The 64,920-nt window shown below is 40.0% G+C and overlaps 2 protein-coding genes across 2 annotated transcripts; both read right to left on the bottom strand.

Moving 5' to 3' along the window:
• Positions 1–5,926: 5,926 nt before the first annotated feature.
• LOC127648883 (transmembrane protein 178B-like) lies at positions 5,927–21,999 on the bottom strand. Its single transcript, XM_052133700.1, has 4 exons — positions 21,006–21,999; positions 10,444–10,557; positions 9,979–10,116; positions 5,927–8,107 (listed from the first exon to the last, which is right to left on the bottom strand). Exons 1-4 carry the CDS (start codon positions 21,772–21,774, stop codon positions 7,857–7,859), a joined length of 1,272 nt encoding a protein of 423 aa, XP_051989660.1. The 5' UTR covers positions 21,775–21,999; the 3' UTR covers positions 5,927–7,856.
• Positions 22,000–31,418: 9,419 nt separating this feature from the next.
• On the bottom strand, positions 31,419–49,155 carry LOC127649157 (zinc transporter ZIP13-like). The gene is made up of 9 exons (XM_052134130.1): positions 46,795–49,155; positions 41,573–41,680; positions 40,575–40,708; positions 38,301–38,429; positions 37,956–38,045; positions 34,546–34,596; positions 34,179–34,311; positions 33,808–33,907; positions 31,419–32,622 (listed from the first exon to the last, which is right to left on the bottom strand). The coding sequence occupies exons 1-9, from the start codon at positions 47,198–47,200 to the stop codon at positions 32,547–32,549; spliced, it is 1,227 nt and encodes a 408-aa protein (XP_051990090.1). The 5' UTR covers positions 47,201–49,155; the 3' UTR covers positions 31,419–32,546.
• Positions 49,156–64,920: the final 15,765 nt, after the last annotated feature.

Genomic DNA, 64,920 nt, shown 5'->3' with positions numbered 1-64,920 from the left:
TAACCGAGTCGTTCCCTCTCGAGAGGTCTCTCCTATTGCGTAAGTAGCTTACGCTATGGGAACACCATGCAAAACGCCATGCGTGCTGACTTCGCTCTATAAAGCCAGAGGCGGATTCCTGAGCCTTAAAGCAAAGTGATTATCCAACAAGCCGGCCAACGGTGAGCTATATAATGGGAAAATACAGAGCGCCTTTGCCCCAAGGAGGTCCATGGTGGGACGCTCATTGTAAAAACACAAGCACATAACTTATGTACTGATTTTTCTATGTATTGATATGCATAAAAATCCTCTAAGTCAGTCAGAGACGGACCTATAAGGGAGGAGATAATGCTCAGCATATACATACTCCAGTCCATTCTACAGTCAGGCTGATAGAATGTTGGAATGCAATGAGGGGACCTGTAGGTTATAAAATCTGATAAATGTCGAAGGCGAGGCCCAGCCTGCCGCCGCACAAATATCTTCAATGGGTATCCCACTCGACCACGCCCACGAGGAGGCCATGCTCCTCGTAGAGTGAGCTCTGACGCCTAAGGGGCATTGAAGGCCCTTGGCTTCATAAGCCAGCGCTATAGCATCCACTATCCAGCGCGATATTTTTTGCTTTGAAACTGCGAGACCTTTAGTGCGGCCGCCAAAGCATACGAATAATTGTTTCGTCTGTCTGAACGGGGCAGAACGTTCCAAATATACTCTGAGCACCCTGACCGGGCAGAGTAAATTAGCGTCGCTTTCGTCCGCTGGGGACGATAGCGCTGCCAGAGATATCACCTGTACTCTGAAGGGTGTGGAGAGCACTTTAGGAATATACCCGTGCTTTGGCCTAAGGACAACTCTGCAGTCGTTAGGTCCAAATTCCAGGCAAGCAGCGCTTGATGACAGCGCGTGCAGGTCGCCCACTCTCTTGACTGAGGCGAGCGCCAGCAAGAGCGCAGTTTTGAGCGAGAGCTGTTTAAGGTGCACGGTTCGGAGAGGTTCGAACGGGGCACTCTTGAGTGCGTCCAGGACTGTGGCCAGGTCCCAGATCGGCACCGAGGGGGGGGCGAGGGGGGTTCATCCTCCTAGCGCCTCTTAGGAAACGAATGATTAGGTCGTTTTTCCCTAATGAACGTCCTTTATCAGGATTGAGTGACGCCGCTATGGCAGCCACATAGACTTTGAGCGTGGAGGGTGTGCGGCCCGCCTCCAGCAGCTCTTGCAAAAAGGCGAGTACACTTGGTATCTCGCACGATTTGGGGTTCAAGCTCTTGGTATCACACCAGTCACTGAACACTTTCCACTTTTGGGCATATAAGCGTCTCGTAGAGGGCACTCGCGCCTCCGTGATGGTGCTCAAAACTCCACTGGGGAGGTTCTCGGGAACCCTTTGAGGGACCATGCATGGAGGGCCCACAGATAGGGGCGGGGATGAAGAATCATCCCGTTGGCCTGCCTGAGGAGGTCTAGCCTCAGCGGAATCGGCCATGGGGCAGATTGCATCATCTGCATCAGTTCTGGAAACCACGTCTGGTTTTTCCAGAGAGGGGCTACCAGGAGCACTGCACATTTCACTTCCCTGATCCGACTGATGACCTGAGGTAGCATCGCGATCGGGGGAAAAGCATACAAGGGGCGGCTCGGCCAGACTTGGGCGAGCGCGTCCATGCTCTTTGAGAAGAAAAGGGGGCAGTGCGCATTTTCCCTGGAGGCGAAGAGGTCGACCTCCGCCTTGCCAAAGGTTTGCCATAACCACTGAACCGTCAGGGGGTGGAGAGACCATTCTCCTGGGAGAACCTTGTCTCTGGACAGCATGTCCGCTCCCTGGTTCAGGACGCCTGGCACATGCACTGCTCTCAGCGAGCGCAAGTGGTGCTGTGACCATGAGATGAGCTCCCTGGCCATAGAGTGCAGGGAGCTCGACCTGAGTCCACCCTGGCGATTTATATACGATACTACCGTCATGTTGTCCGTTCGGACCAGGACGTGTTCGTTTTTCAGGTACGGAAGCCAGGCTCTGAGAGCCAAGGCGACCGCTTTCATTTCCAGACAGTTTATATGTAGGCGCTTTTCCGGGTTTGACCAAAAGCCGGAGACAGGCCTGCCCTCGTAAAGGGCCCCCATCCTATTTTGGAGGCATCTGTCGTGATTATTTTTCTCCGTGTGTTCACGCCCAGACTCACGCCGGTTCGATACCAGTCGACGGCTTTCCAGGGCGTCAGGGCTTTTATACAGCCGTGATTTGCTCTGATTAAAAAGTGGCCCGAGCGACACGCCTGAGTGGGGACACGGCTCTTGAGCCAGCGTTGGAGAGGACGCATGTGCAACAATCCTAGCTGGAGTACAGCTGATGCCGAGGCCATGAGACCGAGCATCCTTTGAAAGCGTTTGACGAGGCGCGCGCGCCCAGTCTGAATGATGTTGCAAGGCGTCGAATAGAGAGCGCGCGCTCTGATGAGAGTCGCGCCGTCATCTGCACTGAGTCTAGCACTATTCCCAGAAAAGAGATATTCTGGCTGGGGGATAGCACGCTCTTTGCAAAATTGATTCTCAGACCCAGGCATTCTAGATGGCTGATAATCCAAGATCTGTGCGTCGTTAACTGACTCTCTGATTGTGCTATGATTAGCCAATCGTCGAGGTAATTCAGTATTCGCACTCCCCGCTGTCTCAGGGGGGAAAGTGCTGCGTCCATACATTTCGTGAATGTACGGGGGGCCAATGATAGGCCGAATGGTAGTACTGTGTACTGGTATGACTGTCCCTCGAAAGCGAATCTCAGAAAAGGCCTGTGATGAGGCGCTATCGGAATGTGAAAGTAAGCGTCTTTCAAATCCACTGATAGAAACCAATCCCCGGGGCGAACTTGCGCGAGGATATGTTCGAATCATTAAAGCTTTGTTCAGATGTCTGAGATCTAGGATGGGGCGGAGGCCACCGTCCTTTTCGGGACGAGAAAATAGCGGCTGTAAAAACCTGCCTCGCTCATAGAGGGAGGAACAGTTTCTATAGCGCCCTTCTCTATTAGTTTGAGCACCTCGGTGCGTAGAACATGTGACACATCTCTCCTCACTTTCGTCTTGACCACCGCTGAAAAGCGGGGTGGTCTCGTGGCGAATTGAAGCGAGTAACCGTGTTTTATTATGTTCAAAACCCATTTCGGCATGTCGGGGATTTTTTCCCAGGCTTTTGCTCGCACAGATATGGGCTGAATGCTGGCTGGGGGCGTGTCGCAGTGACGTATGGGCCCCACCGGCAAATTGCCTTGTGCTAACACTGAGCTTACAGCTGTCAGCAACCCACTGTCATAAAGCTTCCCGCTCTTAGCGGGGAGTTTCTTGGCTCGCGCGTCGCATCCGTGATGCTTGCGGCATGAGACAGAGAAATGTTTGAAACTGTATCGACAGTGTTTACGGGTGGGGGTGCATACATTGCAATAGGCACACGCGCCACTTTCATAAAGCTTCCCGCTCTTAGCGGGGAGTTTCTTGGCTCGCGCGTCGCATCTGTGATGCTTGCGGCATGAGACAGAGAACTGTTTGAAACTGTATGGGCAGTGCTTATGGGTGGGGGTGCATATACCGTAGTAGGCACGCGCGCCACTTTCATAAAGCCTCCCGCTCGCGGCAGGGGGTTTTTTGGCTATGCATACAGTGTTTGTGTGTAGGGGTGCATGCAGGACAGCAGGCACGCGCGCTACCTTTATAGTATTTCCCGCTTTTACTGGGGAAGTGTTTACAACTGTGGGAACAGTGCTTGCGTGTAGTGGTGCATTCATGACAATAGGCACACGATCTACATATATGGTGCGTCCAGCTGGAGCTGGGGAAGTATTCGGCACTGTTTGGACAGTACTGATACGTGGGAATGCGCACTTTAGTGTGGACACGTGACCCCCTTAGTGACACAGGCAGAAAATGACTCTTTTTGTGATTTCTGTGTGTTGCCGTTAAAACAGCGTTTGATTGCAGGTGAGCGAGTTCTGTGACTGGCCCATTGACTGCTGTACAGACATTTCCAGCCGCCTGTAAGGGGACTGGTTAATGTTTCACACGTTTTAGAGAGAGTGGTCCGGCTTTTGCGAGACACGCACTCTCTCTTTTTCTTCCTATTGCTAGGAAGACTTATGAGGCTCCGGGTTCAGCACGATCTTGGGCCGAGGACCCCGTTGCTCAGGCGGCTTCCTTCGGTTAGTGGAATGCGAGCAGTGTCGAGCATCCGTTTCAGGTCTGCTCTTTGGCTGGGAGACGGGAGGTGCCGCCCTGGCTCGCTGCTGCTGCTGAGGCGGTCTCTGGTGGCTCTGAGACGAGCTGGAGCGCTTGGGCAGGAAGTGACGCATAGCCTGCGAATCCTTCCGAGCTTCAGTGAAGCGTTCAGCAAACTCTTTTACCGCCGGTCCGAACAGGCCGCTTGGAGCGATAGGCGCGTCAAGAAATGGCGCCTTATCCGTGTCCTTCATCTCTGTTAGCGTCAGCCACAGATGGCGCTCAAGGACAGTCAGGTTAGCCATGGCCCGGCCGATGGATTGGGCGGTGGCCTTTGTGGCTCGCAGGGCTATGTCAGTGGCGCTGCGCAGGTCCTTGAAAGCCTCAGGTTCAGGTCCCGACTCGTCCATGGTGCGGAGAAGTTTGGCCTGATAAACTTGTAGAACAGCCATGGAATGAAGCGCTGACGCAGCTTGGCCGGTGGCGGCGTATGCACGGCCGGCGAGAGCTGAGGTAGATCGGCAGGGCTTCGAGGGATGAGAAGCTTTGGCTTTCCATCCAGCGGTGGAGGGTGGGCACAGATGGTTGGCCACAGCCTCCTCGAGGGGCAGCGTTCCCTCGTAGCCTCTTTCTCTCACGCCGTCCACCGAGGAGAGCGAGGAAGAGAAAGAAGGCTTCAGGCGAGCAGAGTGCGGGGCTTTCCACGACTTTGGACAGGATGCGGACGATCTCAGAGTCCATGCTGGTGCCCGTGCTCGTGTCCGCTAATGTCGACGGCGCGGGGTCGAAGGCCGAGCCCGGCCAGTCGTCGGATGCAGCGTCAATAGAAAGGCTGTCATCCTTTTCACCGTCGTCCCCTGACGCGCCGAACGAGACGAGACCCACCACTCTGTTGGAGGGGTGCTGGTCCGCCTGCGTGAAATGGACTGGCGGCGGGGAGATCTTGGGTAGTGGTGAAGCACGTGGGGACTGGCCCGGCGTGACGTCACTGAATTCCGCGTGCTCTGGCAGCCTCTGTGAGCGGCGTTTTTTCTTGCGCGGCTCGAACGGAGGAGACGGCAGCACGGTGGAAGCAGGCTCATTTGCGGCGAAGGCGGCAAAGCGAGCGCGCAGCTCAGCGAGGCCCAGGGAGTCACATTCGGGGCATTCGCCCTGAATGAGAGCAGCTTCTGCATGGTCAGGTCCCAGGCAGCGAGTGCAGATAACGTGACGGTCCCCATCAGGAAGAGGGCCTCTGCACGAGGCGCAGGTTAAAGGCATTTGGAACAACGCCTCGAAAATTGCTCTTTTACTTAAATCAAAAGCGTTGCAGAGGCGAACACTTGTAAGTAAAAAAGGATATCAGTGATGCGCGCCGGATGGCGTAGCAGAAGGCTTCGAAGGCGGCTGAAGGCGCCAGCGTCCTCTTAGCAGTCCTGCTGTAGGCTTGTCAACGGCGGGCGAAAAAACTCCAACAATCCGGAGTATCCAGCGAAGAGAAGGTCTTCGCTGAAGGAGATTAAATCTAAAGAACTCTCATGACGGGGCGCCTAATATATAGCCTTAGCCACGCTAATCTTGGTCGCGCATTCAGAGTCGCCCCGTCATTGGTTCGAGCAAGTTGCCGCAGCACAGCCAATGACCGAGCTGCCTCGCTCATTGCTGTCTGCTGTGCAGCTGCAATGCGTTTTACATAAAGACTTCAATATTTCTCGAGAAACTGAGTTTTCCCATAGCATAAGCTACTTACGCAATAGGAGAGACCTCTCGAGAGGGAACCACAGTTTTCCTGAGCAACTACTGGGTGCTGCCATGATGATTCTGATTGCCGCTGGACTGTTTTCTGGTTCCGGTCTCCACAAGAAGAAATAACTACTGAAACAAACAATCAAAAAGATAATTTTTTCTCAGTTTGAGTAAAAATATGTTCAGGCACAACTTGTGAAGTTGTTTGCAGTCATTTCAATTCGAAGTAGTTAAAGGGGTAGTTCACCCAAAAATGAAAATACCATCCCAGATGTGTATGAATTTCTTTCTTCAGCAGAACACAAGCAAAGATTTCTTTTTTTATATATTTCAGCTCTGTAGGTCCATACAATGCAAATGGAAAAATGCGATCTGAACTTTGGAGCTTCAGAAAGCACATAAAGGCAACATAAAGGTAATCCATAAGTCTCCAGTGGTTAAATGTACATTTTCAAAAGCAATATGATAAGTGTGAGTGAGAAACAGATCCATATTTAAGTCTTTTTATCCTTTTTTTTACTATAAATCTCCACTTTCACATTCCTGATGGACCTACAGAACTGATATATTATTCTAAACATCTTTTTTTGTGTTCTGCTGAAGAAATAACACGTCAAACACATCTGGGATGGCATAGGGGGGAGTAAATAGTGAGAGAATAAACATTTTTGGGTGAACTACCAAAACCTTTCAATGATGTGGTGAGTGAGGTACTGTCAAAAGACAGTCACCGCAACTCTGTGAAGTATTGGCACTATAGATCCACGTTTTTATTTAGCAGTTTTTACAAATTGAATACGGTAAGTATAACATTGTCCTCTAAAAACATTTGCCAATACGAGTGAAAACACTGAAGACCGGAAAACAAAAACAGGCTTCTGTTATGAATTGTGGAACGCTTCTGTGTTCAGGAAAAAGGTGAATTCAACAACATTCAGCTGTGGTATCAAGGTGCTAAGCTCCTGAACTGTTGATTTCATCATGTGGTGCTACAACTGCAATAAGGCTTCATGAGAGATGATGTTCAGAAATAACTTCCACAAACATTTTGAAACGAATTATGTAAATAATTCACATGCCATTGAGTAATACATTTGGTCAAATTCCTTTGAACAGCTACTGTACCTTAGACCAAGCCAGGTCATTAATCGTTACAATCATAACAAAGAGTGAAAAGGCTTACTTTGTAACCATGCGTAATTTCATTTCGAATGTAAACCTGAAATCTAAACAAAACAACATATTTGCTTACTCCTACAGACTCTTTGAGACCTTGGGAAATTTGCTTCTCAAAGCTTTAGTGACAGAAATACTTGTATCACTCTTTTTCATTGCTTCCCACTTCCTTCATTCATTGCAGTCCACCAATGAAGATTTTATACCATCAGTCAGCAGAAAGAAAAACTGATTTTGTCATGGATTTGTTTGTCCTCCTGATGTCTTTTGAAATTATTCTGTGCCGTTGTGAGATTGTGAAAAGAGAGCACCATTTTAGTAGGAATCTTCTTGAAGAGAAGACAGTCGCTTTTAGCTTGCCTCTCTGTCTTGAAGCAGATAGAGAGAGAGAGAGAGAGAGAGAGAGCGAGAGAGACCAGTGAAAATTATCATTAGGTTTAATGCCATCAGGGGCCAGAGTGGGACATGTGAGAGGGTGAAAGATATTTAGTACACATGGACTGTGCATGTGACTCCTTTGTCTCTATTTGCTCTGTTCATGCTGGGCAGCACAGGACAGCAGTGTCTGTAAACGTTCATACCATTTAACTAAATGGTGTACACGAGTTGTGTTGAAAATGGTGGACTGATCACATAATAAGGGCCTGAAAACCACTTAAGAGCAAGAGATACAATCCAGTCATAATACTGTATGATGATGAATTGGCAAGATGTCTTTCATAGATATATGTTGAATAGATGATTTTGCAAGGTTGCTCCTGAAGTCTTTGATCACACAGTTCCATTTTCGTGCCTGGACTTGTGGACAGTGGTGCAGGCTAAGGGGCTGCTTAAGGAAGGGGCCAGCGTGCATAAGAAACCAGCCAGCAGGGTAAGACCCAGTCCGCCCCAGGCACAGAACATGGACCAGCCATACCCATGACTGATGTCCTCTGGAAGGCCGTACAGGTAACGGGGGTAACGGGAAAGTTCGAAGTTGATGCCCGCCACACACGTACAAAGGGAGATAATACAGCAGGTTCCTGTCAGAGAGGAAATTATTCAAGATGCATAATCAAACATTCATGAAACAAGCCTCTTCTTTTAAATGACAAATAGAGAATGCAAAGAGCTCATGCTTTTGATATCGCCTTTAATTTTGATAAAATATGATATAATAAAAAGCCACAACATGGCAACTTGTATTCAACACACTCAGCTGCAACCTGAACAGCGTTCTCTTTGTGAATGAACCCCTTAACCAAGGAAAGCCTACAAGGTTAGAAAACAAAGCATAACACAGTGGTTACAATGACAAGCAGAACAGAGGCTATTTTTTTTATTTTTTATGGATGTCTATGAAGGAGAGGATTCATTTCATTGAATAAACTGCCTTTGTGAGGAAGCAGCTCAACACTTTTAAATTGACTGCCTGTCGGCTAATGTTCAACATTTTTACACTAAAACATCCTTTTCGAGTGAACTGTGTGTGGTGATTGCTATGACAAAATAACTGTTTTATAAGAGAAGTCACAGGCAGGTAGTTGTCAGTTTACAGGTCAGCCAATTCATTTATAGAGTATCTGAAAATGACTTGTAGCATTGGCTGAGAAGGCTCACATTGTTGATCATTGTTAACTGTTATTCTCTCTTCTATGATAAGGCCATAGAGTTTGATATGTCAGTATAAAATAATCTCTGAAAAACCTGGGCCAAAACACTTTCATGGTACCAAAAACCCAGGGTTTATGCAAACTAAACTAAAACTTACCTGGCTAGCCACCTAGCCTGCTTCATGGTACTGGTCGCATAGAATCACGTTACTATACCTACAGTTTTGCTAAATGTTTTTTATGTGGTTCGTTGTATGTATTGTGGCAATTTCATGGTGAAATATATGGCTAAAACAACAAACCACAATTCACACAAATCATGGGTAAATCGGCAGATTAGCCATTCATAAACACTTTCTTCACACAATGCTATCTTATGACAACAAAACACTTTTTTTCTTGTAAGGCAATAGGGTCTACATTTTATCATTTGCCCTCAAAATGATGTGGTTGCTTCAGCAATTCTGTTTTTTATCTATTATCTGCTTTTACATAATTATTGGTTAGGTTAAGATTTAATATTTAGGGTAGGGTGATTGTCTTTGTTTATATAAAACATAATACAGCATTAACCTTCAAAATGTCATCTGTTTTGGAGAACATTTAACTCGCTTTTAGCTCCACACAGTGAACATTCACCTTGAAACTGCCACGATACATGCCATGAATCACGTAATTTCATTTTCCAAATCTGTAGCCACAGTCACTTTAAAATAAGGTTAATTTGTTAACATTAGTAAATGCATTAGGAATCATGAATAATCATTGAACAATATATTTTGTACATCATTCATCTTAGTTAATGTTAGTTGATAAAAATTCAATTGAGCATTGTTAGTTCATGTTAGTTCATAATGTATTAACTTATGTTAACTAATACTACTTTTGATTTTAAAAATATGTTAGTACATGTTCAAATTAATATTAACCTATAATAATAATAAATTATGCAAAAGTATTGTTCATTGTTAGTTTACATTAACTTGTGTTGTTAACAAATATAACCTTATTATAAATTGTTACCGTTATATTCTACAGCTTCCACTCATTAACACAGTATCTCCATTTTCAATTTCCATTCAAGTACTTTATTGGCATGAATGTTATAAATGTTCAGTAAAATCAACAATGGACACAACAAAAGCAGACAATAGAAAATAAAAGAAAAACAGTAATAGTAATATACTGGCTCAATTAGAGCAATGGCTAAAAGAAAATAAGGTAGCAGTATTATTTTACTGGTGATTAATGGTAATTCCCAGTAAATTAAATAGTAACTAATGGAAATTGGTGCCTCTTACCACCCATGAGGAAGAGTAGTCCAGCTACATATTGCATGAGATCATGTTCTTGGCAGCATCCAAGAAATCCAACGATCCAGCCAAAAAGGATGATAGAGACAGCCATGCCCACAAACCCTGCTGTCATCCTGCGCAGATCTGCAGTACAAAACACCAACAGTAAGCCCCTCTAACTATCATTCGGGCTTGTAAGACTTGACCGATGACTTCATGTTAAACACTTTAACCATCCTTTTCTATGTACATTTTTTGTCCATACTCTTCCAGATACATTGCATTTGTTTAAACATGCACAAATTCTGATTTTTATATTATAAATAACTGTTTAAATGTCATAAAATTTGTAAATCTCTCTTGGGTGTGTGAAAATGTGCAATATCAGAATGTACTTGTGGAAATCGAAAGACGTTCCTGCATTAAAAACAAAGCTGACACATGTTGTTAAAGAGAGACTGTTAGACTCACGGAGGGCATGCCATTCATCTTGCCGGATGGTCTTGGTGATGTTGACAGGAAGATTTTGCGGCAGGATTGAAGAGGTGTAATGGTACTTTACTGGACTACATCTGTGAATCAGCCCTATTCGAATAAAATAGAGAATTGTTAATTGTACCAAAGAATGTTCATTAATGACATTGTAATTGCTCTGAGGCTTCAATATCCTGAGGAACAGCAGGTCTGCTGTGATCATAAAATGCCACAAGGGGCACATACATGTATTCACTTTAATTAAGTTATTACCTGGAGAGCAATTAGATGCATGAAAAAAATGTAACAGGTCATAAATGTCATGATTTCAAGATTTGCATTCCATATGTCCTTTTGGTGAGCCTGGGGCGTTATATTTATATATTTGGCAGATGCCAAAGCGACTTACAGTGCATTTATTACAGGGACAATCCCCCTGGAGCAACCTGGAGTTAAGTGCCTTGCTCAAGGACACAATGGTGGTGGCTGTGGGGATCAAACCAGCGACCCTCTGATTAACAGTTATGTGCTTTAGCCCACTACACCACCACCACTCCATACATAAAGGCTTCTTAAAGGAATATTCTGTAATCAACTTATACTCAGTTGATTGCATTTGTGGCATAATGTTGATTACCACAAAAAGTTATTTTGACTTGTTCCTACTTTTCTTTAAAAAAAAAAAAAAAAAAGAAGAAAAATCAACCTGGTCTCATAGTGAAAATCTGACTCTATATACATTTTTGCAAATTTGTTATATGTGTCTCCAGGTACAATTCCCTGCAGTTTCCAGGTGAAATGAACACTAGAGCGTAGGCCCCGTCTGGTGGATTGAAGTTGTACTAGGAACCATCATATCCTGCCAGAGATAGGAGGCAGGGGCGAGGAGCCTACCCCCATGCAGGGCGCAACTGGTAGTGGTGGGGTGGTGGAGGTTGCCGTGTTAGCACACTGAAACAGCAATGTGATATTGTGAACAGCTCAAATAAACAAGTTAACAGAAAACTATATGTAAGTACTTTTACCCTCCAAAAAACTGCCACATTTACTTCCATTGTAAGTGCCTTACTGTACCTTGTTTTTTTCTTTTCTTTTTTTAAGAAAAGGAGAGATAAGTCAAAAATTTTTTTTATTTTTTTTTGTAATCAACATTATGACACAAAGCTGTCTATTGAGCTCAAAGGAATAGTTTACCCCAAAATGAAAATTCTCTCATCATTTAATCACCTTCATGTGTATGACTTTCTTTCTTCTGCAGAATAAATATGATTTTTAGAAGAATATCTCAGCTCTGTAGGTCCATAGAATGCACATGAATGGTGACTAGGGACCGATACCACTTTTTCTCTTCCGATCCGTTCCGATACCTGAAATCTCAGAATCAGCCGACACTGATCCCAATACCAGTGTTGTTGTTTTTTCACAATCAGTTTATAATATCTATACCTCACTGGGTGATATTAATGGGGGTTCTCTTGTGGACTAACTACACATTATTTCAATATAAATGTATAGCCTATAAAGAAAAACTTTATTAACTAGTCTACTGGATTATGTATCAGCAAAATTAACAATAATTCCAGTGAAAGTCTTCAGTAGAAAAGAAGACAGTTTTCTTTGCACAATTTAGTTGTAAGATATCAGTCTACTTGTCAATTACACAAATCATTTTTTGGAACCCAGTCAACTTAAATATTGTTGTAATTTGTAAACAATTATTATTAATATTGACTTTTAGAATTTAAAATAGAACAGTATTATATTTCAATTGTGCACTATTAACTTGAAAACCTCAGGCAGGGACGGATTTAGGCATGGGCGACATGGGCAGCCGCCCAGGACATCTTGCCGGGGGCAGCATGAGGCCCCCACACAAACAAGTAGGTGCCCTGAAGTCCACCAGCCATCTCATCTCCAACCACCCACAACCCCCAGCCACCCCTGGTAAATTCTGGTAAAATACTCCTCTGGTGCTGTTCTAAATGCATAAGTGAACCAAACTACTTCACATGATGAGTTTTTCATCTGAGATGTTGTTTTTGAGTAGCACTCACATATGAAAATAGCCATGAGCTCTGAGGGCTGAAAATAGCAAAGACCACCTCATCAGCCAGCACGTTGTTTGTTATCAGAGCAGTGCCATTCACTGACACATACTATACATTTACTATTTAAACGTGGCCTTTTCTGATTCACAAAGCTATTGCATGTCTTCAAGTGGCTTTGAATAAAATGTAAGAGTCATATGGACTACTTTAATGGTGCTTTTGTGGTTATTTTATGACATTATTGGAGCTTGACAGTAACGATCATGACTAACTCACAGTATCGAATTTGGATCGAGCTTGTCGGATGGATATCTGGTCAGTATCAGAGCTGAAACCGATCCAGGTATCGGATCGGTGCATCCCTAATGATGAACAAAACTTTAAAGCTCCAAATGTACATCAAGTCAGCATAAAAGTTATTCATAATACTCAAGCAGTTTATTCCATGTCTTTTGAAGCAATCCATGCATCAAGCATTAGGAAGTATAATCGAGCTTGAAAGTATCAGCATCATTGTGCCTAGAGAACGTAATTGCAAGATCTACAGTTAAAAGGGAGTTATATTTTGGTCTGCTCTCCCAAAATTGCTTGTTTTCAAAGTTCTGGCCATCATTAACTTGCATTGTAAGAACCTACAGAACTGAATAAGAGATATTCTTCTAAAAACCTACATTTATGTTCTGCAGAAGAAAGGAAGTCATACACATCTGGAATAGCATGAGGGTGAGTAAATTATTAAATTATTTTATTTTTTTGGGGAGAACTATCCCTTTAATGTGCACTGAACCCAGCATATTCCTTTAATGACAAACATACTTCATTTCAAAAAGATTTCTGAAACTCCTCAGTATTTATGAATACTGGAACTGGACATGTTAAGTTTGTTTCCCCTTGAAAGACACTCAAGAGAAATGCACATGTACATTTACTGAATATTGTACAAGAACCTGAACTGTCACATTTTATATGAAAATAATTCAGTGAGCGGCAAAGAAGCATCAGCTTGAATGACATAAGTTATAGTGTGTTGTGTGTCAGGCAACCGGCTGAGTGTTCAGTGATGATTGCCCCCTCCTCACTGATGAGAATCTAATTAATCAGGTAAGTGTGAACATTAGAATAATTAATTCATGAAGCCAGACACAGTGTTCATCAATTTGCCCTGTTTTTATAATTGTTTTCAATGTAAACATGTGCTACATGAATGTCGTTGTCTGTCTTCCTTTTTTCAGTCTCTCACACAGTAGTGCCGTGTTTTTAAAATGCTGTGTAATGGAAGATCATGTTCAGTTTGAACAGCCCCTTAAAAAAAACTTTTACAAACATGTCTTGGGACACCTGCATTCTGTTATTCTTTAAGTTGCACTGTGTCTATCTTTTTAAATGCAAGAAGTTTTGTATGTAAAGCCCCTAAGACTGGTCAAAGTTGAGTCATCATAGACCTGTACAATGATCTTTGCAATAAGGATGTTCTGGTTCAAGGATTGTTTGTAGCCTTATGGGGGCCCTAAGAATACTGAGGGAGGAGGGCCTAGATAGTAAAGGTATAAATTGCCAACCAGTGCCCTCTGGTGGCTTAAGAGCCGTAAGCGGTAGCTTATACCTCTTAAAGATAGAAATGACACTTTCAAGGACAATAAAATGGAATACAGCCTATTCATCTGTGTTCAATGTAAGAATGTTCAGCAAGCTTCCTGTGGGCAAGTGGGGACCCTGACTTCATCAACTAGGCTGAGAATGTTCACTTATGGTTTTACCTCAGGATATGAGTTAATCCACACATTAGTCTGTTTGATGGGCAGAGTAAACACAGTTTGTGGTGTTCTTTCTAGCTGTACAATAATGATGCCCGCCTTGAGGTGCACATAAATCTTCTTTTGAGTGCCACGAAGGAACTAACGTTGTGTGAGAGTAGCATCTGTAGTGTGCAGATGTGAAAATGACCCATATGTTTCTCTTAATCATCATAGAAGATGCACATAGTCTGCTGACTTATCTGCAGCAGTCAAGTGAGGTGTGATTGTATATAGGTGAAAGGTACCTTGCTTTTCCATGCATGGAGGGGTTTGTCTGACATAAAATGTATTATTTCATATATTAGGCTACTCTGTTCTTTTGATTTCCTCATGTCCACCAATTCAGGGTTCTTAGAGAAGATCTGAGAGAAAAAAGGTTGTGCCACTTTACCCAGAGATTTGAGGGTTAAATCCAGTGATGAGCACATTGAAACAGTTAATTTCTCAATTGAATCAGCAGCTGTGACACCATCTGAAATTCGGTGCTGTACCTTGCGGTTGTTTATTAGAGATACCTCAAATAACACAGAAGCTTGTTGGATTGTATACATATATTCCCAGACTGTAGGCCACTCACTGTTACTATTTCTTTGTGTGTGCATCCTAGATTCTAGATGATTAAGGTCCTTTCCAATCTGTCATCTGAAATTGCATATGTATCAAGTGGCTGACATGCATGTCCCTTGTAAATCAAATTACATGTTGGCGAGAACACTTTGACGTTCACTATTTACTGCAATATACAGTATAATGCATTATTCAGTACAGCATATAATATCAACCAATGAATTTCAAGGTACAGTTAGTGTTCTCACCCACATGGATATTATTTTTAGCATTCATCCAGCTGATGATTTGGTCTGGAATAAAATTGCAGTAATCACAGCAGGCATTCATATGCTGTTAAAAAATGTTGGAACATGCGTGGTATGGTTTGAAACACTGCCAGTTTTTAAACATGGTGGTGGTGATGGAGGACCTGGAGTGGCTTTCTATGTCTGGACGCCTCTACAGTATATCTCCTCCTACACATTCATTCTTGATCAGTGCAACAGCAGACGATCTGAAAAGACCAGCATTGCTGACCACCAGCATTTCTTGATTTTTGGCACCAACAGACTTCATTACTGTCCAGCAAGAATTCCTTGGTCAACCTACTTCACCAGAAAGATCATGCTGGTTGACCAGCATTTCTTGCTTGTGAACAGCATGGCTATGCTGACCTCCCAGCTAAACCAGCCCACAAGTACACTAGTTCTAAAAATAATATTGAACTTGCATGGAATTCCTGCTGGTCTTTTTAGCAGGGTTGTTTGTTATCCTCTCTATGACTTAGGTGACAGTGGACTATACTTGATTGTTCTTGTGTATACTGTACTTTCTCTGCCTGATGGAGCACCCTGGTTCTTTTCTAACCTAAATTACAAATAAACAGCTAAACGTTTCAGCATTTTTAGCTTGTCCTGCTAAAGCATTAACCCTACTCATTAGGTAGGTACTAAGAGACAGAGTTTTGATCACAGCTAGGCCACAAAGGTGAAGTGCTTAATGTCAGATTGCAAAAACAATGATTGTTCCCATACAGGTTTCCCCAACATTCCTACCACCCCCTTGTGCCCCACCAACTGTATTCCACTGTTTAAATTGGCTGAGGCTGAGTTTGGAATACCATTCTACTCATATACTATTTCTGCCATAGACACATATGACAGAAGTAGTAAGAGTAGTATGGGTAGTATGCCATTCCAAACACATGGCATTGGTTGAGCCATTTTACATATTAAAGAGTATCTAGTGCCTTCATAGCCACAGTGTGTGGCATAGGATACTATATGTTTATGCTACCTGAAGAGTACTGAGGAACGTTATCTGTCATAATAATCTCTGGATGTTCACATATTATCCATGAACGTGAACAGAGCTTGGTGCACACTAAAAAAAATCTGTCAGCTGTGGTAATCCACCATAAACAAACAATAAAATAAATACAGTGACCATGTCAATACGGGATGTCATTTTGGTGACTATCTATTTTACTGTTCACCGCCATTTATGTTATTATTATTTTTTTTATTCTTTTCTCATAACTTCAGTCAGTTCTCTCAAAACTGTTCACACAGCCAGTGAAACACTTAATTTAGCAGAACAATTCAATTTCAATGCATAATTAAGCACTGTATTATTTTCAAATAATGCAAAAACTAAATACTAACATAAAAACCTATAGATGTGTTCTCTATTGAATTAAAAACCTATTCAGCTACAGACACAACTCTATTATTAAAATAACACTTTTAAAAAAGCAATTAGGCTGAACTCTGTGTGTGTCTCAGAGAGACTGTGCTTCATCACTTGATCAATTAAAGAGACTCTCAGATTATTTGTGCTTCTTCTGTTTTATTTTCTCTACTCTTCCACCCTGCTGTCCACTTTCTCTCTGCTTACCATCTCCATTTGGTCTTTCCTCAACTCTTTCAATGCTCACCCCTGAAATAGTTGAGAAAATTACCTTCCCCTTTTCTCATCACTTCTTTCTAATTTCTTTACCCACTGTACCTCTTCTAAGTTTGCACCTCTTCTTTTTCTTGTTCTTCCTCTGTTTCTTCCTCATTGTTTGTTTGCTCTGAATTTTCATATTTGACCCCTTTTATAGATAGCAGAGTCATTCACGTTTCTCAGTCAATTTTATACATTTCTCCAAACTATAATCAGTGCTCTCAAAACAATTCACACAGCTGTAGAAACAGACACTCAAATTTGCAGAACAATTATATTTCACTGCATAATGAACAATGTATTCTTTTCTAATAATACATTTATTAAAATGAAATATTACAGTCAAAGCAATAGATGTGTTCTCTATTTAGTCTGTCCTTGCACAAAACTTTTTCTCATCACTTCTTCCTCAGATTTTCGCTTTCTTTACCCACTATACCTCTAGTATACCACTATACTTTTCGTTGTTTGTTTGCTGTGAATTTTCATATTTTACCCCTTTTATAGATAGCAGAGTCATTGGAAATTGCATTACTAACACAGTCGATAGTAATATGAAGGGATTTGGCAACCTGACATGTGCATTTGAGTATATGACATTAATATAGTTGTCTGTGTTAACTGTGTTTTGAAAGAATGAGTTTTGGATCCGAGAAATTTGTATGTAGTGTTTTAAGAAAATTAGGGGAATCAAGAAAAATGCACAATTTGTTTAGGACAATTACAAAGATTTCAGATGGCTGTGTTAATTGTTTTGAGAGTAGTGACCAGAGTTTGAAGATATACATAAAATTGATTGAAAAACTGTAAATGTTGAGTGAAAAATGTTGCATTTTCTTTGCTGTATGCATTACTAACACAGCAGATATTAATATGAATGGAATTGACAACCTGACGTGCATTTGAGAATACAAATTGAATTTAGTTGTCTATGTTAACTGTTTTGAAACTTGAAGCATGTGTCTTGGATCAGAGAAATTTGAGTGTAGTCAAGAAGTGTGTTTAGGACAATTGCAAAGTGTTCAGATGGATGTTTTGAGAGCAGTGACCTGAGTTTGGAAGCATGTGTAAATTTTATCAAGAAAAACTGTAAATAATATAATGTAATATACCAACCTTCTGGAACTACAAAAAAATAAAAAATCACTTTAAAATATATGGCCCTTTTTACATATCCGAGTTTGGAAGTAAACAATACAGTGTAAACTTATATGGAAGTGAATGGGAGAGCACAGCAAATATAATATTTGAAAACAAGTTTGCTTCAACAGCAAAATAAAAAAATCCCCAAAAATAAAAAGAGTGTGATGGATTACAGCAGTCACGAGTTGAAGAGACCACATTTTCTGTCACTCCCTCAGTAGTTGGATATGAAACCTTATTGCATGTGCTAACACATTTTTTACAAAACGGTAATAAAATACAAAGTACAATGTTATAAATTTATACTATATAATAAAAAAATTGCAAATATAAAGATTTTGCTTGATTTTCACTGCTAAATAAGACTGAAATGCATCATCACAGTCTGTGAAAAAGGTCCATTGCAAAACACCATAGAAACAACAGAAGGCCACATGATGACCTAAAGTTCAAAAAGAGTTCCCCCTTCAAGGAGCAATGAACAATAAACATGTGTTACTCACACAAACACAAAACAGCGTAACATTATGTGACACTAAAATTATGCAATTAACAGAGAAATATCACTATTTAAAAATAATATAATGAAATGTGATGGTCACGAAGGAATATCTGAGAACACACGATTATTATTATATTACGATATATATATATATATATATATATATATATATATATATATATATATATATATATATATATAAACACACACACATACTTTATATGTTAAGCCAGGTAGTGTGGTCAACTTAGAAAGATTATTACATAACAAAATAACTAAAAGAGATGCTTTTCCACTTACCTTGCTTTTAGAGTAGGGTATTTTTATCATTCAATGTTTGAATCGATCACATTCAGTGACAGAGGCTGAAATAGACATTGCTGTCATTGTACAACATCTTGTGTTGGTTTGTTGCTGTACAGCTCTGAAGTGAAATTAAAGGTACAGAACTTGCTTGATTTAAAGAAAGAGATGCTACTCTCACGCATGTGATGATTAATCTCATTCAAATTTTTGAAGCATTTCAAACAAGTTTCAAGCATTTGAACTTTTGATAAGCTGGCTCATGACATATATTGCATTTATCAGATGTAGTCTCCAAGCATCACTCCAAGTATGTTTGGTTAGATTTACAGTGTTTTTTTTTTTATTGTTTTTATTGTTGTAATCATTAGGATAAGTAAACATGTGTTTTGTGTTTCCTGTCATTTTAGGAGCACACAGTTAATGATTTGCTGATTTGGTTCAGGCCCTTTGAGAGCATCACTGACAATCAGGAACAATGTTCTACCTGCTTTTTCTAAACACATAAATTACTGTTTTGAAGGGTAGGCGAAAACACAGGGCCATAAATCTGGGAGAAATGCCATCCAGGGTGTTGGCTCACAGTCTTACTGGAGTGGTTGCACACCATCACTACTTCATAATTCATGACATCTACACAGCCACTTAGGGTGACCTGGGAAAATCAATGAACAAATTATTGATGAAGATACAGTCAAGTGAGCAACGTGCTTCTTCTTTGCAACCCTTCAGGAAAAATGGCTGCTGTGAAAGTGTACACTTAATAATTAAGGCCTGAATACATTGTGAAATGAGATCTTTATCAGAAAATGCCAAAATGGTGGAGAGGGGTACTATAAGCCTCTTATTTAGGGGGAAATTAAGCATTTGTTTTATGCATTTGTAAATAACCCTCCTTTGGAACTAATTATCTTCTAGGTCTTCCTTTGATACTCCTGAACTCCTCTTGTAAATTTGGCATTTAATTCTTTATTTCTTGCATATATTTGATTATTGTAGAATATAGAAATTATTAATTTATTCATTCCCTAACCTGTGCTTACCACATGTTAAAAAAAGAATCAGTGATTAAAGGGATAGTTCAGACAAAAATGAAAATTCTCTCATTATTTACTCACCCTCATGCCATCCCAGATGTGTATGACTTTCTGTCTTCTGTAGAACACACAAAAAAGATTTTTAGAAGAATATTTCAGCTCTGTAGGTCCTCACAATGCAAGTGAATGATGACCAGAACTTTGAAGCTCCAAAAAGCACGTAAAGACAGAATAACAGTAAGACTCCATGATTTAACCACTGGAGAGAAATAAAGTCATACACATCTGGGACTGCATTTGAAAGATGAAAGGATTTTCATTTTTGGGTGAACTATCCCTTTAACACTGTGTTTAGCAATAATTAACTTTTTGTTCCTCCTTTATCCTCCCTTGATACATGTATCTATATACCCATCATGGCAACTCGTAATATGTAACATGCACTCAACAAAAGCTTTTATGCCCCTGCTGGCATCGACCCTTCACTCAGTTATACAGATGACGCAGGTATGCTGAATTCAGCACCTTGGATAGCAACAGTGATCTGACTCGTGCTGTTTTCCACTTTACTCTGTATACATCTTCAACGGAACTTAATGAAGAAAGTGTTGACTTAATAAAGACTTTGTACCCACACTGTGGTCAATGACACTTGACTGTAAAGGGACTTCAGGAAGAACCTTTTAAACGTTGTGGAATGACCAAGTCAGATGCACAGATGCAGTGATATGCCTAACACCGAGATATTCCCAGCTAATTTTGGTTCCAGGAACGTTCTGGGAACGTTTTTTTTTGTTCTCTTAACGTTCCCACAACAGACATTCTAACGTTTACGGAACGTTACTTTCAGTTTTGGAATATGTTTCCCCAATTTTGGTTCCAGGAACGTTCTGGGAACGTTTTTTTTTTTGTTCTCTTAACGTTCCCACAACAGACATTCTAACGTTTACGGAACGTTCCTTTCAGTTTTGGAATATGATTCCCCAACGTTATCCTAACCTCTATTTTCAGGTACCTTTCTGCAACCCTGCTGTAAGTCAAGAACCAATCTACAACCCATGTCTTGCTCTGATCCATTGTTTAATTAATCATCAAAATAAGCTAAACATATTGTCACACATACCGCTGGATGAACATGTAGTTCCATTCGCTTCTAAACAAAACGACCCGCCAGACACAGAGAAATGTTGATTTCGCAGTGAGGTTGAGCCCCCTAAACAGGGAATCACCTCACCTTTGTAAATGAGATCCTCGGTCTCCAGGTCAAAGCCCTCGCGGAGACACTTTCTCCACAGACCGGAGATCGTGGAGTTAAACTGTCGGCTGCAGTGAGACTCCATTGCCGTCGCGGAAGCCACAGCGTGCCGCTTGAAGCGAGGCGACGGTTCCCCAACCGGCCCCAAGTCTTTCCTCTCGTAGCCCTTTGGAGGAGGCATCTGGAGAGGCAAGTTGTGATTTGAGATGTAAATGTATCCTGGATCGTTACGCTTGTTTGCGTAGTTCTTACAGCGCTCGCGGTGCCGCCGGGAATCCGTCTCGTACCAGTAATCGGTGCAGATGGCTATGGCCAACAAGAGCAGTGCACAAAACGCCAAGAAAAGCCCCGCGCTGGTTAAAATCTTAATGGCGGCCATCTTCTCCTCTCGTTGGAGAGCCCAGATCCTCCCTCGGCAGCCTTTGTGAAAGGCGAAACAAGAAAACACGCCAGATCTCTCTAGCTGCTCTCGGACGTTGAATTGACCATGCTCGACTCCGTCTCGATGCTTTCTATTGATGTTCTGCGCTCTGATAGATGTCCTGCTGGTTCTCCACCATCTGTTTTGGTTTCGAGTTAAGGTGAGGGGGAGAGATGAGGAGGAGGAAGGACGATGCGAGGACCAGCACTGAACGAGTGGAGGTTGGTGAGAGTGTAATGCTCTCTCGTTCCTCTTGGGCCTCAGAGAACTGAGAAGAGACCAATCAGCTGCCCCAGGAGCAGCAGAAATAGCGATGATAAACATCATTATAGGATCATTTATTGATTACAAACTGCAGAACAACATCTCGGATGTGCAACCAGCAGATAACATGTGTAAATATTTGTTATCGATTAATTCAATCTATCTTTCAATGTTCCTTTTCTTTTCAGTGATATTTATAAAACAAGAACAATGTTTAAGTGTTATACTGTTACAATTTACAGTAAGGGTCTATGCATAATTAGATCTCATTAACTAAAAATGAACACAATTTTTACAGCATTTATGAATCTTGGTTCATGTTAATTTGTTCATTGTTAGTTTAAAATGCATTAACTAATGATATCAAAAGGGGCTAAAATGCACATTTTATTTTCACCTAAAACATTAAATAGCAAAAGAAAAAAAAAAAAAAAAAAAAAAATACCAGAGCACTTCCCTAAACAAATGTTTGTCACAGTACACAGTAAAATATGATCCACGAGATCATTGCCTGTAATGTCCAAAATGTTGATTTTTAGGTAATTTTTCTATAATTTAAAAAACATTTAAAATGTTGCAAATGTATTTGCTAACGAGAATCCCTGAAAATATCACATTTATTTTGAGACAGAATACTTATTTGTCATTTTCATCTTTATTCAAGGTGATTCAAAAGTTTTTTAATAACTGTCCAGCAAGTGAAAGTATTACTTAGCTATTGTCCATATACTGTATGTACAAAATATCACTATAATCCCCCACTATAAATAAAGAATTTTAATCAAAACAAACCTTGAATCACTATTTCCTTTATGCAACATTTTTCACAAGCGCCTAAAACTTTTGCACATTACTGTATATGTGTATATGTGTATATATACAGGGTTGGGAGGTTGGGATGGTTACTTTTTAAATGTATTCCACTACAGATTACAGAACACATGCTGTTAAATGTAATTTGTAACGTATTCTGTTAGATTACTCAAGGTCAGTAATGTATTTTAAATACTTTGGATTATTTCTTCAGCACTGGTAGATTTTTTTCACTTGTTTTGACAATAAAAACTGCCAGTACAAAATATACATGTTAAAAATACATTCTCTGAAAAACCTAAATATCTGATGCGTGTTGTTTCTAAAACAAGATCAATCTAACTGATCTTGTTGTATGTAAGGATTTATTAAAGGAAAACAATACAACAATTATTATCAAGAATACGATTTTTGCCCTAAAATCAAAGGTCTTACTAAACAAAAAGAAATTATGATTCAACGTGAATTTTCTTGATAAAAAATATGATCAAGCCTGGTAACGTGTGCATGTAAAATGGCTAGAAATGTAAGCATGGGGTAGGCTCCTCGCCCCAGGATATGACGGTTCCAAGTCCAACTTCTTCGGACTGTCAGACGAGGCTTACGCTAAAGAGAGACATTACTTTTCTGTATTATATTCATCAAATAAGTTTCATCTTAAATTCCACTCAAGTCTGCAAGTCGTCCTGATAGAATTATAATTTTAGCTTAGCGTAAAGCAGACAATTTACACAAGGGTTATTTCTATTTCTTCTGCTCCAAAACTTACTTTAATCTTACTTCTCTGTCTGTTCATATGAAGGTAACACATTGGAAAGTTCACTGCTGTTCAAATGCACTTTGGATCTCATCATTAATATGTATAAATGTTTTCCATCTGAAAGGACTAAATATTAAATGAAACGAATAACAATAAAATACAAAAATAATCTCTTCAGTAATCAAAATACTTTTTGAATGTAACTGTATTCTAATTACCAATGATCTCAATTGTAACTGTCGTGGAATACCGTAATCCGTTACATGTATTCCGCTACTCCCCAACCCTGTATGTATGTATATATATAAATAAAAAATAAATTACCAACTGACTCCTTGCTCCTCTCTCCTATTAGATGGTTGTGTCCTCTAGGATACAAAAACATATCTAGGGTTCAAAATGTATGTTGAAACATTAACCAATGCTGTAAAAGTATTGTCCATAGTTCATAGTAATGTAGTAAACTAATGTCAACAAATATAACCTTATTGAAAGTGTTACCATTGCATGTTCATTATAGCCTATCTATCGAGTTGAACAATACCAAACAGACAACAGAAAACCAGTCTTACATTTTCTTTGGGTTTGCATATTTGCAATATTAATATATATTTCAATATAAGTGGCATATTTGTACTTTCAGTTTAATAAACAATATTGAACATAAAAATGTTCAAGGAAAAATCTCAGGTAACAGCGCTGTGTGTTAGCCCATCTAAAGTAGATTTTGCTTTTGAATAATTCCCAGAAGCAATAAATACAGCAGTACAAATAGACCATATTATGTGGAAAATGTACTTGTTTTACTGGGCTAAAATACAACATTAATTTAGACAGAAATATAATATTTGGTTGAGATTTGCCCTATATTAAATCTGATACTTTTACTATTTCAAACTTTGTATCTCTCTTTTTCAGACCTCTCTTCAATACTACTACATTCTCTACCAATCTCGTACTTTCACTGTTGTTTTATATCACACTTTTTCCACTATATATTTTTCTCTGTTTTAATTACTGGACAATTATTGCTTACAGAATTGCACAAGTGCACTCAGCTCTTTTATTAATATACTTGTGTGTACTGTAGCAGCACTAACTTGCCACCTGCCATCCATGGAGGTGGCCCACAGAGCGGGAGAGAAACACTGAGAGGGGTTTCAGAAGCGTAGGAGGTTTAGTTCAGCATATATACGAATAAATCATGTTAGTATAAGAAGGAATACTTTAAGATGCCCATCAGAAGTTGTTGTGGGGATACTGCACAAAGGAATTCTAGTAAAAGTGTGGCATATCATTGTCTTAAGTTCCAGGCAGTTTCCCACACACAGTGGGCTGTGTTAGGGCAGATGACAAAGGAAGACAACCCGCAGGGTAGACGTTATTGCAACGGTCCCTTGCCAAACAGACTGTTGAAATAGGACAAGTGTAAACACAAAATCAATACCACCCCCTGATTCCCATATGACATTTCAGACTCAGATTTATTTCAGGCTTTAAAAAAATGCCTGTGGTACGCATCTTGGCCAACACTGTTGCAGAACTACAGAGAGGGTCCCTTGAACATGCATAGTAGGAGCTGGAGCGGCAAGTTATACACTATGTTTGTTAGTATGATATATATATTGAAAAACACACTCATATTTCAAAGAGGCCAAATTGTTTTCATTCGAACATAAACAGCATCTGCAAAGAGGAACAGTAGTGGGAAGTTAAGGACCCTCATGATGTTCCAAACCCATATCCAAACTTTTCTTTCTTTCTAAAGAACACAAAGGAGATGTTGCAGTGTTAGTCTCAGTCAACATTCACTTAGATTGCATCTTTCTCCATACAATGAAAGTGAATGGTGAGTGAGGCATTCTGCCTAACATCTTTTTTAATGTTCAAAGAAAATTAAACAAATATCTTTAGGATGTGAATAAATGATGACAGAATTTACATTTTTAAGATGAACTATACCTTTAAAGCTCATGAAAAGGTAAAGGTTGCCACACAAGTCTTAGTTGCAAACAGTTAAAGTGATGTATGCTATCCTGAAACTGTAAAGCTGTCAGTGGTTAAATAGGAGTAGATCAGAAGTATGCAAACAGGTCACAATGTTCACTACTACATTATTGTAAATGTACTGAAGCAAAAGTTTTGCTTGAAGTGGGCAGGTAGGCCTACTCACCAGTATGCAGTACCAGCACTTCTCTAATTTAGTCAACAGAGTACCAGCATTTTTTCTTGCATACTACCACTTCTCAAGCCGCCTTTTCACTGCATCCGACAAACAACAGACAATAGACGGAGGTCATTAATTTCCATTGGACAGTCACACGAGTGCTGCTTGAGGTTTTGACCATCTCTGGATGTGACATTTTTGGATCAGATTTGAAATTTGTGTCCATTAAAATATTTCAACATGTGTGACTGGACATTATGCCATTGCCCGAATGGAAGTGATGTGATTCATGCAAAACAATCAGTGCAAAGTGAGAAATATAAACAGATTTTGTCCTAAACATTTTTTCTAAATGCCTGTTACTTCTGTCTTTTGGCCAATTAATAATGTAGTTACAGGAAGCCAATAAAGCTTCTGGAGGACAGGGGTGATGTGGTCACGGGAACGGTAATGAGTAAGCAGGCGTGGTTGCGAATGTGTGAAGAGGGAACCAGAGTGGAGTAATCGTTGGTGAGGCAGAAGTTCTGAATGGTTTTGTATGATGATCATGTCTGTTTTATTTATCAGTTTAATTTTAGGAAGTTTGCTTGCATCCATGATTTAATATCAGTGATGCAGTTGGTCAGAATGGAATGAGTTGCTGGACATCGTCAGCATAACAATGGAAGTGGAGCATGTAAAGAATGAATAGAAGGGGGCCAAGCACCAAACCCTGTGGCACACATTGGGACAAAGGTGCAGTAGAGGAAGTGCAATTGTTGAGATTGAAAAACTGTTGTTTGTTTGCAAGGTATGGCCTTAGCCATAAGAGGACAGTACCAGTGATGTTAAGAGAAGATTCAAGACAAGAGAGAGTGATGCTGTGTTTAATGGTGTAAAAAGATGCAGTGAGGTTAATGTGGATGAGGATGCTGATGTGACCAGAATCTGAAGAGAAGAGACAGTCCTTGACAAGATTAGATGGGATCCATAACACAAGTGGAGTTTCTCATTCCTACCATAATATTGGGCAGCTCCATTGGGGACACAGTTGAAAACTGAGACAGGGACTGGGTAGTAAAGTAGAGCAAGATAGGTGGGCAATGGAGGTGGTCAAGTTGCTGTAGATGGTCTAAATTTTAGTTTGAAAAAATTAAAGGAAAGAGTTGCACTTGTTAACTGTGAAAGATTTTGAGGTGTTGTCACTGGGTCTGAGATGTTTGTTTATTGTAGAGAAGAGAGCCTTGGGTTTAGTAGAACCGTATGAGAATGAATTTGGTATGAATGTATGAGATCAGAGTAATAGGTGGTCTGGGATTGTTGAGAGCATCTTTATTATTGTTGAATGTAATCGGAGAAGGCTAGAAGTTACACTGTTAGACCAGTTTTCTTGCAAAGTCTTTCAAGCTGATGCTTACAGGATTTAATTTGGTGAAGTTCTCGTGTATACCAGGGAGCAGAGTGTGTAAATTAGACTATTTTGTTTTTGATGGGAGCCAGCTGATCAAAACAGGAGGAGAGTGTGTCATTGTAATAGCTGACTAGGTCAGAGGGATTTACAGACAGCAGGGGTGGGCAGGCAGACATTTAACTGACAAGAGAGGCCAAGAGAGCTGAGGGAGAGATAGATTTAAGATTTCTGAAGGATATTTTACATTTATCTTTTGCAATGGGGATTAGGATGTCAATGTCCATAGTGAGTATTAAGTGATCAGAAATATTGAGGTTGAGGCTGGAGAGCTGATGTATTGTAAGACTAGTAGAGCAAACCAAATCCAAGATGTGACCACAACTATGAGTGGGGAAATTAATATGTTGTCCAAAGCTGAAACATTGTAGCAGTTCCAAGAATTCTATGGCAAGTGTACAGTCTGTGTCATCAATGTGAATATTAAAGTCACCCAGGAGAACAGAAATTGAAATAGCACATAACTGGTTCAGACAATCAGAAAAATCATCAAGAAAGGAGGGGTTAGGCTTTGCTTTGTAGTTGGTTGAGAGGACCGATGAATGGGATGGAGATTAGAAATATTCACGAGTTGTTTGTTGTGGTCCAGTAGGACCATAGAGATGGAATGGAGTTTGGGTATGTGATGTTATCTGTAAACATGTGTTCAGAGCCTCTGTGTAGAGGAGGGCCTCTGCTGAGTATTTCAAAATATTTGAGAATATCCATGTAGTCCGGACGCGGGTGATTATTGAAGTTGTAGAATATCCACAAGATATATCCACAGCAAAACAGTGGCAAGACTGCAGCAATCCAGTAGGGAAGAAAGTTAGCCTGGATGGACTACCAGTCTGTTAACCTTAACTCCATCCTCCACTTTTTTTATTGAGGGTATATTGTCGTTCAGTCTTCCACTTGTTTTGAGATCCTTCAATTATTTGGATTTCATCAATATTTTGGCCACATTTCAGAGTCTCTCTTCCAATCAAAGTAATCACCACAACACTTACAAGAGGAAAAAAATAACTGAAATCACTTCAGCTCACCAGCAAAAGGTTATTTTGTCTAAGGTTTTAAAGTACCTGCACTTTTTCCACTTCAAGCACCGAGCAAAACTACACTGAGCAAGGTAAATCTGTTTTAGTTTCTAAATTGACAAGGTAATATGCACATTTAGAATTTCTAATTTTTTTTTTAGACTGTATTGGTGTAAATATAATTTTTTATCTTACATAATGAAGTCACTTTTCAGCAGTATACAGAAGAGAGACGATTTTGTTAGCGTAGAAAGTCATTAAATAAACCATTGAATGCACAAAAAAAATAATACTTTCACTAATGTCATCATTGAATTCTCCCTTGTTCATATTACGCAACAAATTCATGTAACTGTAACGTTTCTGGCAGGCAATGACACATAAGCAGACAATGATATGACAAACCCAGGTGCAGTTTATTTACATAAGTGAAATCTAACAACTATAATCCAAACATGAAATCAAAAACCAAAGTAACATAAACAACTTGACTTTGATATGACTGAACCACAACACAACATTACATCAACAACACTCGACAAAGAAAAATGGCAAACAAGAGGGCTTAAATACATGATATGGGGGAACATAAACCAATGAACAAACAGAACTCTAAACAAGATAATTAAACAATAAACCAATGAAAACAAGACACATGAATATGGAGGGAAAACAGGACACCACATGACTAGGGAAACTAGATTTTCAAAATAAGATGAAAAACAGGAACCAACAGAATAAACATGACAGTAATCAAGTAAACTTAAATTAACAGAGTTGTTTAAATGCTTTCAAGCTTTACCTAAATTATTTGTATTTGGACAACTTGAATATTTTTTGTTTAGTAAACTGAAACTAGGCAGGTGATTTATAATTCCCAGCATGCTTAGCATGGCACTTGATATTGAGAGAAAATGAAAACGTCTTAGACTTTGTGTAAGATGAATGTAAATGGGGAGACTTGTAGTGTTCAATGTTTGATTGTTATTGAGATTTAGAAGAGCTTTTGTTTCATTTGAGTTTTGGGATTTACCATCATAGGGAAAGTGGAGCTTGAGCTTAGGTTGAGAATGCTCTGTATTGCTCTACTCATTGAACATTGCTATGATAAATCACAATATATTGTTTCCCATTTAGCCTGCTAGTGTTCACTGCACTAGCCAGATATCCATGGAAATAGATTTGAATTAATTAATCATAAGTACAATCTTTTTGGGTTCAGTCAATTCAGTTCTCTAGGTTTTCTCTAGGTTTCTTGAAGTATTTAAGTTAAGGTAACATGATAATATCTTGGAGTAAGACAAATATCCAATCCTTTAATGTGGAAAAGACTAAAAATATGTTTATAAACCTCAGAAGATCGCAGCCCACCCACACCTCTTTGCACATTGAAGGTTCAGTGGTGGAATTGGTGCAGTTTCAAGTTTCTGGGCATACATATCACCTCAAACTTTTCTTGGACTCGAACACTTCTATACTGAAAAAAGCACAAAAACAACTCTATTTCTTGAGGAGACTGAAAAGAGCTGGATTTTCACCCCCAGTCCTTCTCAGGTTCTAGAAGTATGCCACTGAGATCCTGGCATGCTGCTTTAGCATCTGGAATGTGTACTGCCTCAGAGCAAACTGGCCTACAGCATGACGTGAAGACTGTCCAGTCCTTCACTGGTACAACACTGACTTCCATCCAGGACATCTACAGCAGGCGGTGTGTCAGGAGGGCACACTCCATCATTAGGGACTCCTCACCTTTTTCACATCATCTTCACACTTTTGCCTTCTGGAAGGTGGTATTGAAGTCTGTCAACCAAGACAACTGGACTAAGGATTAGCTTTTCCCCTCAGGCTGTCAGGTTACTGAATAGCCTGAGGTAGCTATGGTTAACCTACTGATTTCTACCACAACATAACTGCTGGAATTGCTTGAAGTCATGTGAATTACACATAATGTCTATTGTCTTTATGCTTTCTTTTTTATTATCTCTTGCAATATATTACTAGTATTGGTGTATTTATTAGTACAGTCATATTTATTTGTCCTGTTCCCCCACCCAGTATGCCATTTGCACATTTGTTCTCCATATGCCATTGCACTTCTTAATAGTTGCTGTCCATTAAGTTACTACTTTCACCACTACTTCAATAGTTATACTGAATGTGCCTCCTGAGTGTTGTATGTATGTGTGTGTCATACACCGTGACCCTTAGTGTAATTATGCTATAAATGTGGTTAATGAAGGCATTTATAGTGTTCCCATAATTCAAATCGCTTAATAAGAAAACATACTAAATGTTTTTTTGAAAATGTAAAAACATTTTTTTTTGTGAGGGTTGGTTTTAGGGGTAGGGATCATGGCCCACATAATGGGAAAATAAATCAGCCAAGACCTCAGAAAAAAAACTGTGGACCTCCACAAGTCTGGTTTATTCTTGGGTGCTTTTCCAAATGCCTGAAGGTACCACATTCATCTGTACAAACAAACGTACACAAGTATAAACAACATGGGACCATGCAGCCATCATGGGGATGCATTCGGTCTCCTAGAGATGAACGTAGTTTGGTGCAAAAAGGGCAAATCCATCCCAGAACTACAACAAAGGACCTTGTGAAGATGCTGGAGGAAACAGGTAGACAAGTATCTATATCCACAGTAAAACAAGTCCTATATTGACATAACCTGAAAGGCTACTCAGCATGGAAGAAGCCACTGCTCAAAAACTGTCTAAAAAACCAGACTACAGTTAGCAACTGAATATGGGGACATATATCTTTGGAGAAATGTCCTCTGGTCTAATGAAACAAATATTTAACTGTTTGGTCAGAATGCCATTGTTATGTTTGGAGGAAAAAGGGTGAGGATTGCAAGCCTAAGAACACCATCCCTACCATGAAGCATGGGGGTGGCAGAATCATGTTGTGGGGGTACTTTGCTGCAAGAGGGACTGGTGCACTTCACAAAATAGATGGCATCATGAGGAAGGAAAATTATGTGGATATACTGAAAGCAAAATCTCAAATCATCAGCCATGAAGTTAATGCTTGGTTGCAAATTGTTCTTCCAAGCATACCTCCAATGTTGTAGTAAAATGGCTTAAGGACAAAAAGTCAAGGTATTGGAGTGGCCATCACAAAGCCCTGACCTCAATCTGATAAAAGATTTGTGGGCAGAACTGAAAAAGCATGTCCGAGCAAGGAGTCCAAAAAACCTGACACAGTTACACCAGTTCTGTCTGGAGGAATGGGCCAAAATTCCAGCAACTTATTGTGAGAAGCTTGTGGAAGGTTACCAAAAATGTTTGACCCAAGTTAAACAATTTAAAGGCAATGATACCAAATACTAACAAAGTGTATGTAAACTAAATTGTGAGATTAAATAAATTTGGCTAAGGTGTATGTAAACCTCTGACTTCAACTGTATATTCAGACAAACAACAGACTTTAATAAATTTAGACATTTAAATCAAACATTTACATTTCTTTATTTCAACTATAACAATGGGAGGACTTTAAAGTTAGAAATTTTTCTTTCAACATTTATGTTTAACAGAATAAATATAAATATGATCTCTATTAAAATATTTACATTCCAGCAAGACTGCTCTGACCTGCCAAGTGACGAATTCAGAACATTCTTTTCATTTCATATACAAAACCATTTTGAAATGGCACCAACGTCAGTTTAGAAAAATAACTGTCTGCTTATGAATCCACTTATCTTTTTTGGTCAGGTCTAATCTGATTCACTCAAAACTAAATTGCAATGATAGAACCACAATGAACTCTACAGAAAATCACTAAAACAAGCAATGTAGTGGTTATCAACATAACCAATAACAAAAAGACTAAATACTGTAGGAAAAGAAAGAAATGGTTGAATAATACAAGAAAAAATGCCTGTTAAGAGTGTGTTCACTGATGGAAGTGCAAAACAAATATGCAGTCATCTAAAAACCTTAGTGTCCCAGCTTGAGGAAATCAAGTATTCTATGTGCATTTTACACATGCAAGGCAATAATCTTCTTTATTAATGGTGACCATTAAAATCTTACTATGTACGTATATGTAGCCTGTGTATTGTGACATGACCTCTGTGAACATCTTATTACAGGATTAAGTGTGCTCAATTAATGGTTTAAAATAGCATGTGTAAGCGGCACATTCATTTGATATGTAATTCAAGCAAATTATACATATTTAGACGTGACCTACTGACAGTGTAGAGGCTTTTGTCTGATTATCAAAACATATTTTGCCAACTGTAACAAGTTCTTTATATTGAGCATAAGTCAACCATACAAAGCATGTTAACATACACACATATAATGGCAGCAACAAGCAAATCTGTTTGAGCAACCACTGTTATTGCCATTGCAACACCGTTGATATTTCTGAGCACCTTTTGTACAAACCGGTTTTCCCATATATTGGAGCTTGTGCCAGTAAGGCCTCATGGGTTCACTTCTGATTGTCTTTCATTGATCTTCCCTCACATGGTCTTTGGGGTGACAAAAATATCTGTAATTATTTAAAGCTTAAACAATGGAGTGAATTGTCCATAAATATTTCAGAAATATAGATGGCACTGTAATTCTGAATGAATGTCTCTCAATAAAAGCAGTGTTCGCCTGTGGCTAGTCAATAATGATAGAGAGGAGAGCCATGACTGCTATCCCACAAAATAACAGCAGAACCTGCAGAAAGGAGTTCCTGTGGGAACATTGGACACAATTATGTACATCATGTTGATTTAATACTTACATTTATGAGGTTATTTTACATGAAACATTATGAAAGAAAACGTACAAGGGTAATCCAAAGTAGAAAAAAAAAGAAAAACCGTTGTACTTTATGTATTCACCCATTTTCAGGCCAAGGACCCCTTTGTGAGTAGAGAGACTTTTTTAGCTGGTCAGGCTGGTCTTAGCTTGTCAAAAAGACCTGCTAAAAAGTGTTCAAACCCCCTCTGAAACTAGCTAACTGACCGTCTGTCTAGGCTGGGCGACCAGCTAAACCAGCCAACCAGCATAGGCTGGTTTTACCTGGTCTTTTCAGCAGGGACAGCAGGGATCTGCAACAACTGTGCACGAATTGACATTTTTAATTTCCACTGTTAATCCCTGTGCCAAATCTCCTCCAAACAGAAAGAAAAAGACATACAAACAGACAGACCCCGTCCATGCAGAATAAAACAACTTTTTATAAAGGTTACTAAAATGGAGCCTTCATCTCATGTGAGTGATCGATTTCATACATACATTTCAAGTTCATTTAATTGAGTAAAAATTTGTAATGAGGAAAACAAAATCACCATCTTGTATGTGTGGAACGTTAAGGACCGTGTATGCCAGCTGATAATCTCAGCGGTAACTTTTTATTTACACCAGGCAAGTATGCCATTGTTCTGAAAGCAAAAAGCAACTAATAAAAAAAAATAAATAATAATAAAAAAAAAAAAAAAAAAAACTGTAGGCTGTCATCTGCTCAACCACACAGTTCGAACAATGCAAAGCAGACATGTTTTACTCACACGACCCTCCACTGCTGAACCTGATGTGTGTGTTGCGCATTGAGTGGCGGTCATGTGAAGGGTTTGTCCAGGCTCCGCAATTCTACTGACTAGCACTGTTTAGTCACACAAGGACTTCAACATGTGGATAGACTAAAATTTATACTTCTTTCTCTTTCTCTCTCGCTCTCTCAGTCACTCGCGTGGTAGTGAGTGACTATTACACATGCCAATGGTGGATCAAGCAATAATTTGCAGACCCCCTGCGGTACCACCGCGGGTCCCCTGTTGAAGACCCCTGTACTAGAGTATCAATTGCCATGTTTAATGGTTAAATGTACTGTGCAATGTTAGTCTTCAGGAGTGACACATTGGGGACACATTACCTTAGATTGGTCTCTTCTAACAGATCAGGTACTACATTGACCAAGGCAATGTAGAGAAAGCCACCTGAGGTGAAGGGCAGGATCCAGGTAGTGGCATTCTCTATTGAGAGGGATAAGCAGAATGAATAGAGAAGAATACATTTGATAAGGTGCTCACAACAGGGCTCAATATGTTTAAAAGTAAAATATTCAGCTATTTTTGCAAATTAATGTCAAACACTTTTGCTAGAAAAATTGGCACTGGCGCAAAACATTAGTAATTGTATTTTTTGATTTCCCAACCCACTCTACCTGATGCTTCCAAAGCTTATTCATGAAAAAGGAAAAGCTCAAAAATATAGTCCGAGTCAAAGATGACTGGGGTGTCTTACCTGCCCCATGTTGTGTTTGGAAGCAAAGAGCAAAGCAAGCGCCCAGCACTCCTCCCAGTGCTGTAGAGAGTTGCAAACGTGCGGCTTTCCAACGATCAAATCCTGCACGCAGCAGAATGGCAAAATCTCCCAACTTTCATAAAGACAGAAGTGAAGTACATGTGCATAGCAACAGGAAGTGGTACAGTGCTTTTTAAAGTACACAAGATGCACAATTTCTGTCGGGAGAATATTCGACAGCAAGTATAGTAAACCTGCAAATCTTTAAATGAGTAAGTAATCATTCAATCAGTCTAGTTTTGCATCACTTGAATAAATTATCTACTCGTAACTCAGGAGCACTTGAGGAAGAGAATGAGAAACATACCTCATGAGGGATTTCATGAAGCAGAATAGCAAGTGTTGTTAAGAAACCAACCTGTCGAGGGAGGGTAAAGTGCTTTATTGCAAATCACTGTAAACTTCTCAGTCTGAATATACTAACATTTTAGTACACCTCTGTTTACTATAATCTATGGTAGGGCAGTGAGACCACATTAGGTTTCAAAATCCAGACCAAGTTTGACTTGGTCTATATGTTTAACTGAAATGTCAACAAAAGCTACAGGAGAGGTAGAGAAAACAGTAAAATGGCACAAATCTCTACTAATACACTCTGTTGCATTTCTGCAGCCAAATATGCATGTCCAGACCAGTGAGATTATGTGTATAAGTGTGATTGTATGTGTAAGCATGGTGGTTTCTATTGCATCCAGACCATTTCCTCTCAAAGTCCCACCCCACACATGCTGAGAGAGCCTTATGCTTCTCCACCTGGGCTTCAACTTCAGAAACCCATATAAATACTGCTGCACTATAAATATAATGACACATTATAGGAACATCACTAGATCTCTTTTAGCAATGGAATTCTTACTATCTGGAATAACATTTAAGTGTTTTAATTTTAACACCTAAAAGTCGGCAAATACTTTTTTTGCACTTACACAAACTCCTATATGTGACCAAAAAAAAAAAGAAACATGTCACTGTAGTGTTGTGGGGCACTTGACAATTTTAATAAAGGAGAAAAGACAGCCTAATCTGAGTTTCTGTCATCTCGAACCAGTCTGGCCATTCTCTGTTGACCTCTCTCTTCAACGTTACCTCAGATAACCACTCAATTGTGGTGAGAAGAATAGCATCTCAGAAAGCTACTCTGAGATGCGGTTTGGCGATGTTTTGGTGGCACGAGGGGGACCTACACAATATTAGGCTGGTGGTTTTAATGTTTTGGCTGATCGGTGTGTAATATATATATATATATATATATATATTTCTGCTGTCGATTTAACATGTTAATTAAGTGCGATTAATTTGCTTAAAAATCATGCGTTCAAAATTGTTTACGTAATTAATCGCAATGCCTCTGGACCATAATAAGGAAGATTCCTGAGAAATGCAAGCTTATAGTACCACCCGTTTACTCCAGAGGGCAGTATGTGAAACGCACAGTTTATACAGTGAATAAAACAACCATCCAGCAGACAAAACACCACAAACATGCATTACGTTCTTGCGTTCAAAACACTTGGTGCGCAAATTCGAACTCAAGATCCATCTCAAGATGTGTTCCAAGTATTAAACTATATTTAACTTGACACAGTGACCTAAAATGTTATGTTTATGACAACGCACCAGAGACGCTACACAAGCATGTCTGACCAGGTGTACGTTGACGGGTCCTTAAACAAGCTCTCATAATAAATCTCGAACTGATTGACAAATTCACTTGTGTAATGGATTGCTGTGAACTGTGTGCCAATGATTGGCTTATGTTTCATAATATGGTAGTAAACAATACATTGTATTCTAAAGCCGCTTTTTGTATCGTCTTATCAATGATTTACTCATCTGCCACAAGAATGTAATGCATTTTAATTATCAGAATATATATATGGGCTGTCAATCGATTAAAATTTGTATTCAAATTAATTACATGATGTTCCAATTAATTAATCGTGATTAATCACATTTAATCGCATATACAAATATTTGCTGAGAAAACCCCTCATATAACAATAATTCAACATGGAATGATGAAATAATTATACATAGTTATCTTTCAATATGAAAAAAAAGAATAATATATATATATATATATAAATAAAACGCACACACAGGCAGCCAAAAGTTTGGAATAATGTACAGATTTTGCTCTTATGGAAAGTGGCATTCAACTGATCACTGATGTATAGTCAGGAACAAAATAAAGTTAAACATTTGAAAAACTGCAATTTGAAAATAATTGTTCAGAACTTAATCTACTTGAAAGAGTTCCCATCAAAAAATCCTCCACGTGCAGCAATGGCAGCTTCTTGGCATTCCAGCTGTCAGTTTGTCCAGATACTCAGGTGACATTTCACCCCACACTTCCTGTAACACTTGCCAGAGATGTGGATGTCTTGTCAGGCACTTCTCACAGTCTAGCAGATCCCACAAAAGCTCAATGGGGTTAAGATCCATAACACTCTTTTCCAATTATCATGTCCAATGTCGGTGTTTCTTTGCCCACTCTCACCTTTTCTTTTCATTTTTCTGTTTCAAAAGAGGCTTTTTCTTTGCAATTCTTCCCATAAGGCCTGCACCCCTGAGTCTTCTCTTTACTGTTGTACATGAAACTGGTGTTGAACAGGTAGAATTCAATGAAGCTGTCAGCTGAGGACATGTGAGGCGTCTATTTCTCAAACTAGAGACTCTGATGTATTTATCCTCTTGTTTAGTACATCTGGTCTTTCACATCTCTTTCTGTCCTTGTTAGAGTCAGTTGTCCTTTGTGTTTGAAGTTTGTAGTGTACACCTTTGAATTAAATCTTCATTTTGTTTGGCAATTTCAAGCATTGTATAGCCTTCATTCCTCAAAACAATGATTGACTGATGAGTTTATAGAGAAAGCCTTTTCTTTTTGTTTTCTGTTTCAAAAGTGGCTTTGCAATTATTCCCATAAGGCTGCACCCCTGAGTCTTCTCTTTACTGTTGTACATGAAACTGGTGTTGAGCAGGTAGAATTCAATGAAGCTGTCAGCTGAGGACATGTGAGGCGTCTATTTCTCAAACTAGAGACTCTGATGTACTTATCCTCTTGTTTAGTTGAACATCTGGTCTTTCACATCTCTTTCTGTCCTTGTTAGAGCCAGTTTTCATTTGTCTTTGAAGACTGTAGTGAACACCTTTGTATGAAAACTTTTTTGGCATTTTCAAGCACTGTATAGCCTTCATTCCTCAAAACAACTATTGACTGATGAGTGTCTAGAGAAAGCGGTTTCTTTTTTGTAATTTTTGACCTAATATTGTTGTTAAGACATGCCAGTCTATTGCATAATGTGGCAACTCAAACACAAAGACAATGTTAAGCTTCATTTAATGAACCAAATAGCTTTCAATTGTATTTGATATAATGGAAAGTGATTTTCTAGCACCAAATTAGCAATTTATCATGATTACTCAAGGATAAGTTGTTGGAGTGATGGCTGCTGGAAATGGGGCCTGTCTAGATTTGATAAAAAATTACTTTCAAATAGTGATGGTGCTGTTTTTTACATCAGTCCCGACTATACTTTGTGATCAGTTTTTGTTACTTTGGTGAATTAAAGTACCAATTTCCTTCCAAAACAGCTAAATCTGAACATTATTCCAAACTTTTAGCCACCACGGTGTATGAATTAAATATATACACTGTGTAGCAGTACAAATTAAGTCTGTATCATTTGATGAGGTATGACCTTTGCTTGTGCTTACCTTTCGGCTAACTAGGAAGCTTCCAGCCACTGCCAGGCCATGAGTAAAGTTATCAATGCAGTTAGCGAGAAGGTTTAGATAAACAATCGTCTGAAGAAGAAACAAATTAAATACATAGAAATGGGAGAAAACAAGTAAAATAAAAGATCTATGGAATCCACTTTAATTAGATCCTACTCATTACCATTTCCATCTTAGATTACAAATGTTAAAATTGCATGCTTGTTCGCACTGAAATTACGAATGTTGTATCCCAGATTATTATGTACTTGTCTCTAATGATAACAGAGGTCTTCTACTGTGCTCATCTAAACATTGGCATGATTAGTGCATGCTCCATCTTACCTTTATTTTCTTTGGCTCCGTGTAATGGCTGATGTCAGTCTTTGGCTTGCAGTCAGAGTTGTTGTTTGAGCAGATGCCATTTGTTTGTGGGGACACAGAAAACTCGCTGCTTAAATCTGTACAAGAGGACTGGGAGTCAAGGAGAAGAACAGTAAATAAACCATCCTAACAAATATGGGTACACTACATAGCACAGATACAAGATACAAGAGCCACAGTTGACTGTTAAATCTCACTGACAGTCTCACTCATCAGCAGACAAATATGCAAAGTTACAGTAATAGTTCACCCAAAAATGAAAATTCTCTCATCATTTCCTCACCCTCATGCCTCTCAGATGTGTATGACTTTCTTTCTTCAGCAGAACACAAACATTTTTAGAAGAATGTCTCAGCTCTGTAAGTCCTCACAATGCAAGTAAATGGGTACAAAATGTTGAAGCTTCAAAAAGCACATAAAGGCAACATAAAAGTAATCCATATGACTCCAGTGCTTAAATCTTCAGAAGTGATACGATAGGTGTTGGTGTAAAACAGATCAATATTTAAAGTCCAATTATTCTCCTCCATGCCCAGTAGGTGGCAATATGCATGAAGAATGCAAATTGCCAAAAACAAAAGAAGAATGAGAAAGTGAAAGTATAGATTGGTAGTAAAAAAAGGACATAATTACTGATCTGTTTCTTACCCACTCCTATAAAATTGCTTCTGAAGACATGGATTTAATCACTGGAGTTTTATGGAATACTTTAATGATACTTTTAAGCATACTTGGAGCTTCAAATTTTTGGACACATTCACTTGCAATGTATGGACCTACATAGCTGAAATATATTTCTAAATATCTTTATGGTGACCCACGTTTATGGTTGTAATGAAAAATGATTTAAGCCAAGTTTCTAAAAAGAGCATTAGATCCCACAAACGACATAAAATCTAAGCTGGAAAAAGCATGGGAGTTTTATTTCTCCAACTCATTCAGAACTTCACATTCAGTATTTCTGCCTCTAAATTCCAGAAATACTTTCCACAGAAAAAAATTATAACAGAAAATAGGGCCTGTGTCACAATATTTTCCAAGCCAAAAATTGCTGAAAAAAGCAGACTGTGTGAAAAGAATCATTCTCTGTAGCATTGGAGTCTCATTTTTGATTGTCTAAAATAAAAGAACAGACGTTTCCCTGTTCTAGCCCACAGACTGTAAGGTCTCTCAGCTGTGGTTTGTGAGCACCTTGGCTGACTTCTGTGGCTTGTCTGTCTGCAGAAGGAATGCTGGTGGCAGCTGCTTTCTGCTAGATACTATTTCTAGCTACCCAAACAGAGCTGGGGGTATTAATCATACTCCCAGGTCTCCCATAGGCAATGCAAAAGACACAGACATGGGTGCTCACAAACTTGTATTTTCCTCAGAATTGAGTTTGACAAGTGGAACAAGTTGCTGAGTGTGAGAGTCTTGGACTGCATTATACTGAAAGGGGCCCACAATACAGGGGTTTAGAGTTCCTCTTAAATGCCAGGAAAGGTATTTGAATAGTGAGTCGTAGTGTTTTGTATATGCATCTGACAAACAGTGTTTCAAGCTGCATGACTTGTGTGCCTTTACAATATTGCAACAACATAAATTATTCGGTCAAGACCATTTCCTCTGCATGTTCACCAAAACATAATTAGTTTTAATCTACAGGTTTAAACAATAATAAAACCATCTAGTGACAGCTAATGTTGGTTAGAATTAGAGCTGTAAAGAAACTCAGACTCATGCTTGTCCTTTAGAGAGAGAGAAAGAGAGAGAGAAAAAAGAGAGGAATACAATTTTCCATAATGTTTTGACAGAAGATGTAACTACTATTAAAAAGATTAAGTTTCAGAACTTAACTTCCTCCTCACTGCAAAAAGAGCATTTGACAGTGTGGCAGTTTAATGACAAAGTAACTGACTGTGATTCTTTTGAGTGAATAATTCAACTATATACAGCATCACTTTGGCTCCACCATGAGGTTCAGAGATGCTGTGTTTCACTCAGGTGGGATGATATGCACTCAAACAGTGCTGAAATAAGAAACATATGCCAATATTACAGTTTAAACTGCATTAAAGGCTAAAAAGTAGCTGAATGAGCTGAAGATGTGGGGGTTATGAAATGAATGGACTTTGATTAAACCAACTTTACCAATGAGATCCCTAATAACATGGTAGATTTAGTCACATTCATGGTATGGAATATCACCTGTGCCTTACACTGTAGGCAGAGGGCAAAAGCACATTCAAAACTTACTTTGGTACTTTGGTGGACAGCTTTGCTTTCTGAATTGCTGTCTTCATCAGGGAGCATCTTCTCCAAGATCAGGAAGGACAGCAGACCAACGATCACCCACAAGCCCTGCATATGGTAGTGTCTGTGGGACCCATCTATTCAGCATTCAAAACCAAACAAGCAGACACAGAAAAAAAGAGAAGATCATTTTTATTTTTCTAATATAAAGAAATCAATATAAAAAGTGAAAAAACAAACAAACCTAGCAAAGCCCGGACTTAAAAATAATGTACCGACCAATCTACCTTGGCAGAGGTAGTCAGAAGTCTATAGAAATTTGACAGATCATGTGGCAACACGTTGTTACTGGGGCACTTGCTTTATAATAGTTACACAAGATTGTCCTGCACAAAATAATTACAAAATGTTGTATTACGGACTTAATTACTTTGAAAGTTTAAGTGTATAACTTTAAACATTAAACAACATAAAGTAACGTGCCAAGCTATAATAAAATTACAAGGAAGAACGAAACTATACTATCACATTTCGCACTCACACAGGGACAGCGACTCTTAAAAAGCACTAAAAGTGTGTTGCTGCAAAGTGCAGCTTTGGGAAACGCACACGGAAAGGAAAGAACGTTGTAAATTTGCACGTCAACAATGCTCGTAAGACCGAAGATCAAATGTTAGAGAAAAGCAGCCCTGTTCAGTTACATTTTGTTATCAACTGTAATTGCCATCAAATGAGGCTTCACTTTTTTTTAGTTCCCTTACAGTTTCTCAATGTATTTTCTGTTTCACACAAATACTTCAGATTACAGAAGAGAATGTCTAGTAAACCGTTGTCAAGGTGACTTTAATCATTCATGGAGGTAATTTACTCAATCTGACAGTTTCATTCTACATATTTGACAGGGACAGAACAAGCACAGATGAATTGCAAAATCACACACTGCAGATTATGAATAATGCATGAATAGCAGCACATGTTATATATAATGCGAGATATATTACCAGGACTGTAAGTGTAAGCCCAGGCTTCAGGCAGGAGGTGGAGGAACACGTCGCCTAGGAGACCACCAATAGCAAAACTCAGCAGCATCTTCAGCTTCTGACACCCAGCTGTAAATAGAGCAAGAGCATTAGCATAAATTCACAGATTAACAAGATCATGCTTGACATGCAACATTTGGAAGATCTTGTGTTGAGCAAATTGTGCAAATGCATCAGATGTAGAAACCTTCATATACACTACCAGTCAAAATTTTGAAACACTTGACTGAAATGTTTCTCAAGTTCTTAAAAATCTTTTGATCTGAAGGTGTATGCTTAAATGTTTGAAATTTGTTGTGTAGACAAATATAATTGTGCCACCTTAATTTAATTACAAACTAAAATTGTATTTAAATAAAATTACGTTTTTGAAATTGATGACATGGACCAAATAATAACGAAAAGCAGCCTGGGTGATACCTAAAGAAGATGGTTGAGAAAATGTCAAGAGTACATGTCTGCAAATTCTAGGCAAAGGGTGTCTACTTTGAAGATGCTAAAATAGAACACAGTTTTTATTTATTTTGGATTTTGTTTAGTCACAACATAATTCCTATAGTTCCATTTATGTTATTCCATAGTTTTGATGACTAATATTATTCTAAAATGTGAAAAAATTTAAATAAATAAAACAAAGAATGAGTGTTTCAAAACTTTTGAATATGAATCCTCTTTTTAGCAGGTCATTGTTTTTCATTAATCCCAGTTTCTCAAGTTTCATGACTTTAACAATTGAATATTGCAACCATAAAGTGCTACATTAAGTTTGTGGTAATGTAACAGCACTAAAATATCTAGTAATGTCATTATCCACCACTGCTTTGAAAAGCATGTAGTGAGTCTGAGCCTCAATGGGACAGGTCACACTTTAACTGACCATAATTCCAGCTAACAGTCTAACTCTCCTGCCCATGGTGCCCTACATTTGTAAGTTAAAGCAGACATCATCTTAAGCCAGTCAACTTCCTGACTGGGATCCACTGCCAGACTCTGATAAATTTCTGCATGACTGAGATCATCCTAGACAAAGGTTTCAGTGAGCAGCACTGACCTCTGGAAAGGTCTTTAGAGAGCGAACTGTGAACAATATAATTTTAGTGCACACTTTCCCAATGCAATTCTGTTGGTTCTTGAACATCCACTACACGAAGAGTTATTTAGACAAGTCATAACAGGTGGAGATTTATATATGGTTGCTCAACAAATTCTTTCATAGGTCAAACATGTTCACACAGAAAGAAAACTAAGTATTTTTTTAAGTTATTTGAGGCTATTCTCTCTACAAGATTCCTTTATCATATAAATACTTAAACACAGTGGACAATATAGTTCATGTTTATCTTTGTCGTTTAAACTGAATTTGTTTCTCCATGTCCACAATGCAATTGACAAATAAAATGACTATTATTCATGTTTCCATTGTAAGAAAACTATGAGCAAATACATAGGTCAGAATTATCAGGGACTCCTGACTTTCTGCTAATGGCCCTTGTGTCTCATATGTACATCAAACACTGTAGATTCTAGCACAGTTAAGTTATAGGGAGAGTTCACCCAAAAATTTTAATTATCTAATTATTTACTCACACATCTGGTATAGAATGAGGGTATGATCTTCTTTCTTCTGCAGAACACAAATGAAGATTTTAGAATATTTCAGATATGTAAGTCCATAAAATGCAAGTGAATGGGTGCCTACATTTTGAAGCTCCAAAATTAACAAAGGCAGTATAAAATGTAATTCATATGACTCCAGTGGTTAAATCCATATTTTTCTAAAGCAATATAATAGGTGTGGGTGAGAAACATATCAATATAATGTACATTTTTGCATGAAGAATGTTAATCACCAAAAACACAAGAAGAATGTTAAAGTTAAACTGACTGAGCAGGGAGGAACATTTATACTAAAATTGGACATAAATATTTATCTATTTCTCACCCACACCTATCAAATCTCTTCTGAAGATATTGATTTAACCACCGGAGTCCTGTGAATTACTTTTATGCTGACTTATGTGATGTTTGGAGCTTCATAATTTTGGCACCCATTCACTTACATTGTATGGACAAAAAGAGCGGAGACATTTTTATAAAAATCTTAATTTGTGTTCTGCAGAAGAAAGTAAGTCACACACATCTGAGGTGGCATAATGTAAGGGTGAGTAAATGAGGAGAACATTTTCATTTTTGGGTTGACTGTATCTGCCAACTATAATGTTCCTCCAGCTGACTGCAAAAGCATAGTTTGTTGAAGTTATCTTATTTTGAAACCATTCTTGGTAACCTTTTTCAATAAAACAAAATATACACTCACAGAGCACTTTATTAGGAACACTATGATCCTAATATAGTGCTAGACGTGGTCTTCTGCTGTTGTAGCCCATCCGCCTCAAGGTTCGACGTGTTATGCATTCTGAGATGCTATTCTGCTCACTACAATTGTACAGAGTGGTTATCTGTTTTTTTGTTTTAACAGCATGCTAGCTTCTATGGCTATTTCCATAGAGAGAAATGTGTAAGCAATTCTACAAAAGTAAAAAAAAAAATCATAAAAACTCTAAAATTGCATTTGGTTTGATTTTGTTGAACATTTCTTCCAGAGGGCTGACTGAACAAAAAAAAAAGGTTTCTTAAGAGCAGTAGCTACAGTCTAATAAAACATGTTTCAGGGATAATGGATTCTGGCAGAAGGTACATGTTGGTGAATCTTCTAATATTAACTTGTGTCAGCCTGGAGTGACCAATATGACAGCGAGTGTAAACAATCTGGTCACAGCGATTTGAGAAAAGAGAGGAACTTCTTTTGGCAATAAAAGGGCTGATTTCGAGTGGTTATCTGAGTTACCGTAGACTTTGTCAGCTCGTTAGTCAGGGCTGCGTTTCCCAAAAGAATAATTGAAAATGACCATCCCTACTTTAAATTTGCTTTATCTGTGTCTGGTAAATTACTCAAAGCTGGAAAGGCATTCCAACAGGAGAACTGGGCAAAAGTGGTAAAGGGACAGTCCCACTGAGAACTTGACGTAAAAGGAGGAAGTGCCCCAACAGCCTGCCTTAACCTTGGCGACCCCGTGGCCTCATGCAAGGATTGCTATTTTGAATTTGCATGCCCAACACATCATTTAAATTAATTTAATACTGTTCAGGACACTCTAAGGAGTCATTTAAGGGCTAAACTTCTGACGCATGGAGTCACGTGACCAAACACCATGATATCGACTTCAGTATCTATGGGCACAGCGCCAACAAAGGTTGCCTCTGGTAAGAAACCTGTTTGGTTGTTTAATTTTCACACCATATCAGAGCAAGCACAGGGTAAACAACAAATATATACCATTTACAAAGCTATATAAGACAATTGAGATTAATACAAGATCATTTGAATATACATTCAGGCGATAGCTTTCTAAATATTTCCATTAAGATGTCTCTGAATAAAATAATTGTCTGATAGTTTCAAAGGTGATACAGTTCAGTAGGATGTGTTTGATAGTCAAAGGGGTTTGACAGGAAGGCTTAATAGGGGATATTCACCAATCAACAAAAACCCATGCATGAGTCTTGAATAACCCAGATGGCACCTAGTGAACAACTTGATCATGCCTAATGTTGAAGTTTGAAGAGAATGCAGGAATACAATAGGAGTGCATCCTATAGCTTTCTATGCAGCAAAGTGCATTTACTCCTAAAATGATGTTAGGACCACTCAACATGTTTGGCAGACATGGGACAATGGTAATCATAACAAAGATTCAGAATTTAATAATGCCAAATTTTATTTTAGCATGGTTGGCAGTGATTTGATAATACTGGCCATGACTTATTAATTCAGCTTTATAGAAAATCAGCTGTAATGTCTATAAAGTCTCAAAAACATATTTTTTTGTGTGTGTGCGATTTTTTTTATTAGGTGCTACTAGTTACAAATCCAAACGGAAATGGAAAATGCACACAGCAGTCACTCAGGGGGATTTTATTATTTATTAAGTTTTAATGCCATGTCAGCAACTAGGCTATTCACATGGCAAACAAGGGTTCGTCAATACATATTTGCAATATTTGATAAGACACTTTAAGTTTATACAAGATAAGAACTGTAAAATCTGTTCAGATGATACTTTAAAAAAAATATCTATTAAACAAGTCTCTGTATAAAAGCATTTTCTGATAGTTCTAAAAGTTTTACAATTCAGCAGAATGTGCTTGATGGTCATAGGGGTTTGGCAAGGTATACATATGGGATGATCTTCACCAGTCAGTAAAAACGCATGAGTTAGTCATGAATGGCCCAGTCGTCATCTGGTAAACACCATTTGGTCATGCCTAGATTAAACATTTTGAGTGTAATTTCTTTGGATCCTGGGGTTTATTTCGAATAATTGATTGCGGTCACACTCATTCCATTCTGATTACCACTTATTGGTGATATGTGAGTTTATTAATGGCCTGAGGTCAGAGGGTGGTATCAGACATTCTGAGATCTCCAAGTTTAATGCCCCTTTTGGAGCTGTATCTGCTTTTTCCATTTCCTGCAAGACCAATATGTCCCGGCACCCAACAGAGGACAATGTTGAAGTTCTTCTTCTGTAATCAATGTATTTTAGTCAGGATGTTTATGATAATGGGGAGATCATTCTCCATGGATTCAAGTGCATGAAGGCAAGATTTTGAGTCTGTAGCGATTAAAAAGTTTCATCCTCTGCCCTCAGGGGGATATAATAAACAGGAAGCTGTAGAAAGACCTGCATTTCTCTCAAAGCATGTTCTCTCCAGCTTGTATGAATAACAAACACATGTCTGTTGTCACACTAGGCCTGATGTGTGACCAGAAGTGAACATGTCAACAATCATCTCAGATTTTCCATTCTGCTCACATGCCATCCCCTTAAATAAAAAAGTGTTTCTTGAGCAATCCAGTCATGGATGACCTACAAGGGGGAAAAAAAAGACTAACAGTATTTCCGCCACTTCTAAAGAACAAAGAAAAGACAAAAAAAATGACTGATCCCTGCTATTAGCCTGTACTGTGATACTACCATGAATAGGAGTATGATTCACTGTATTTGTATCAGATTCAATCGTAACACAATGTTACTTGTTAACCTGATCCTAGACCAACTGTTACAAAACAAGCAGGGTCACACTACAACCACAAGTATGCTGGGACAAGTATGACTTACCCTCAGTTTTCAAGGTTGTCCCAGCTTCAATGGGTATCACTAAGATTGGAAATATGCCACTGAGCCCGATGGCAAACGATCCAAAGAGGGAGCAGAACCAAACATCTATGTTGTCTATGGAGAACAGCTCATCAAGGTACCAGAGATCTAGAAGGTCCTTAGCGCTCCATGGGCCAGGCCCTGCAGCTGCAGTCTTTGTCTGGGCTACAGCAGTCTGAGCCATCATCTTCCCACCGAAGGATGGGGTGGAGGTGACAACCAGTAGGGCAGCGCCAACAACAAGCATGGCAAATGCCCAAATGAGCCACTTGAGTCTGGCATTCATCAGCTCAGACCTCCACCAAGAACTTGGGAGGAACATGTAGGGTTCTGCAAGGAAGAAAGGAGCCTTCAAACAAAATTTCATGAGGTTGAAAAAGATTAGTTGAGCAATTCATTTGAATAAGGTTTGGTACTTGGTACTACCAGCTCAAAAATAAAATGGACCAACTCAACTGGACCCCCCAATCAGACTGCCACCGTGGAAGATTGCTAAGGACCCCCGGACCCCTGGTTAAGAATGTTTACGAGTAATTGATTCATCAGGTACCCGTTTAGCATTAACTATTCGACTAGTAAAAACACCAATATTGCAATTTGATTTTCCTTTGTGCCTTTACCTGCTGTGGGCAACAATGAAACTGCTTCTCTCACCTACATTTTACATTGACTGAAGCTGTGGATGCATGGCATTGTTAAAGTAATAGTTCATCCAAACAGACAAGTCTGTCATTATTTAAATCAAGTGTATCTCTTCAGAAGACTTTAAATGGTTGTTTTTATAACTACAAACTTATTCAAAATGTCCATCCCTATTCAAGACCACATAATAATCATACATTCAGACAGTCAGTCACTGCATACACAACACAAAACATACCTTTTAGCTCCTCAGTGCCAACACAGGGGACATCATTTCCATTTAAATGGAAAGATGATAGCTTGTTCTAACAAATAAGATCACAAGAGTCACACAATCTGTTCCAAGGCCTAATAATTAGGCCAAATCAGTACAGCTGTATCAGCGACACTCCTGCAGCTCGTCTTCATAGATAAACTAAACCTTACAAAAATCTAGAGTTCTGGCAATCTTCCTGCAAATTAGCCACTCATTATTTTCATATGAAAATTAGTTGCGATTTGCCGAAATTGATTGACATAATTTTTCAGCTCTTCGCTGGTAGTGGTGGACCTGCAGCAAACCTTTGTCAACCTGGCAAACCTGTTGCAACAATGAAGAGTTTGCCAGCTAATTTCCATGGGAAAATAATGAGCGGCAAATCTGTAGCAAGTTTGCCACAGGGGGTTGCCAGAACTTTAAAAATTTTTGAGCAAAGACCTAAATAAAAGAGCTAACATTGTCTTTATTGCACATACGTAAATAATACAACATAGCAAACAGTTTAACAGTTACTTCAATTATTAGCCTATAATTTGTAATTTAAGTGCCAACTATTAAAACTAACGTAGTTTGCGTTTAAATGATTTCCCAGTGATAGTCTGTTACAAACGAATAAAATGCTGTACAATCATTAGGCTAATTGGCAAACAATCACTGTCTGTGGGACCTGCATGTTTGAGCAGAGATGAGGGAGCGTAAAGTTTCCTGACAAATTCCAGACCGCAGGGCTTAAAAAGTAGTTTAACTCCTGCCCTGCCACTTTGCAAAATTAATAAAAACAGCAAAAGGGCCAGATTGCAAACCAATAGCGTTGGATATGTCATTTATTTGTGACTTTACATACAATGTGTATACGACATAAACTCACAAAACCTTTCAAAATGCTACGTTGTTGCGTTAATATTTTCTTTAAAAACAGCGCTGCAAGAAAACTGCCTCTATACAAAGTTGCGTGCCTTACCAAAATCAGCGCCAAACGCAGAAATACAGCAATAAACGTAAAACTATTTTGTCTTACCCAGCTGAAATTCCTCCAGTTTTTACTCCGGCTTGACCCTGCTATCCAGTCGTTACTGAGTTCAGTTGAGGAGCACTGCAGCAGCAGACTTCTTCTTTGGGCTTTAACGACAGCTTGCATCCTAAATGTTGCACGTCTGCCATCTTCTGCAGTTATTTAACTCCTGTAATGTCCACTATGTCATATTTTCCTAACACTCCTGTTCTTATTATAAAGTTGCAAAGCATCTTCTGCCTTGTCCACTACCACCACACTCCAGTATACTCTTTACCTCTGTTCCTGTTGGTCCTAATCATTTCATTTCTTCCATCATGTCCTTTCTCTTTGCTTCAAATGCAACTAACAAGATGCTCTACTGTTCCCCTTCTGTCGCTCTCTCCACGTTGTGTCAGAGAAGCGACACTAGGGGTCTCTCTTGAGCGCCGATATTCACCTCTGAACTATGAAAAAAGGCCAATGAGATTTAGCAACCAGTATTTGCATGTCCCGCCCCCGGACATACGGGTATAGCGGCGCAAATACGGGAGTTCATTCATAAAATTTCTTCGGAGCTGATGGTCGTGTCTGCAACTGCTGCATGTACACACGGAGTCCCTGCTATCCCTCTGCTGCATGCTGTTGGATTCTATAGCGCACAACAGTGGCTTTCTCCTGTTGCACGGCTGTGCACTTCCTGCCCCTGGGCGCTTCGACAGCGCAGATCAAAGATCTCTCATGAGTTTTTTTCATAAAAGAGTGATTTTATTTAAAAGAGTAATTTCCTCTAAAAGAGCAAATCCCAGCGGCGTTGAACGTCCTTTTAAGGACGCGTCTTTATAAAGAGAAAAAAAGTGTTTTTTCTGGATGCGGTAGAGTGCTGTCCGCTTCAGACAGCCACAGGCGTTGTCTCGTGTGTCTGGGTAGCGATCACACCGAGGCTGCGTTTGTGGATGGTTCATGTTCTCACTGCGAGAACATGACCATGACAACATTGCGGTCGCGGCTTGCTTCCCGTCCGTGCTCGAGGCGGCGGCGACTCACCTCACAGCCAGTCTGCCCACCCTCTTGCGATGGAAGCAGATGAGCTCGCCGCGGCATCGGAGGGCGTGGTATCTGATGCTGAGGACTCCCATGGGCTGCCGCTTTCGGGCCTGCACGCCCAGGCTGAGGCCGACGCACAGATGAGCGACATGCTTACCCGGGCAGCCAACAGCGTGGGTTTGGATTGGAACCCTCCATCCTCCCCACAACCATCACGGCTGGACGACTGGTTCCTGGTGTCTGGGCGCCGCTCACAGCCTCAAACACCCCCCCCCCCGGTTCCGTTTTTCCCGGAAGTGCATGATGAGCTGACGTCTTCGTGGAGAGCACCCCTCTCCACTCGTCACACCACCACAGGCTCGTCCGCCCTCGCCACCCTCGACGGCGGAGCGTGCCACGGGTACGCGGCAATTCCTCAGGTGGATAGGGCGGTTGCAATCCATCTATGCCCCGGAACCCCTACCACCTGGCGAGGTCACCCCGTACTCCCTTCCTGGACCTGTAGAGCAACCTCCTCGCTGACAGCGAAGGCCTACAGCGCCACCGGACGCGCCGCTTCCGCCCTGCATGCCATGGCTCTCATGCAGGTCCACCAAGCCAAGGCACTACGCAACATGCACGGGGGTGGCCCTGATCCCAACACGCTGCAGGAACTGCGCTCAGCGACCGACCTCGCTCTGAGAGCGACGAAGGTCGCAGCACAAGCGCTCGGGCAGGCGATGGCCACGCTAGTGGTCCAGGAACGTCAACTGTGTCTGAACATGGTCGAGATGCGTGAATCTGACAAGACTTGCTTCCTCAACGCCCCTGTCTCCCAGTTTGGCCTCTTCGGCGACACCGTCGAGGACTTTGCCCAGCAGTTCTCCACGGTAAAGAAGTAGACGGAGGCCATCTCTCACATCGTGCCTCTCCACAAGCCTGCTGCCACGGCCCATGCCCCGTCTGCTGGCCGAGGGCGTCCTCCCGCGGCCAGAAGACAAGCTCCTGCTCCGCCTCAACCTGGGCCCAGCTCTCAGCCCCAGTGTCGAGCAAACCGCGGGAAGCGCACGCCCCCTGTCTCACGGACCCCCTCGAGGACCCGGAAGGCTCCCAGGCGCTCCTGAGACAACACACCCAGAGCCCAAGATGTTAGCTCCGGAGGTGGTAAGACCGCTCCGTCCCCCGGTGGAGGGCCGGGAGGAGAATCCTTTGTTTTTTCATTTGCCGCACACCTTAACAGGGGCTGCGGTACCCAAATTCTCAATAAAAGAGCTATTTCCTTTGTCTCTGGGGCACATGGCCCGCAAATGCCGTTCTCACGGCACTCTGCTTTCAGGCCTCAACAGTCCTGGCTCCATGGACACGGTGTCCCCGCCTTCAGCCTCACGACTGTTCCCCAGCCGGCCGGTTCAGACGAGTCCAGAGAACGCCAGCATCAGACCTCCTCCTCAGTCACGAACCCGCCCCCTGCCGGGTGCGCGGAGCAAGGTAAGTGCTTTGAGTTTATTCTCAGCACCAGAGCCTCGGGACGCCACGTTGCCTCCCGACGCCATGTTACCTGTTCCGCACCGCTGCAAAGCCCCGCCGGGTACGTCCAAAAGACTCGTCCCCTTGGTGCCCCTAGCACGGAGCTTAGAGGCGTGGCTTTCACTGCCCAACCCGTCATGCTGGCTGCACCGGACCATTCGACTCAGTTACGCAATTCAGTTTGCCAGGTCTCCGCCCCGTGGGCGTACATTTTTCTGCAGTACACGGCCAACATGCCCATTCCCTGCGCGAAGAAATCGCCTCCCTTCTATTAAAGGACGCGATAGAGCCTGTCCCTCCAACCGAAACGAAGAAGGGTTTCTACAGCCCTTACTTTGTTGTACCCAAGAAAGGCGGCGGCTTACGACCTTACAGAAATTCTATCTGGCATCCGGCATCTAGATTGGTTCGCAGCGGTAGACCTGAAGGACGCACTTCCATGTCTCAATTCGCCCTCGACATCGACCCTTCCTACGGTTCGTGTTCGACGGCCACGGTAGACGGCAAGTCTCTTGGTAAGCACGACTTAATCGTCAGGTTCCTAAAAGGCCTCGGTTGCCGTGCTGTATGTTCCCCCCTCTATGAGGCTGGATCCACCACCGCACCAAATTTTCCACATAGGCCCTAAGTCAGGCCTCTGATGGTTTTGCCACTTAAACTTGCCTCCCCTCTCGGGTAGGCGTGGCCTCCGCAGGGTCTTCTCCGCCCTGAATAAGGGCTAAGACCCCCTTCCCTCAATGCGTGTAAGGGCCCCGGCCTTAGTTGCTCTATGCGAGAAACATAGAGAGAAAAGAGGCCCGGCCAGGCTTGGCCCGTTCCCAGGTTGGTGGCCAGCACCTTGTTCCCCCCTCCAGGGTAACGATAAGGAATCCTGATGGCTTAAATGGGGCATTGGGGAAGGTTACGTGCAGCCTGATACAGTTGCTCATCCTGCACATAAGAATACCTGTTCGCTCCTGTATCAGCGGTTCACGAATACGGCTCAGCGCATGGCACTTTTATAAGTGGACCCCTAGTGTCGCTTCTCTGACACAACATGGAGATAGCGACAGAAGGGGAACGTCTAGGTTACGTATGTAACCTCCGTTCCCCGATGGAGGGAACGAGACGTTGTGTCTCCCCTGCCACGTCGCTGAGCAGAGCCACTGTTGTGGCCGGACCATTTCCGGCTCCTCAGAAAAATCCTGAATGAACTCCCGTATTTGCGCCGCTTAAATACCCGTATGTCCGGGGGCGGGACATGCAAATACTGGTTGCCAACTCTCATTGGCCTTTTTTCATAGTTCAGAGGTGAATATCGGCACTCAAGAGAGACCCCTAGTGTCGCTTCTCTGACACAACGTCTCGTTCCCTCCATCGGGGAACGGAGGCTACATACGTAACCTAGACGTTTCTGATACCTGATAATGGTCACAGAAGCTGGTTGGATGCTTCCCTATAATGTGAAGTGTGCTATTCAGATTTCTGTTTCCTATTCTTAACCTAGTCATGGCTGTCTTCTCTTTTCTATTTCCTCCCTTTCTTTTCATATCTGGAAAACTCACTCACCAGAACTGTACTTATATTTCTTGTCTTGATTTGAAGTAGTTTCAAATCTACCACCAGAATTTCTAACATCCACACAGGGGTAATAGGCCATATTACAGTAGGGCAAAACTCCTTTTCATGCACTACCAATTCACATGCTGCTGCATCCCCTGTCCAACCAAAACATACATTTTGTACCCTCTCCCTATTGCAGCTGGCCTGTAACACCCTTTTGGTTGGACGACTCCATGCCCCCTAAGATTTAGGCTCGTACAGAAATTCTCAACTCCGATTTCGCCGAGATGCAGGGCATGATGTCACACAAACATATTGACACTCGGTGAGTTATACAAATTAAGTGATAAACATTCACTTTATTAAGTAATATCGATAAATGAGTTAGTTTCCACATTCCATGATATTAAAGCTTGTTTAAAAAACACCTGCAGAAACAGGTATTAAACATTAAAATCTATTTTGATAATCGTACACCTGAAGCACAAATGCTAGCGCTGCAACATTGTTTATCAGTTGGGTTGCTAGGAGACATCTCTACTGAGAGTCAAACCCCTGCAAAGCTAACGGGAGCATTGCAGTTCTGAATATCGGGGAATGGAAGGCATTTGTAGTCGGAGATATCAAGTTGGAATATCCCACATCCAATTTGAATGGAACACAGCATAACCGTGTACCCTGACGAAACTAAATTTATTGAAAGCAACATTTAAATCGCAAATATTATTAGATAGATTTTTCCAGGTATTATAGACCTCCTTGGTAGATTCATAAGAAAATTATTATTTCACAAAACAGTCATGCTGCAGTTAAAATGATGCTTGCTTGAGCATTAAGTGTAATTTCATGTTCTGGCTTTCATGCGTGGATGTGTTTTTAAAATGTCAGTAAATAGTTTAATGCCACATAATCTATGATGGGCATATGGCATCTTGTTCATTGTGTTTTTTTATTTTCTCCCCTTTTTCTCCCAATTTGAAATGCCCAATTCCCAATGTGCTTTAAGTCCTCGTGGTGGGGTAGTGCCTCAATCCGGGTGACAGAAGATGATTCTCAGCTGCCTTGTTGTCTGAGACCGTCAAACCACACATCTTATCACATGGTTTGTTGAACGCATTACGGCGGAAATATAGCGTGTGGTGGCTTCACGCCATCCACCGCAGCATCCACACATAACTGACCACGCGAACCACATTATAGTAATCATGAGGAGGTTACCGCATAATTACCCTCCCTAGCAACCGGGCCAATTTGGAGAATTTGGTTGCTTAGGAGACCTGGCTGGAGTCACTCAGCACACCCTGGGATTCGAACTAGTGAACTCCAAGGGTGGGAGCCAGCGTATTTAGCACTGAGCTACCCAGGCCCCAAACTGTGTTTTCTTAATAGCATGGATCACACTGCAGGCCTAGACTTAAAATGCATGTCCCGTTCTTTTGAAAATCATCACTTTGGTCTTCTCCACTAAAAATTGAAATCCCCATTTTCATAAGTATGTGTTCTACATTCCTCCCTCTTTTCCACAGAGACCTGTCATCTGCAAAAAGTCACAATATTCCAATCGCACATTGGTGCCATATTATTGGATATAATACTCCCCCACAAGTGGAAGCCAGTGTGAGATCAAATCACAGATTCATTTCTGGTGCTAACATCTATCCTTTCTTTATTTTTCCAAGTTTTTTCCATTCAACAACTCTATTACTTGACCATTATTATCCATTCTCTCACTCCCCCACAATGTGTTATGCACATTAAAAACCCCACACCATACAATATTATTTCTATCCTGTCCCTTTATTTCCTCAAGAATGTTTAGTTCTAGCTTTTTACATGGGTAAAAACTTGAGACAACATGAGTTGTCATATCATTTCATTTAATTTCATTCACAAAAAAATCAAATATGGAGCTGCTGTGATTGTGAATATCTGTTGGTTGGACCAAATAAGTCAGTGCAGTCTGAAGTTTTTGGTGCATAGAAGAGAGATACTGTACATTTTCAAAGAAGGTACTAATGTAAATAAATCCAAATGCTCTCTAGAACAAGAGCAATCAATGTCCCTCCTAATATCACCTGCCTCTGATCCAACAGACCACCCCCAAGTAGCAATCTGATTTCAACTTCTCACACTGTCTGCTGAAACCCCCTACCTTTCGCTGTGATGTTTAGGCTTGCTGTAATACAAACAAATACATAAACAAGGAATAGAAATAAACAATGTGTCTTCATTTGTTGAAGGTTTTCAAAAAGTGTTACAATTCTCCACACCCTGTCAGGCATCATATTGATGGCAGATGTAGAGTGGTGGTATTACATTTTCATGAATGGAATGCATAAAATCTTTGAAGATCTCGGAATCCGTGTTTGGCTCTAAAATCGCCCTTAGCTTGCTTCAAGACCGATGAAACTAAAGACAGAATAGCTCAAGATCATCCTGCCTGGATCAACTTACACTCATCCCCAAAATTCACATAAAACTGAAAACATGGTTTAAACAGGCCAATGTAACATTTGTCAGAATATAAAAAGGATTGCCCTAATGTCAAATGCCAATGTAGCTATAAATTATTGTTGTAAAGTAAATAAATACTTAACCTCTAGCTTTTGAAGATCATCTGCTTAGGTTTTGTCTATCGTGCAGCTCAAGACTGTTGTGTATTTCATTTCATGTCTTTATATTGTAATCTACATTTCCCATGATCCTCTGTGCTGTGTTGTAATCTAAAGGAATTGCATATGCTCAGTAATCAAAAAGATATAGAAACTATGACTCGTGTCTCTGCGTTGTGTTTGCAAGCTAAATAAAAAGCTTAAAGAGAAGTTCCATACGCAACAGAATTGACGACGAGGACGATGAATACCCACCCAAAAGATCGATAAATTCGGACAGGGTTTGCATTGAGAAGATAACGAAAAGTCTGCTTTAATGGTTGTCAATATTTTGGAGGAGAGGGGGAGGAAAAACAACGATTTCAGATAAGTGAATAAATTGTTTGCATCAGTATAGAGAAATTACTGAAGGAATGGCTGCAGTTATTGGAAGTATGGGTTCTTTTGATGAAAGTATTGAGCAATGGAGCTCATATACAGAACGTTTTGAGTACTTAATGGCAGCCAACGTGATTGAGGGAGAGAAAGTTGTACCCACTTTTTTAAGTGTAATGTGTCCAAAAAACTACAATCTGCTACGAAACCTCCTTCAGCCAGAGAAACCTGGTATGAAAACATATCAGGAAACAGTGAATACCCTCAAAGCACATTTTTCACCAAAACCCTTAGTTATTGCTGAACAGTTCCGATTTCATCGGCGCAATCAACAAGAAGGTGAAACAGTGACAATGTTTGTGGCAGTGCTGAAGAAACTGGCTGAACATTGTGAGTTTAACGATGCTTTGAATGACACGTTGAGGGATAGATTAGTGTGTGGTCTTCAATGTGAAGCCATACAGAAACGCCTGCTAACAGAAAGTAATTTAACTTTACAAAGAGCGATAGAACTGAGCGTTTCCATGGAGCTGGCTGCAGAAAAAGCCCAACAGTTGAGTGCAAACAGTAAAGTACACAAAATGCAAACTGAGAGCAAACAACCAAGGGCCATGTTTCCGTTGTGGTAGGGTTGGCCATTCTCCCTCTGCATGCTGGTGTAAAGACATGGATTGCCGCTGTTGTGGAAAAAAAGGACACATCGAGCGGGCATGCAGGAATAAAAATATCAAAGAAAAAATGTCAAAGTCTGTGAACAAGAGAACAGTGAAAAAGGGACAGAAAAAGAAATACATCCATGCCATGGAACAAGGAAAAGTGGAATACACCGACACTTCTGAAGATGAGTTATCGTTGCAAGCATCGTTTGGAGGTTCCAAAGCGTATAGCGTCACTGCATTGTTGGAGGGACAGCCGGTGAACATGGAAATTGACACTGGTGCAGCAGTGTCTCTTGTGTCTGAAACAGTGTACAAACAAACACTTAAGCATATACCACTCAAACCTGCAGACATAAGATAGAAAACATACACAGGAGAAACTGTAGCCATAAAGGGGGTTACTGAAGTCACAGCAAGCATAAATGGACTGAGGAAAAAGCTGCCACTCTATGTAGTTAAGAGCGAGTACCCTTCTTTGTTGAGTCGTTCATGGCTTCATCAGATTAAACTAGACTGGTTGTCCATACAGACCAGGGGGTGCACCAAAGTTTTTGAAAGCACGTCCGCTGTCATACGCATTGAAACCAAAGGTTGAGGCAGGTTTAGAGACATGAATTATGCACTCGCAAAATATCTAGCCTTAGCTAACAAAGCATAAACCTTCCTCCATTCTTGATGTTGGTGGGGATTAGGGTAGTACTACATTCTGCAAGTTTATGGGCAATGCTGCAGGCAACAAGCAACAGTGTGTGAGAGCTAGGGTCAAAGATCTATCCAATATGCTGAGACCTCAAGTCATCATTGATTTATTCTGTTGACCTCAGACCATCATATCGATGTTGACCTCAAGTCATCACTGCTTTATTCTCTGTTACACAATGTTGTCCTCAGACCATCATATCAATGTTGCAAGAAAACTTTGTTACACAAGTCATCATTGCTTAATTCTCTGTTACGTAATGTTGACCTCAAGTCATCAATGCTTTATTCTCTGTAACGTGATGTTGTCCTCAGACATCATATCAATGTTGACCTCAAGAAAACTTTGTTACACATTTAAACTTATAAGTTATGTTGATTATTTTCTGTTTGTGTGTGTGAGCGTGTATTTATCACTTTGTGGGGACCAAATGTCCCCATAAGGATAGTAAAACCCGAAATGTTTGACCTTGTGGGGACATTTTGTCGGTCCCCATGAGGAAAACAGCTTATAAATCATACTAAATTATGTTTTTTGAAAATGTAAAAATGCAGAAAGTTTTCTGTGAGGGTTAGGTTTAGGGGTAGGGTTAGGTTTAGGGGATAGAATATAAAGTTTGTACAGTATAAAAACCATTATGTCTATGGAAAGTCCCCATAAAACATGGAAACACAACATGTGTGTGTGTGTGTGTGTGTGTGTGTGTGTGTGTTTTTGTAGATGTTTAGCTCAAAATATCTTAGTATTGTACATCATCATTACTTGCAACTGCATTGTTTTTGTTGAGCATCATTGAGTTCAGAACATCATGTTGTTGTTTTAGACCACCATGACCATCTAAACTGTGGCTTTATTCACAAAGACATTGGCGTGTAGATGCTAAATTAACGATTGCACTTTCCTAGCTTATGTTAACTCAAAAGTACTCTGTTTTACTCCAAAGTGTAGAGGAAAAAAAAACATGTAAACCTATGTACATCCTGAACATACCTGCTCATGTGAAATTGTCATTATACTGTTAGAATATGTTAGTCCATATATCAAGTGGTTTGTATCAGTAATTGTGTCAGAATTGAAAAAAATAAATGTTGGATTTCTGGGGTGGAGGCTACCCTTATGGTGCTGTTCATAATGGATTCTGCTCTGACTAGAGGTTGAGCTCACAACGTGCATTGCATTACTTAAGATTAGTCTTTACATCATGTTTTAAGCCTAATTGTTTGTTTCCCTTTGCTTTCTAGGTTTTGTACACCACAACCTGCAAGATGGAGGAATTTATAAAGACAGCTGTATACAAAGAGGAGAGATTTAAAGGACAAAAAGACTGCTATAACAGTCCATGTGCTGGAAAATGATTCTGATGCTTATGAATTCATTCAAGATAGGCTCACCACCATAAACACCTCCAAAGATGCAAATTTTAGGAGTGTGAATTCTGCAAGTCTGCAAAATCAGAAAGATGGATATTTCTTGTTTACATGCAAATGCTCTGGAGCACGCACACCCCGAAGTCGTAAGGCCAAAGGATGTAAGGCCTATGTCTCCTTCAAAAAGAGGACAGGCTGGCTCAACAAACTGGTTATACAGTCAGGTCCATAAATATTGGGACATTGACACAATTCTAATCTTTTTGGCTCTATACACCACCACAATGGATTTGAAATTAAATGAACAAGATGTGCTTTAACTGCAGACTTTCAGCTTTAATTTGAGGGTATTTACATCCAAATCAGGTGAACGGTGTAGGAATTACAACAGTTTGTATATGTGCCTCCCACTTTTTAAGGGACCAAAAGTAATGGGACAATTGGCTGCTCAGCTGTTCCATGGCCAGGTGTGTGTTATTCCCTCATTATCCCATTTACAAGGAGCAGATAAAAGGTCCAGAGTTAATTTCAAGTGTGCTATTTGCATTTGGAATCTGTTGCTGTCAACTCTCAATATGAGATCCAAAGAGCTGTCACTATCAGTGAAGCAAGCCATCATTAGGCTGAAAAATCAAAACAAATCCATCAGAAAGATAGCAAAAACATTGGGTGTGGCCAAATCAACTGTTTGGAACATTCTTAAAAAGAAAGAATGCACCGGTGAGCTCAGCAACACCAAAAGACCCGGAAGACCACGGAAACAATTGTGGTGGATGACCGAAGAATTCTTTCCCTGGTGAAGAAAACACCCTTCACAACAGTTGGCCAGATCAAGAACACTCTCCAGGAGGTAGATGTATGTGTGTCAAAGTCAACAATCAAGAGAAGACTTCACCAGAGTGAATACAGAGGGTTCACCACAAGATGTAAACCATTGGTGAGCCTCAAAAACAGGAAGGCCAGATTAGAGTTTGCCAAACAACATCTAAAAAAGCCTTCACAGTTCTGGAACAACATCCTATGGACAGATGAGACAAAGATCAACTTGTACCAGAGTGATGGGAATAGAAGAGTATGGGGAAGGAAAGGAACTGCTCATGATCCAAAGCATACCACCTCATCAGTGAAGCATGGTGGTGGTAATGTCATGGCGTGGGCATGTATGGCTGCCAATGGAACTGGTTCTCTTGTATTTATTGATGATGTGACTGCTGACAAAAGCAGCAGGATGAATTCTGAAGTGTTTCGAGCAATATCATCTGCTCATATTCAGCCAAATGCTTCAGAACTCATTGGACGGCACTTCACAGTACAGATGGACAATGACCCGAAGCATACTGCGAAAGCAACCAAAGTGTTTTTTAAGGGAAAGAAGTGAAATGTTATGCAAAGGGAAAATGCCCCAAGAACAAGCAGGACCTGAAGACAGTTGCAGTAGAGGCCTGGCATCACCAGCATCACCAGGGATGAAACCCAGCGTCTGGTGATGTCTATGCGTTCCAGACTTCAGGCTGTAATTGACTGCAAAGCATTTGCAACCAAGTATTAAAAAGTGAAAGTTTGATTTAGTAGAAATTTGAAAGTAGGATTGTTAATCTGTCCCATTACTTTTGGTCCCTTAAAAAGTGGGAGGCACATATACAAACTGTTGTAATTCCTACACCGTTCACCTGATTTGGATGTAAATACCTTCAAATTAAAGCTGAAAGTCTGCAGTTAAAGCACATCTTGTTCATTTCATTTCAAATCCATTGTGGTGGTGTATAGAGCCAAAAAGATTAGAATTGTGTCGATGTCCCAATATTTATGGACCTGACTGTAGTTGATAGGATTTACAGCATTCATTCAGGACATGACCCAACAAGTTCTTCTGAGAGTCACTCAGAAAAAATTTGTGAAGAGCTAGTCAAACATATTCAAGATTTAATATCTCTGGGTGTTAAGCCAGATACAGTCCTCCTGAAATCTCATGAATGGTCCAAGGAACAAGTGCATACTGATCTTAACAACCGAGCATATTTTGTTACCCCAAAAGACATTGAAAATATTCGTACATGTATGATGTGAAAAAATCAGCAACACAAAGATGATGCCAATAGTACAACACAGCTTCTTGAGGGCCCTTTCAAAGACTGTGTTATTTTTTTATCAGCCTTATGTAACTGTGGTCAGGCGGTGAAGGGACTGAGACCAAAACTGGCTTCTCTCACATTTATTCCTTTGGAAAATCAGAACACAAAACATGCCTTCAGGCACTAGCGTACATAAAACAGCATCCAATGTAAAGCATACCACTTCTGATCTTCTGTTGTAAATTATTACAAAAAGAAACATTCATACAGAAGGATACACCTTTAGCATACTAGACGGGGATAAAATAAACTTAAGAAAAATACACAGGAAAATATTTCCTCATTCTGTAACTTATTCACATTTAACATATGGAGCAACATACCTTTGGAAAATCAGAACACAAAACATGCCTTCAGGCACTAGCGTAAATAAAACAGCATCTGCACATACAAAATAAAAGAAATACACTGAATACATGGAAAATTGCTAGCGGAGTTTACAGCTAGTCACGTAAGACTCAGTGTGTATGAACTCATGGTCATAATGAAAGCATTAATAAATTTTCTCTAAGTTGCTAGAATTGCACCCAAATCTTAACAATACATGTAAAGTAATATAACACAGGTGATATGTCGAAGTTTTCAACTTAAACAACATTTTACAGTTACATCATTAAAACAAAGTGGGAAGTGCTTTATACAGTCAACCTACCCAATGTAAAGCATACCACTTCTGATCGGGTACGGCAACAACACAAGGACAAAACGCAGCAGAGCTGCAGTACACCATTTCTCCAAAGGGGGGCTCCAAAACACCAAACTCAATACAGCTGCATAAATACGGTGAAAATCACATACAAACACTAACTTATATTTCTAACTCTGTTACACCTACAGTCCTCAAGCAGATCTTGTTATAGTTCTACAAACACCATTGATGAGAGACAACCTTCAAGAATATGGAAGAGATATTGTCTTTATGGATGGAACACATGGCGTGAACCAGTATGGCTTTCCATTATTTACGTTATTTGTCAGGGACAGCCATGGTCATGGCATACCTGTTGCCTATATCATCTTGGGAAATTAAAAGCAGGCCACGCATCAGCTGGCACTGGAAAATCTGAAGCCAATATTTTTCATAGCTCCAAAGTAATATAAACAGATATAAACAAATTAAACTGAAATTATTCAATAATGTATAGGATACTCAAAATAGAGTATACACATTTCTTGTTTTTTATTTCAATTGTCTTTATTTTTAACATAAAGGACTACTAGATATTGTTTAATGTAAATTAAAGTTGTCCATTTGTCTACATGACATTACAGCCTGTGTATGTGGGAGAGTGTCATATTATAATAATGCAAATAAGTCTGCTTATTGCATTTTATTTATTTTTTCTATGAAAAAAGTAGTTCACTTTGAGAGTGTAGACAAACTACTTATTTCATCTGAGTGTTGACCATCTAAGTGAGTACATCAGAACTGAATTTTAAACTGACCATATTTAACACCGTGGATGTAAAAATGTGCCCTGTGCACTGGAGGTCCGTCAACAGTTGGCATTATGCATTACACTGAATGTACTGTATAATTATATACCTTTTACTTGCACTTTTTTGAGTTTCCAATATGTCATGTTGACAGGGTGGTTGCTTGCATAGGGAACAATACCTGATACCCTCAAACCCGAGCTGCATCATGGGAAAAAAGAGGTGTTAACCTCATCGTCTTTGTGTGTGCTTGAATTTCTTAGGTTTGCAGAGGGCATCTTAATTTTTTCACTTAATCATATTTACCTGAACCTAGATGTAAAATTCAGAAAAAAATTCACATTGATTTCTTGTGTATTTCTTAGCTGTTTAGATTTTTTTGTTTAGCAACTTTTAAAGATTCTTAACAATGAAAGGCAATTTTTTGGCAGCAATCATCTATAATATGATAAAACTTTTCTCTGCCATGTAGGTTAAAATGTTTGTATTTTTCAAGTGCTTTATGGTTGATAAAGACCAGGGTGAAATCAATGTCATCCGTAATGTATTCAACGAGTCATATGTTCTCCTTTGTTGGTACCATGTAACACAAGTAAGTACTAAGCACAGCTGCTAAGATTAAATGAAGACCGCTATGATTTCTGCTCCTTTTGATAGAAATGGAATACAAATCTATTATTGTCATATTTACATTCATACATAAATTTCAATGAAAAACAAGGACACCACAGATTTTACTGTCAGCGGTACATCCCTGAAATGGCACGAGTCCTCAAGACACCTTTTGACCATGCTGCTAATGTGGTCAAACCGTTTGGCCTAACAACTGTCATTACACAACAGTTAAAAATGGTAGATACTGGATGACACATATGAGGTTTAGTTAGAAAGACGTGAATGGCCTAAAATGTAAATGGTGGTAATTTTGTTTTTATCTCACAACTCAAGGATATTGTAAAATAACACCACATTTCATATATCATCATGATAGGGCAAGCCATTGAGGAGTAGATAACGTTTACAGTTTAGTGAGAATAGCCCTACTATGAGGCCAAATGACTCGAAACTTCACAGCCCTTCTTTCCATTGTAAAACAAACATATGTTTCATGTTTGGCGCGTTTACCATGTTGGGTCGTGATTATACACACCTGGTCCCTTATCAGGCTAATTAAGCCTTCGAGAGGGATAAAGGCCGATGGCAGACGGTGGTGCAACGAGAGAGATAGTTTACGGACGTCTCGTCTGCTCTCTCTCTCTCTCTCTCTCTCTCTCTCTCTCTCTCTCGTCTCGTCTCGTCTCTTTTTTAAGTTAATCATTAAAACTATTATTTATATTGACAAGCCGGTTCTCGCTCCTCCTTCCCATTGAACTGCTTTACACATGTGTTTTTCCGAAATTCGATTGGATCTGGTGGACATATGGTGTGGCCTATCAATAACCTAAATTACACATTTAAAAATGTTGGTACCCAGATGTCACAGTAAGTTTGGTGAGAAGCAGGTGAACATGGTATGTGAAGTAGGGAAAAGAGTGTTTTACAAACAATTTTAAATGTTGGGAAATTTTAAATGGCTCAAAATTCAATATGGTGGACTTCACAGGTCTTTATGGTACAATATTCCATGAGGAGACACATCTCTGGATATCAGTTTCATGACTATACAATAGAGAACCGCATTTGAGTATTAAACATCAAATAAACATTCTGTGGGTACGAAAAATCAGTCTGCTTTTCGTTGTCTATGGAGCAGCTCCATACATAATAAGTGATGACATCACAAGTTTGACTTAATTCTCTGGTTTCTAGCTTTAAGAGAGAGTAGCTCATATATTGACTGAACTTTCCTGGGCTATGGCAATAACATACTTGAATTTTTAATGTGTTTAGTGTTCCCCTTTTACTGCCACAATTGTAGACATTTAATTGTTGCCATCAATTGATCACAATAATTCAAGCCAGATGCATCAGACCAATGAATGTTTACAATTCCCCACCATTTATTACACACAGGCAGTAACTCGTTGGCTGTCAAGCTCTGAATCTGGTGTGAGTGGACCTGAAAAGGCAGTTAATGGCAGAGCTGAAATCCTGTACCACGGTGTGCTGCTTATTCGTTTCACCATTTTTTTACAACATCAGTAACAAGCAATATTGCAACAAGAACATCTATAAAACCCCTATAAGATTAAGATTCAACTTTATTGTCATTGTGCAGGTACAGAGCCAATGAAATGCAGTTGTTTTCACATATCCCAAATAAGCTGGGGTTAGAGCACAGGGTCAGCCGTGAAACAGCACCCCCTGGAGTAGACAGGGTCAAGGGCCCAACAGGGGTATCTTGGCAGTGCTGGGGCTTGAACCACCGACCAGGAATGTTTCCATGTTTTATGGGGACTTTCCATAGACATAATGGTTTTTATACTGTACAAACTTTATATTCTATCCCTAAACCTAACCGAAAACATTCTGCATTTTCAAAAAACATAATTTAGTATGATTTATAAGCGGTTTTCCTCATGGGGACTGACAAAATGTCCCCACAAGGTCAAAAATTTCGGGTTTTACTATCCTTATGGGGACATTTGGTCCCCACAAAGTGATAAATACACGCTCACACACAGACGTTTAACCCTTTCAGATATATAGATTTTTTTTACCATCTTGGAATTCTACTACATGGATTGCCATGAACAGCAGCCATTGTTATCATAATTCAGTTCTCAAAATTCTATCTCACATGTGAGATTGTAAACCTGAAAGGGTAGATAAATAACACAATCATTTTTGTATAACCAGGGTTGGGGAGTAACGGAAT

Source organism: Xyrauchen texanus, chromosome 1, assembly GCF_025860055.1.
Source record: "Xyrauchen texanus isolate HMW12.3.18 chromosome 1, RBS_HiC_50CHRs, whole genome shotgun sequence".
NCBI classification, from domain to species: Eukaryota; Metazoa; Chordata; class Actinopteri; order Cypriniformes; family Catostomidae; genus Xyrauchen; species Xyrauchen texanus.
This window is presented reverse-complemented; position numbering and strand designations above follow the sequence as displayed.

What these genes read in the sequence shown, in the direction of transcription:
- LOC127649157 (XM_052134130.1), bottom strand. Translation starts at nt 47,200, where the DNA reads ATGAAATTTTGTTTGAAGGCTCCTTTCTTCCTTGCAGAACCCTACATG. An exon ending in GACAACCTTGAAAACTGAGG is followed by an intron (nt 41,681 to 46,794) that starts GTAAGTCATACT and finishes CTCTATTTACAG; the next exon opens with CTGGGTGTCAGAAGCTGAAG. An exon ending in CCAAACACAACATGGGGCAG is followed by an intron (nt 33,908 to 34,178) that starts GTAAGACACCCC and finishes CCCTCTCAATAG; the next exon opens with AGAATGCCACTACCTGGATC.
- LOC127648883 (XM_052133700.1), bottom strand. Translation starts at nt 21,774, where the DNA reads ATGATGTTTATCATCGCTATTTCTGCTGCTCCTGGGGCAGCTGATTGG. An exon ending in CGAGGATCTCATTTACAAAG is followed by an intron (nt 10,558 to 21,005) that starts GTGAGGTGATTC and finishes TTATTCGAATAG; the next exon opens with GGCTGATTCACAGATGTAGT. An exon ending in ACTACTCTTCCTCATGGGTG is followed by an intron (nt 8,108 to 9,978) that starts GTAAGAGGCACC and finishes CCTCTCTGACAG; the next exon opens with GAACCTGCTGTATTATCTCC.